Below are 69,148 nucleotides of genomic sequence, written 5' to 3' on the forward strand. Positions count from 1 at the left end.
TCACAATCCCCGTATTTCGTGGAAACAGGGGGTTCTCCAGGGGTGGTCAGAGGAGTGTTCAGGTAGGTGTCTAGGAGTTTCCATAGGTGCCACGTCGGTGGAGAGTCCAGACCAGGTGTCCACCGTGCGCATTCCCCCCGAATACGCCGATTTGGCGATCGCTTTTTGTAAAAAGAGGGCGACTAAATTACCACCTCATCGACAGGGGGATTGTGCGATAGATCTCCAGGTTAACGCTGCGCTTCCCAGGAGTCACGTGTACCCCTTGTCACAGGAGGAGACGGCGGCTATGGAGACATATGTCACGGAATCCCTGGGACAGGGGTACATTCGGCCCTCCATCTCACCCGCTTCCTCGAGTTTATTTTTTGTGAAGAAAAAGGAGGGAGGTCTGCGTCCGTGCATTGATTACCGAGGTCTAAACGCTATTACGGTGGGGTTTAGTTACCCACTACCTCTCATCGCTACGGCGGTGGAATCATTTCACGGAGCGCAGTTCTTCACAAAACTGGATCTCAGGAGCGCGTATAACCTGGTGCGTATCAAGAAGGGAGACGAGTGGAAAACCGCCTTTAGTACCACATCGGGCCATTATGAGTACCTCGTCATGCCGTATGGGTTGAAAAATGCTCCAGCCGTCTTTCAATCCTTTGTTGACGAGATTCTCAGGGACCTGCACGGGCAGGGCGTGATTGTATATATCGATGACATTCTGATATATTCCGCCACCCACTCCGCGCATGTGTCCCTGGTGCGCAAGGTGCTTGGTAGACTGCTGAAGCATGACCTATACGTTAAGGCTGAGAAGTGTGAGTTTTCCAAACGAGCCGTCTCCTTTCTGGGTTATCGCATTTCCACCACGGGGGTGGTGATGGAGTGTGACTGCGTTAAGGCCGTGCGTAATTGGCCGACTCCAACCACGGTGAAGGAGGTGCAGCGGTTTTTAGGCTTTGCCAATTACTACCGGAGGTTTATCCGGGGTTTTGGCCAGGTAGCGGCTCCCATTACCTCACTGCTGAAGGGGGGGCCGGTGCGTTTGCGATGGTCGACGGAGGCGGACGGAGCCTTCAAGAAATTGAAGACGCTGTTCACCGACGCACCCGTGTTGGCGCACCCGGACCCGTCTTTAGCGTTCGTAGTGGAGGTGGACGCATCCGAGGCTGGGGTGGGTGCCGTGCTATCACAGCGCTCGGGTGCGCCATTGAAACTCCGCCCCTGCGCTTTCTTTTCGAAGAAGCTCAGTTCGGCGGAGCGTAACTACGATGTGGGGGACAGGGAGTTGCTAGCAGTGGTTAAAGCTTTGAGGGTGTGGCGGCACTGGCTTGAGGGGGCTAAACACCCCTTTCTCATCTGGACCGACCACCGAAACCTGGAGTACATCCGGGCAGCGAGGAGACTGAATCCACGTCAGGCGAGGTGGGCCATGTTCTTCGCCCGGTTTAGGTTTACCATCTCCTATAGACCGGGTTCCCTAAATACTAAGGCCGACGCGCTGTCCCGTCTCTATGACACGGAGGACCGGCCCATCGATCCAACTCCCATCATTCCAGCGTCTAGGCTGGTGGCACCTGTGGTATGGGAGGTGGACGCGGACATCGAGCGGGCATTGGTGTTGGAACCTGCGCCTGCGCAGGTGCCCGTGGGGCGCATGTATGTGCCGCTCGGTGTTCGTGATCGTTTGATTCGGTGGGCGCACACGCTACCTACTGCGGGTCATCCTGGTGAGGCGAGGACAGTGGGGAGTCTAAGGGGGAAGTACTGGTGGCCCACCTTAGCTAAGGACGTGAGGGCCTATGTCTCTTCCTGTTCGGTGTGTGCCCAGAGTAAGGCTCCTAGGCATCTACCAAGAGGGAAGTTAGAGCCCCTCCCCGTTCCACAACGACCATGGTCGCACCTGTCCATTGACTTCCTGACAGATCTTCCCCCCTCTCAGGGGAACACGGCGATTCTGGTGGTTGTGGATCGGTTCTCTAAGTCCTGCCGTCTCCTCCCATTGCCCGGTCTCCCTACGGCCCTGCAGACTGCGGAGGCCCTATTTACCCACGTCTTCCGGCACTACGGGGTGCCGGAGGACATTGTCTCTGATCGAGGTTCCCAGTTCACATCCAGGGTCTGGAGAGCGTTTATGGAGCGGCTGGGGGTCTCGGTCAGTTTGACCTCCGGTTATCACCCCGAGAGCAATGGGCAGGCGGAGAGGGTGAACCAGGAGGTGGGCAGGTTCCTGAGGTCGTATTGCCAGGACCGGCCAGGGGAGTGGGCGAGGTATATTCCCTGGGCTGAGTTAGCCCAGAACTCACTTCGCCACTCCTCTACTAAGATATCACCCTTTCAGTGTGTGTTAGGTTACCAGCCGGTCCTGGCACCATGGCACCGGAGTCAGACCGAGGCTCCTGCGGTGGAGGACTGGGTCCAGCACTCCAAGGAGACCTGGAGAGCCGTCCAGGACTCACTAAAGGAGGCCAGTGAGCGGCAGAAGAGGAGTGCTGACCGCCACCGCAGTGAGGCGCCCGTGTTCGCACCGGGAGACAGGGTCTGGCTCTCGACCCGGAACCTGCCCCTCCGCGTGCCCTGCCGGAAGCTGGGGCCGCAGTGTGTGGGGCCCTTCAAAGTCCTGAGGAGGATAAACGAGGTGTGTTATCGGTTGCAACTCCCTTCCTATTACCGTATTAACCCCTCGTTTCATGTGTCTCTCCTCAGGCCGGTGGTAGCTGGTCCCCTTCACGAAGATGAGGTGCCGGAGGTCCCTCCGCCCCCTCTGGACATCGGGGGGTCCCCGGCGTACAGCGTAAGGGCCATTCTGGACTCGCGACGCCGGGCGAGGGGCCTACAGTACCTCGTGGACTGGGAGGGGTACGGCCCGGAGGAGAGGTGCTGGGTGCCGGCGGCGGACGTCCTGGACCCATCTATGTTGAGGGAGTTCCACCACCTCCGTCCGGATCGCCCTGCCCCTCGCCCTCCGGGTCGACCTCGAGGCCGGTGTCGGCGCGCTGCGGGAGCCGCGCGTCAGGAGGGGGGTACTGTCACGATTCCCACCGACGGTGGCGCCCCCTCCTGCTCGGGTGGCGCTCGGCGGTCGTCGTCACCGGCCTATTAGCTGCCACCGATTCCCTTTTGCTTTTCCCTTTTTTTTATTTTGTGACACCTGTGGTCAATTAGCCATTAGAGGGGCTATTTAGTTTAGCTGGCCCACTCCTGTTCGTGCGGGATTAATGATTGTTTCTTGTGTGACGGCTTGTGTTCATGTCGACGTTGTTGTACGCCGCATGTATTTTCTCCCCTGTGTGTGGGAACATTTGTTTTTTTTGGTGAGTGTATATTAAAAACACCACTACCCTGTGTTCGCTGGTTCCTGCGCCTCATTCCTCCTCCACAATTACCAAGCCTTAACAGACACATACAGAGATACACATGGAATAACCAAACATACACTCAATAATACAGCAGAAAAATGTATATACAGCATGTGCAAGTGAGGTAGGATAAGAGGTAAGGCAATAAATAGGCCATGGTGGCACGGTAATTACAATATAGCAATTAAACACTGGAATGGTAGGATGTGCAGAAGATGAATGTGCAAGTTGAGATACTGGGGTGCAAAGGAGCAAGATAAATAAATGAAAATACAGTATGGGGATGAGGTAGATTGGATAGCATATTTACAGATAAGCTATGTACAGGTGCAGTGATCTGTGAGCTGCTCTGACAGCTGGTGCTTAAAGCTAGTGAGGGAGGTAAGAGTCTCCAGCTTCAGAGCTTTTTGCAGTTCATCCCAGTCATTGGCAGCAGAGAACTGGAAGGAGAGGTGGCCAAAGGAAGAATTGGCTTTGGGGTTGACCAGTGAGATATACCGGCTGGAGCGCGTCCTACGGATTGATGCTGCTATGGTGACCACTGAGCTGAGATAAGGCGGGGCTTTACCTAGCAGAGACTTGTAGATGACCTGGAGCCAGTGGGTTTGGCGACAAGTATGAAGCGAGGGCCAGCCAACGAGAGCATACAGGTTGCAGTGGTGGGTAGTGTATGGGGCTTTGGTGACAAAACGGATGGCACTGCGATAGACTGCATCCAATTTGTTGAGTAGAGTGTTGGAGGCTATTTTGTAAATGACATCGCCGAAGTCGAGGATCGGTAGGATGGTCAGTTTTACAGCATGAGGGAAGGATGCTTTGTTGCGTTATAGGAAGCCGATTCTAGATATAATTTTGGATTGGAGATGTTTAATGTGAGTCTGGAAGGAGAGTTTACAGTCTAACCAGACACCCAGGTATTTGTAGTTGTCCACATATTCTAAGTCAAAACCGTCCAGAGTAGTGATGCTGGACGGGCGGGGGGCAGCGATCGGTTAAAGAGCATGCATTTAGTTTTACTTGCATTTAAGAGCAGTTGGAGGCCACGGAAGGAGAGTTGTATGGCATTTAAGTTCATCTGGAGGTTAATTAACACAGTGTCCAATGAAGGGCCAGAGGTATACAGAATGGTGTCGTCTGCGTAGAGGTGGATCAGAGAATCACCAGCAGCAAGAGCGACATCATTGATGTATACAGAGAAGAGAGTCGGCCCGAGAATTGAACCCTGTGGCACCCCCATAGAGACTGCCAGAGGTCTGGACAACAGGCCCTCCGATTTGACATACTGAACTCTATCGGAGAAGTAGTTGGTGAACCAAGCGAGGCAATTATTTAAGAAACCAAGGCTGTTGTATCTCCAAATAAGAATGTTGTGATTGACAGAGTCGAAAGCCTTAGCCAGGTCGATGAATACGGCTGCACAGTAATGTCGCTTATCGATGGCGGTTATGATATCGTTTAGGACCTTGAGCGTGGCTGAGGTGCACCCATGACCAGGTCTGAAACCAGATTGCATAGCGGAGAAGGTACGTTGAGATTCGAAATGGTTGGTAATTGGTTTGTTAACTTGCCTTTCAAGGACCTTAGAATGGCAGGGTAGAATAGATATAGGTCTGTAGCAGTTTGGGTCTAGAGTGTCTCCCCCTTTGAAGAGGGGGATGACCGCGGTAGCTTTCCAATCTATGGGAATCTCAGACGATATGAAAGAGAGGTTGAACAGGCTAGTAATAGGGGTTGCAACAATTTCAGCAGATAATTTTAGAAAGACGGTCCAGATTGTCTAGCCCGGCTGATTTGTAGGGGTCCATGTTTCGCAGCTCTTTCAGAATATCAGCTATCTGGATTTGGGTGAAGGAGAAGTGGGGGAGGTTTGGGCAAGTTGCTGTGGGGAGCGCAGCGCTGTTTGCCCGGGGTAGGGGTAGCCAGGTGGAAAGCGTGGCCAGCCGTAGAAAAAAATCTTGAAATTCTCAATTATTGTGGATTTATCGGTGGTGACAGTGTTTCCTAGCCTCAGTGCAGTGGGCAGCTGGGAGGAGGTGCTCTTATTCTCCATGGACTTTACAGTGTCCCAGAACTATTTGGAGTTTGTAGTACAGGATGCACATTTCTGTTTGAACAAGCTAGCCTTAGCTTTCCTAACTGCCTGTGTATATTGGTTCCTAACTTCCCTAAAATGTTGCATATCACGGGGGCTATTCGATGCTGATGCAGAACGCCACAGGATATTTTTGTGCTGGTCAAGGGCAGACAGGTCTGGAGTGAACCAAGGGCTATATCTATTCCTGGTTCTAAATTTTTTGAATGGTGCATGCTTATTTAAGATGGTGAGGAAGGCACTTTTAAAGAATAACCAGGCATCCTCTACTGACGGAATGAGGTCATTGTCATTCCAGGATAACCCGGCCAGGTCAATTAGAAAGGCCTACTCGCAGAAGTGTTTTAGGGAGCGTTTGACAGTGATGAGGGGTGGTCGTTTGACCGCAGACCCATTACGGATGCAGGCAATGAGGCAGTGATCGCTGAGATCTTGGTTGAAAACAGCAGAGGTGTATTTGGAGGGTGAGTTAGTTAGGATGATATCTATGAGGGTGCCCGTGTTTACGGATTTGGGGTTGTACCTGGTAGGGTCATTGATCATTTGTGTGAGATTGAGGGCATCAAGCTTAGATTGTAGGATGGCCGGGGTGTTAAGCATGTCCCAGTTTAGGTCACCTAGCAGCACGAGCTCAGAAGATAGATGGAGGGCAATCAATTCACATATGGTGTCCAGGGCACAGCTGGGGGCAGAGGGTGGTCTATAGCAAGCGGAAACAATGAGAGACTTGTTTCTGGAAAGGTGAATTTTTAGAAGTAGAAGCTCGAATTGTTTTGGTTCAGACCTGGAAAGTAAGATAGAACTCTGCAGGCTAACACCGCCCACTTTGGCAGTTCTATCTTGGCGAAAATGTTATAGTTAGGGATGGAAATGTCAGGGTTTTTGGTGGTTTTCCTAAGCCAGGATTCAAACACGGCTAAGACATCCGGGTTGGCAGAATGTGCTAAAGCAGTGAATAAAGCAAACTTAGGGAGTAGGCTTCTTATGTTAATATGCATGAAACCAAGGCTTTTACGGTTACAGAAGTCAACAAATGAGAGCACCTGAGGAGTAGGAGTGGAGCTAGGCAATGCAGGTCCTGGATTAACCTCTACATCACCAGAGGAACAGAGGAGAAGTAGGATAAGGGTACGTCTAAAGGCTTTAAGAACTGGCCATCTAGCACGTTCGGAACAGAGAGTACAGGGAGCAGGTTTCTGGGCACGATAGCATAGATTCAAGGCATAATGTACAGACAAAGGTATGGTAAGAACAGAGTACATTGGAGTTAAACCTAGGCATTGAGTAATGATGAGAGAGAAATAGTCTCTAGAGATGTTTAAGCCAGGTGATGTCATCGCATATGTGGGAGGTGGAACAACATGGTTGGTTAAGGCATATTGAGCAGGGCTAGAGGCTCTACTGTGAAATAAGACAGTAATCACTAACCAGGACAAGGCATATTGATATTAGGGAGAGGCATGCGTAACCAAGTGATCGTATGGGTCCAGTGAGTGGTTGGGCTGGCTGGGGACACGGCGATTCAAACAGTTAGCAGGCCGGGGCTAGCAAGCTAGCAGTTAGCAGGCCGGGACTAGCAAGCTAGCATAAGGGGCTTAGAGGGACGTTGCAACAGGGGAAATTCTGTTTTTGCATCCTCGTGCGTTGACGTTGATAGACCAGTCGTGGAATTAGTAGGGTTCCAAGTAGCAGTGGGGTTCAAGTCCAATTGGCAAAATGGGTAAAGTGGTCCAAGAAACTGGCCGATGGATCAGCTAACAGTCCAATATGCTCTAGATAGCTAGCAGGCCGCAGATAGCAGAATGGGCCTTCAGGGGACGTCGCGCCTGAGGGGCCTGTTGGGATCCTCGGGCAGATTGTCGGTCCTCCAGGCGTGAAGGATCGGCGGGGTTCTGTGCCCCGTACTGGCAGTAGAAGGGGTCCGGATATTGTAGCCGAGGAGTGGGCTTCAGGAGTAGCCCTAGCCGGGAGATGGGTATAGCATGGGCTAGGTCCAGGCTACTTGGTGCTTGCTCCGGGACGGAAACGTTAGCCAGGAGTAGTCAACCCGGGTTGCGGTTAGCTAGCTGCGATGAACCTGATGAAAAGGTTCAGAGTTTGCGGTAGAAATCCGGGGATGTGGATAGAAAAATAGGTCCGGCATGCTCTGGTTTGAAACGCATTGTACGAACTTGCGAGAGCTTTCCGAGCTAAAGGTTAGCTGATGACCGCTAGCAGTGGTTAGCTGACTGATAGCTGATAGCTGGTAGCTTGTTAGCTAGCTAGCTTCAGTTGAGGTATTCCAGTTCGGAGGTAAATAGAAATACTTTCGAAAAGAAACAGATCCACACCACATTGGGTGAGGCGGGTTGCAGGAGAGTATTTTGAAGTTGAGGTTTAGGAAAAATATTAAAAAGAATGCAAAGAAAAAGACATATACATGGAGGTTAGTCAATACAGAAAATGTCAAGAACTTTGAAAGTTTCTTTTCAAGTGCAGTCGCAAAAACCATCAAGAGCCATGATGAAACTGGCTCTCATGAGGATCGCCACAGTAAAGGCAGACCCAGAGTTACCTCTGCTGCAGAGGATAAGCTCAGATTGCAGCCCAAATAAATGCTTCAGAGTTCAAGTAACAGACACATCTCAACATCAACTGTTCAGAGGAGACTGCCTGAGTCAGGCCTTCAATGTCAAATTGCTGCAAAGAAACCACTACGAAAGGACACCAATAAGAAGAGACTTGCTTGGGCCAAGACACACGGGCAATGGACATTAAACTGGTTGAAATACCAGCTTCACCAGCATGGCTACCACAGCATTCTGCAGCGAAACGCCATCCCATCTGGTTCGCGCTTAGTGCGACAATCATTTGTTTTTCAACAGGACAATGACCCCAAACACACCTCCAGGCTGTGTAAGAGCTATTTGATGAAGGAGAGTTATGGAACGCTGCATCAGATGACCTGGCATCAAGGCAAAGGGTGGCTACTTTGAAGAATCTAAAATATATTTTGAGTTGTTTAACACTTTTTTGGTTACTACATGATTCCATGTGTTATTTCGTAGTTTTGCTGTCATTACTATTATTCGACAATGTAGAAAACAGTGAAAATAAAATGTAAAAAACCTTGAATGAGTAGGTGTGTTACTGTAGAATGCGACAATTGTTTGTGCACACTACTCACCAGGACTACTTTTTAAACCTACAGTAGGTAACTATAATGCTACGTCAGACGTCAGCTAGGTATGATAAAGCATAGACAAACATTTGCATTGGCTGTGTTTATGAGGCTTTGACAGATGTAAGGTATGGTTTTGTTGGATGCATTTTGTTTTATGTCACTTTTTATCCAAATTATGCGGATCATTTAACTTTGACAAAATTATGTTGTATGAATAGTGCATAACCTCTAGGAGGAATTTGTTCCACAGGGGAGTTTCACCTCAGAAAACAAACCATCAGAAAGAGAGACATCAATAAACAGACCTTCAGGGATTCATTTCTTGTTTAAGACTCAGGGGTCTAACCAGTAACAGTTGGACCAAAGCACCTTTCAAAACAAAGATGAAGTCAACTAATAAGAAGACAGAGAGAAAACATGACACTTTCCTTGATTTCAGATTCCATAAAGAACAAACTAATTAATGTTTTTAAAAGTAACAAAAAAACTTGCACACCCTTTGTATTCCACCACAGATTATAAAGGGAAACCCAGCCGCAACCTGCTCAGCAACGTAAAGCTTACCAAAGGAGCTAAATGCCTTTATGCTCGCTTTGAGGTAAGCAACACTGAACCATGCATGAGAGCCCCAGCTGTTCAGTACGAATGTATGATCTTGCTCTCCGTAGTCAATGTAAGACCTTCAAACAGGTTAACATTCACAAGGCCGCGGGGCCAGACGGAATACCAGGCCACATACACATACTTGCACTGACTAGCTGGCAAATCACCCCGTAGCACTCACATCTATAGCCATGAAATGCTTTGAAAGGTTGGTCATGGCTCACACCATCATCCCAGACACCCTGGACACACTCCAATTTGCATTCCGCCCCAACAGATGACGCAATCTCTACTGTACTCCATACTGCCCTCACCCACCTGGACAAAAGGAGTACCTATGTAAGAATGCTGTTCATCGACTACAGCTCAGCAATCAAAACCATAGTCCCTTCCAAGCTAACCACCGAGCTCAGGACCCTGGGTCTGATCACCTCACTCTGCAACTGGATCCTGGACTTTCTGATGGGCCGCCCTCAGGTGGTGAGGGTAGGCAACAACACATCCACCACACTGACCATCAACACGGGGCTCCCGCAGGGCTGTTTGCTTAGTCCCCTCGTGTATTCCCTGTTCACCCATGACTGCGTGGCCGCGCACGAGTCCAACACCAAGTTTGCTGATGACCCAACGGTGGTAGGACTTATCACTTAGGACGAAGATGCAGCCTATAAGGTGGAGTTCAGAAACCTGGTAGTGTGGTGCCAGGACAACAACCTCTCCCTCAACGTCAGCAAGACACAGGAGCTGATCGTGGACTAGAGGCGAACACACGCCCCCATCCACATCAATGGGGCAGTAGTGAAGCCGGTCGAGAGCTTCAAGTTCCTCAGTGTCCAAACCACTAATAACTTAAGGTCCATACACACAGTTGAGAAGAGGGCATGACGGCGCCTCTACACCTCAGGAGGCTGTTCTACATCTGCACCATCGAAAGCGTCTTGACTGGCTGCATTACCGCTTGGAACGGCAACTACAAGGCACCCGACCGCCAAGCGCTACAACGCGGGGTGTGTACTCCCTGTCATCCAGGACCACTATACAAGGCTGTGTCAAGAGCAAGTCCCCACATTGCTAACGTTGTGAAAGACTCGAGCAACCACAGTGCACCAAGTCTAGAACCAACAAGACCCTGAACAGCTTCTATACCCAAGTCATAGAAAAGAAAGGTGGACTTGGGTGTCGTGTCTTTGGCTATGCCGGATTAAGTGATATGACATGCTATTTTATAAAATCCTTTTTCTGTCATTTATAATACCCGATTGAGCTAATCATGTAAATGTAATTAACTACAAAGTCGGGGCACCACGGAAGAGTGTTTATAGAGCTGTTATCTTCCGAATAAACTCTTAAAGACCTAGTAATATTTTACATCAATAGCAGTCAATATTAATCGTCACCTTATTTCAGTCTCATCTGAAAGTTGTAAATTCTTGGTTATCTTCACGAACCCTGGCTAACATGTTGAATCAGCAATACAAAATTGGGTTTAATTATTTATTTGCTAAATACCTAACTAATCACACAGAATTACATATACACAGAATACAAATTATGTCATACAGAAAATGTCCCTGGTGGACAGAACCTGTATGAGGCGTGTTACACAAAGAGAGGGGGTTGGGCTTGAATGAAAGAGCGGGAAGACTGAGGAACAAAGGGAGAAGCTGTGCTATCGTAAATACAGTATCTTATGCATTCTAAATTACCGCCCATTTGGAAAAGGAAAATGCAATAAATATTTAGTCTGAGCTGCGCTTCGGTAGGTTGGTCGTAGATGCTGGCGGTGTTGGCCAACAGAGATCTTCCTGTCCTCAGAAGAATGTCTCTGGTGGTAAATTGGATACGTTGTAGTATCTTCGTTGTGTGTTAGACTGGGTACGTCGTCCGTCTTTTCTTAGCCCACGTTTACAGCTGCTGTTGCTAAGTCAACGGCTAGGATCTCTCACTTCTTTAGTGAATAAGAGTTCAAAGTTCATACCATTCACAACCAAAGCTCACGCTGAGGTTGGCTTCGTTGTGTACTTGACATGTTAGTCCTTTTAACGTGGAACCATCATCCTCACATCCTCGGAACAGCTTATTATCTGAATCCTTCTGACATCGGACCGTCGCCCTAATGTACCCGGGACAGCTTATTATCTGAGTCCTTTTAACGCAGAGGCTGCAGACCTCACGTACTCGGAACAGGAGGTTACATTTTCGTCAAGGACTTATATAGTGGAGGGAGAGAAGGGTGTGTTTCATAGTTTATAACCCATGTCTCTTCACAGGGGTGGGACACTGATTGAGCAGGGCTCTAACCTTATGAAAACCCAATTCTCTCATTTGGAAGCTAAAATTACATTTAATCTTCTCACAAATAGTTTCAATATCAAACATTTAAATTACACAACAATTCCATGTGAATCTGATAACTAGAATGTGTAGACTTTCCCGGATACAGTTTGTCATCCTGTCATCAGTCATAATGTCTCAGATGACAACCAAACTGACATCCATATTCATTAAGTACCAACGCATATTTTCAACTGGTTCTATTACCGAAATATGGTTCCTTTCCCCCCACTTGTTTGTTAAACATAGAGAGTCTGGGAACATCAAAGGCTATTCAAGAGTCCTTCAGTAGAGTCAGAGAGAGAGGGGAAGGGAGAAAGGCATTTATGGGGGGGGGGGGGGGGGGGTCATAAACCTTACCCACAGGCCAACGTCATGACAGGGGTCTTTTAGACATCTTAAAGTTAATGGGCCCCCATACCAAATCTGACACTTTTAAGCTTGTTTCTACACCCTTAAAAAAGACACAGCAACATGGGATTCCCAGACCAACCCAGGCAGCTGACAGTGTACTGGTATACTAAAAGACCGGAATCACATGAATAACATGCCATCCTGTCAGTGCTGCTGAAATAAAAGAATCCACCCCAAAAATATTTAGGTATTTAATAGTCAGTTGATATTCCCAAAATGTTAAACATGTCAACAAACAAGTTTTCAAAAATATTGGACTTTCATGATGACGTCTCTCCCCATCTCCTCCATCTTGACCTGCGCCAGTGTCTGCCAGGAGTCCACTTCCTGGTCTGTCCTGATTGGCTCCCTACCACTACAACCCTGCTGGGCGGAGCCTCCCTCTGTGGAGTGGATCCCAGAGTCTCCGCTGTCCTGGCGGATGTGCCTGCCGCTGTCCTGCTCCAGCTCTGAGGGGGGCGCTGTGAGGGGAGGAGGGAGGTGTATCTCCAGTAGCACCACCTCAGGACATATGGTCAGCTTATCACAGCACAGCTCTGCCTCTGAATCAGCAGTGAGGAGGCGGGGCATGTCGGAGCCGGGGGAGGAGTCACAGAGGTACTGGGGGGGAGAGGAAGAGAAAATGGTCGTCATTGCTTAATCCCAACCACTCTTAAACACACAGATACACCCACCAACCAAGAGGATGGACAGTACACCTGGATATTACTGTTATGCTGTTTACTGTTGAGTAAGCGTTTGTGGGGCCTACCTCCTGGATGTGTGCAGGCAGCTGGATAGAGGGGTAAAAGGTGTTTTTGAGGACTCTGTAGAACCTGAAGAAGGCGTAGGAGGGAAGCAACACGAGCAGGAAACACACCACCATGGAGACCAGGAAGTACAGGAAGATCTGCCCGTACGGGGTGTCACCTGAGGACAGTCACACTTTAGTGGACTTATTATGTAAATGATCCTGTAAAACACGCTCTCTGGCATCTCTACACACACACAATATACAGGTAGGTAATTTGTCAAGCAATTCAGAAACCAATCTCCAAGTCTTTAGTGTGAAGTGTTCATTCCTACCCTCTGTCTGCATGCACTGGGGTTCTGTGTAGCCGCTAGTCTTGTTGTAGTAGTCGTAGCGAGACTGGATTATGACACAGTACCACGTCCAGGCCTCCTGCTCAGGCAGCATCACCAGGTTGTTGCTAGAGTCCACCACTTTAGGCTTCAGACCCTGAACATCCAATAAGAACACGTTATAAATCAGACAGGGTTGGGATACGCTGCCCTGTCTTGCACTACCCCCAGCCGTTCCACTTACTTCACCCATTCCAGTAGCAGCACATGGGATTCTAGTGGTGAACTCATCATCAAGCCCTTTACAAGTTCAATCAGATGTGCTCGTCCTGAATGCATCACAAGAGTGGAACGGTTGGGGGTACACCAGGAAAGGTTTGGGATATAGAGATGATATAGAAATCATATCTATCTGCTCTGGTGTAACACAGGGACACAGCAGATGGGTTATTGATGTTTAAACTGGAAGAGTTCCAGAGAACATAGAACAACAACTTTGCATTTCATCTGAATATAGAACACTTCAAAACCTTCTAGAATACAGAGCACCAACCAGTTCCCTGCATTGAAAACCCCATTAGAACACACTTGTTTTCCTATCTTTAAGTTTCTTGTTTAGAGTGTTACAACATGTTGTAGCTTCTGGTGTTTTATAGCAGTCCCAGGGTTACTGAGGGGAGGCCCAGGTGATAGCAGTCCCAGGGTTACTGAGGGGAGGCCCAGGTGATAGCAGTCCCAGGGTTACTGAGGGGAGGCCCAGGAGTCTTTAGAGGCCATAGAAAAAGGCAGAAGGTTGTGCCAGTACCTGAGGGTCATCAGAGAGACTCCAGTACAGGATGCGGTAGTACAGGGAGATGACGTGTTTCTTCATGGAGCCCTGGGTGCTGGTCAGGGGATCAGAGATGGTCACATTCAGCTGGTTCCCCGCAGGAGCCAGCTCCACCCTGGGCGGTGGGCCCAACAAAGCTAGACAGGGGGAAGAACAGATAAGATCAAAATAAACTCACTAATAATCAATAGTTACCATACAGGCAACTCCAGAGTCCTGGGAATGATTATTGGTGAAGGACAGATTAACGGTCTCTGTGCTAGTTGTGTGTGAGGGTGGCTGTGCGTGTTGGCATGTGGCTGTGCATGTTATATTTTCATTTTATTTAACCAGGTAAGACCCATTGAGGTTGAAAGCCTATTGTGCTAGGGCGACCTGGCAAGAAGGCAAAACAGGGAAATTGCAGCGTGTTCAGAAAATATTGGAGAAAAATACAAAAGACAAATGCTGTGTTCAAATACCCATACTAACATACTGTATACTACATATTTAAGGAGTATATACACTACATACTATTAGTTCATTTTATTATACTGTAAACTAAATGGTATTCTTTCAGTTGAGCGTACTAGTGCTTCACCCGTCTATCCCGGAAGTTGATGCTGACTTTGGGCGTGTTCGTAAATTCAATCTGGGAGTGCCAGAGCACGCTTTGGGCGGTCCTAAATTCAGAGTGCTGTCAGATTATCTGTTCATAAGCGTTCAGAGCGCACACTGGATGCTCTGGCTGAGGACTAGGGTTGATCCAAGTGTTCTGACCACAGCTTGGGTGCTTAGCTGCCGTTGTAACAGCCTAATGTTGGCTAGCTTGCTAGCTACATCCAGACACAAATTAGACACTTCACTCTGACCATTGTACTTGCCCTAGCAGAGCTGGTTAGGCTGGTTTCATGTTATCTAGAGTGTTGGTAACTGAAACTGTGCTGCTGGAAACAATTTAATCACGCTTTATTATTATTTTATTTTTTTAAGATCGCCAGAGCGAATTAACAATGTCCATTGAGACTACACCACTTAGCTAAGTTAGATAGCATATAGTTGATATACTGGCAAGTCCGATGTATTAGTAGCCAACTAATGTTAGGTAGCTAGCTAACATACCGGTACATACGGCTGTAATATGCTATGTGGTTCGTGAGGATAGCGTAGCTAACAAATTGTCAGCCAACATAACGTAACTTATTTGAAAAGTCATTACATTGCTCAACATTTGTCATAAATAGTTAAAGCAATGAATTTGTATCCGCTCTCATGGACTTCGGCTGCATATTTGCTGCAAATCTGAAAATGTTGTGAAGCCACACCCCATTTGAGGAATTGCATTATGGGCCCTAAAGTACGGAAATAGTGTCCTCTGCGTGTATACTTCGTACTTTGTCAAATTTAGGACAACATCCGTGAATTGTCATACTAACTATATCAGTAAAATGGGATAGAGACAGCTTGATCCCCTCTGTCGAAGGCGCTTGGACCTTCTTTTTTGATATTTTCAATGGTATTGTTAACAAACGCACCCCCATAAAGAAAATTAGAATTAAAAAAAGATTTAGCCCCTGGTGCGACCGTGATCTTGCAGAGTTACTCCACCTCAAGAATTGCATTTGGCGAAAGACTCGGCACATGCATACTCAGGCTGACTGACTATCGTTCAGGTAAATGAGAAATAAGTGCACTCAGGCTATCCGGAAGGCGAGGGTTAGTTACTTTAAGGAGCAGTTCTCTCTGTGGGTCTAACCCCAAGAAGTTCTGGAAAACGGTTAAAGACCTGGAGAATGAATCCGCCTCCTCACAGCTGCCCGTCCCTTAATGTTGATTATGTGGTTGTTACTGACAAGAACATGGCTGAGCTTTTTAAAATCACCATTTCATTAAGTCAGGATTCCTATTTGACTCAGCCATGCCTCCTTGCCCGTCCAACATTTCCTCATCTCCCACCCCTTCTAATGCGACTATCCCCGATGCTTCTCCCTCTTTTTCCCCTGCCCCGCTACAAAGTTTCTCCCTGCAGGCAGTCACTAAGTCCGAGGCGCTAAAGGAATTCCTTAAACTTGACCCCAAAAAAACATTGAGTCAGATGGATTAGACCATGTCTTCTTAAAACATGTTCTTACCCCTATCATTACCAAGCCTGTATCTCCTTTCTGGGGGGGGGGGGGGGGGGTTCCCCCATTGCGTTGATGGGAGCCACAGTTCATCCTTTATTTAAAAAGGGGGAGATCAAGCTGATTCTAACTGTTATAGGCCAATTTCTATTTTGCCCTGTTTCTCAAAGTCATGGAAAAACTTGTCAATAATCAACTGACTGGCTTTCTTGATGTCTATAGTATTCTCACAGGTATGCAATGTTTTCTGCTCAGGTTATTGATGCGTCACTGCAACCTTAAAAAGGTACTAAATGATGTCACCATTGCCCTTGATTCTAAGCAATATTGTGCTGCTACTTTTATTGACTTGGCCAAAGCTTTTGATACGGTAGACCATTCCATTCTTGTGAGCCGGCTAAGGAGGATTGGTGTCTCTGAGGGGTCTTTGGCCTGGTTTGCTAACTACCTCTCAAAGAGTGCAGTGTATAAAGTCAGAACATCTGCGGTCTCAGCCACTGACTGTCACCAAGGGAGTACACCAAGGCTCAATCCTAGGCCCCACGCTCTTCTCAATTTACATCAACAAAATAGTTCAGGCTGAAGGAAGCTCTCTCATCCATTTATATGCAGATGATAGTCTTATACTCAGCTGGCCCCTCCCCGGATTTTGTGTTAATGCTCTACAACAAAGCTTTCTTAGTGCCCAACAGGCTTTCTCTACCCTTAACCTTGTTTTGGAGGTGTTCAGAACAAAAAGGTAATGTGGTTTGTAAGAAGAATAAACCCTCAGAGGTAGTAATCACACCGGTGGGAAGAGGGGCAGAGCTTGAGGTAGTCACTTCATACAAGTACTTGGGAGTATGGCTAGACAGTGCACTGTCCTTCTCTCTGCACATATCAAAGCTGCAGGCTAAAGCTAAATCTAGACTTGGTTTCCTCTATCGTAATCACTCCTCTTTCACCCCAGCTGCCAAACTAACCCTGATTCAGATGACCATCCTACCCATGCTAGATCACGGAGACATAATTTATAGATCGGCAGGTAAGGGTGCTCGAGCGGCTAGATGTTCTTTACCATTCAGCCATCAGATTTGCCACCAATGCTCCTTATAGGACACATCACTGCACTCCTCTGTAAACTGGTCATCTCTGTTTACCCGTCACAAGACCTACTTGTTGATGCTTATTTATAAAACCCTCTTAGGCCTCACTCCCCCCCCTATCCGAGATATCTACTGCAGCCCTCATCCTCCACATACAACACCTGTTCTGCCAGTCACATTCTGTTAAAGGTCCCCAAAGCACACACATCCCTGGGTCACTCTTTTCAGTTCGCTGCAGCTAGTGACTGGAACGAGCTGCAACAAACAGTCAAACTGGACAGTTATCTTAAGCTCTTCATTCAAAGACTCAATCATGGGCACTCTTACTGACAGTTGTGGCTGTGGCTTTGTGTGATGTATTGTTGTCTCAACCTTCTTGCCATTTGTGCTGTTGTCTGTGCCCAATAATCTGTGTACCATGTTTTGTGTTGCTACCATGTTGTTTTTGTTTTGTTGCCACCATGCCGTGTTGTCATGTGTTGCTATGTTGTCATCTTAGGTCTCTCTTTATGTAGTGTTGTCCCTCTTGTCATGATGTGTGTTTTGTCCTATATTTATATTGTATTTATTTTTAATCCCAGGCCCCTGTCCCCGCAGGAGGCCTTTTGGTAGGCCGTCATTGTAAATAAGAATTTGTTCTTAACCGACTTCCCTGGTTAATAAAAGGTTAAATAAAAATCCATACTATGCCCAATAAGCATGTACATCAAAAATAGTATGTTTAGTATGAGTATTCGAACACAGCTTAAGTGTCACAAGTTACAGATACATTTGAAGATTAGAAACAACTGCAGCTATCACAAACAATGTCATCGATCAGCGTCTTAAAACAGGCAAAGACACTAACCCCCATAACTTTAATATCTTTGGAAGCATATTCCAGGATGAAGGCAGTATGTGATATTTATTGCTTTCCCCATCTCAGTTCTAGCCTTAAGAACAGACAAGGACAGCAGTGACTGTGAAAGAAGACTGTATTGAGTGACTGATCTGGTCAGTGACAAAACAGAGATACAAAAAGGTAGTTGTCCTATCAATACCTTGTTCACAAAAGTGTACCAGTGCTTTAGCCTCCTGGTGGAGAGACAGATACATTGCACCATGGGTAATTGATGTAGCATTTGTAATGAATCTTAAAGCATCATGATAAACTCTGGACTCAGTGTAAGGTACTTGTGGAGGTCTGCATATAGACAATATCACCATAAATTGAGGACTGATAAAGTGCTTTGAACAAGATCCTTTGACGGACATTGAAAAGCCAGATTTGTTCCTAAAATAGAAACCCAATTTCAACTTCAGTTTCTTCGTCAAGGTTATCAATGTGCCGTTTAAAAATGTTCTTCTAACTAATTCCCAAGATACTTATAGGAGGTGACCATATCAATTTGCTGGCCTTTCATAGTTAAAACTCTGAGTGACTCCATCTGTTTACTTTAAGAAAAGAAAAAGCACAAGCACAAGTTTCAATTTGAAAAGATGCCTCTGAATAACATCAAAAGCCAACTATAAGTCCTGAAAAGCAATCTCAATATTAGATGCGCAAGAATAAATCATTGTGTCATCAGCATACAGATGGAGATTTGCAGAGTCAACAGTCTTCCCTATATCATTTATATACAGTGTAAAAAGGATCGGACCTAAAGTTGAGCTCTGGGGAACTCCTTTCATAAGCCTTCAAAACTCAGATTCCATACCCTGCTGTGCTACACACTGTTCTGTCAGAAAGGTAGTTTTGGAACCAATACAATGCATCGACACTTAAACCAACTTTTATTTAGTCTATACAACGGTGTCAAAGGCCTTTGACAAGGCGATAAAAAGTGAGCATCTAGAAAACCACCAACAACCTTACTGCAGTAATTGTACTATACTGCCCTACCAAGCAAAAAGGAAGTAATTGCTCATTTGATCGAAAATAAGTTAGTCATTTTTGCTACATTAAATACATGCTTAATCATGTGGACAAGTATTCTGCCTCGATTTTGTGTTTTGGTGAAAATGGGGGTCATGTTAGCAGTAACTGCATACAGTTACTGTGAAACCAAGGTAAATGAATGCCCTTTTTCCTCAGTTCCACGCTATGAGCAGTTACTGCCTTTTTGCTTGGTAGGGCAGTATACTTGGCTCTAAAACCCGACTGGAATTGAGGTAAACTCATAACTCAGTTTTTTCCAAAACATTTGCATGTGCAGACAGTTTAGATATGGGACGATAGTCATCTCCACCCTTTTGTAAAGGCGTGACGTAGGCTGCTTTCCAGACTTTAGGAATGTTATTACTCGCCAATGAAAGATTTAATATATGAGTGAGAGGGTCAGCAATAATCTCTGCACCCATTATTTGAAAAATGAGGGTTAAATTAATCCGGGCCAGCCGCTTTCTTAAGAAAAATAGATTTGAGTGCCTTTACAACTTCTGAAAGCTCAAACACACCCGTGTGGCTGTGTGTGTGTGTGTGTGTGTGTGTGTGTGTGTGTGGCTGTGTGTGTGTGTGTGTGTGGCTGTGAGCGTGTTTCTGTTGGTGTGTGGCGGTGTTTAAATGTGACTGTTTGCAACTGTGTTTATTTTCTCCTCTAATTTAGTTTATTTTTCATCTGTGCCCAAGTCTGTGTGCCTTCTCCCATTCCTCTCTCACCGTTTTTATCAGGGCAGAACTCTATGCAGACCCAGTGTGAGTTGACTCCGTCTGCGCTGGCTCGGACTCGGAGCATGTACGTTCCTATGTAGGTCAGATTAGACCCTGTGAAATCACAGCGGGTGTGTGTGGTCCTGTCACACACAAGGCTCCAGTCCTTCTTCATCTTCATCTTGTACTTCCTGTTGGGGAGCGAGCGAGAGGGTCAGTGATGAGAGGCAGTCTTGGCCTAATACCAGATCATGACTCTCAGTGGTAAAATAAAACAGACAAGTCACTGTTTGGGTGTAGGAGGTGAAATACGGTATCATGTGTGACATGTAGGAGGGGGAGGTGAAATATGGTATCATACGTGACATGTAGGAGGGGGAGGTGAAATATGGTATCATACGTGACATGTAGGAGGGGGAGGTGAAATACGGTACAGTATGTGACATGTAGGAGGGGGAGGTGAAATATGGTATCATATGTGACATGTAGGAGGGGGAGGTGAAATATGGTATCATATGTGACATGTAGGAGGGGGAGGTGAAATATGGTATCATATGTGACATGTAGGAGGGGGAGGTGAAATATGGTATCATATGTGACATGTAGGCGGGGGAGGTGAAATATGGTATCATGTGTGACATGTAGGAGGGGGAGGTGAAATATGGTATCATGTGTGACATGTAGAAGGGGGAGGTGAAATATGGTATCATGTGTGACATGTAGAAGGGGGAGGTGAAATATGGTATCATGTGTGACATGTAGGAGGGGGAGGTGAAATATGGTATCATGTGTGACATGTAGGAGGGGGAGGTGAAATATGGTATCATATGTGACATGTAGGAGGGGGAGGTGAAATATGGTATCATATGTGACATGTAGGAGGGGGAGGTGAAATATGGTATCATATGTGACATGTAGGAGGGGTATGCGGGGGTGGTGTGCGTGCATCTGGTGACTTACGCCATGTACTCTACAGTGAAGGTAACAGCGTTGCCTGTGGTCGTCTGGTCCCAGTCCCATGTCAGTACGTACTGTGTGTTCAGGGTGAGCAGAGTCAGGTTCTGAGGTTGAGGCAGCTCTGCAAGCACTGGAACAGAGAGTAAGACAGGCAGACCGGGTCATTGAGAAGTTCTTCACTGTTTGGCACCGTGTTGATTACATGTTATATGATGGGAGATGGATATAATCAACTGATTTGGCAACAACATAAGTTAAAATAGCCTAAACATTTGCATACTTTAGGCTGTGTATTTCATCACTACTTCACAGCCAACCACCAATTCACATGTCCTGTGGACATGAAATATAAAAAATAAAAAAGAGGAATTTATCCAATATTTAAAATCTCTGAAGACCAAGAGACGCAAACACACCCCTGTGGTGAGAAAGAAACAATAGACTGGCAACAATGACATTGACCTCACTAGCTATCCAGCGCTTCTATTGGGCGATTCCACGCCATCGAGAAATATTTTCAGTATCTCAGAATGTTCTTGTAATTCTCACATAAGAACTGCATTGGGTGGAAGGATGTTAAACATGCTTTTTACCTTTGTAGCAATAATTTTTTTGAAAATCAGGATTAAAAATGGCCATTTAAGACCTCTTATAAGACCCTAATGATCTGTAAACCGTAACACGATAGACATCTTGGTGTCATTATAACTCCTTATAGTGTTCTCTCAAATATGGAGTATGTCTAGACTCTGAAATAACTTCCACATTAATTTATTCAACATTAAAAAATAATGTCCTACACTTTTTGATTTAGCTTATTTTTTGGCATATTGTTTGTAACAATATACACTTTTTCAAACATGTCAAATTTCCAGAGTGGGCTTTGGTACTTTTAATGATATGATCCACCTAGACATAGAAATTGACATTATACATTGCATTCGGAAAGTGTTCAGACCCCTTGACTTTCCCACATTTTGTTCACAGCCTTATTCTTAAATTGATAAAATAGATTTTCCCCCCGCAATCTACACACAATTATGACAAAACAAAAATAGTTTTGAAATGCATTAAAAATCCAAAACTGAAATATCACATTTACATAATGATTCAGACCATTTACTCAGTACTTTGTTGAAGGACCTTTGGAAGCGATAACAGCCCCGAGTCTTCTTGGGTATGACGCTACAAGTTTGGCACACCTGTATTTGGGGAGTTTCTCCCATTCTTCTCTGCAGATCCTCTCAAGCTCTGTCAGGATGGATGGGGAACGTCACTGCACAGGTATTTTCAAGTCTTTCCAGAGATGTTTGATCATGTTCAAGTCCGGCGTCTGGCTGGGCCACTGAAGGACATTCAGAGAGTTGTCCCGAAGCCACTCCTGCGTTGTTTTGGCTGTGTGCTTAGGGTCGTTGTCTTGTTGGAAGGTGAACCTTCGCCCCAGTCTGAGGTCCTGAGCGCTCTGGAGCAGGTTTTCATCAAGAATCTCTGTACATCTTTACCTTGATCCTGATTAGTCTCCCAGTCCACAGAGGAACTCTGCATTTCTGTCAGATTGACCATCAGGTTCTTGGTCACCTCCCTGACCAAGGCCCTTCTCCCCCCAATTTCTCAGTTCGGCCGGGCAGGGAGCCTACACAGCCAGGATGCCTGCTAAACCAAGTGTAACTATAACAAATCTAACATGTGTCAAATTATATCCAGCTCAGGGGCTCCAGCTACGCATTTGGTTTGCTAACTTGCTAGCTAAGTGGCTAGATGTCAAGATTAAGTTTATTGGTCACTGTAGAGACATTCAGTTCCCTCCTGGATCGAGATCCCTGTTGCCTAAATTGTTGTGGAAGAACTGCGCAGATGCAAAGTCTGGCAAGAGAATTTCAGTAAAATCTCCCATCGTTTATAAACATCTCCACATTTTCCAAAAAGTCTTAAATATTTGCTCCGAATTCAACGATATCTCCAGAAAGAAAGAAAGGGGCGTTAGCTATGACATGACACATTGACTCTGAAAATATATATTTTGGTTATTGAACTACAGTAAATAAAGTGGATTTACACCCAGTAACAGAGTTGCGGTAACGGAATTTAATCATGGGGTCCCTGGTCTGTACAACACAGAAACGCCTAATTATGAATGTTATTCTCTTCATGGTGATGTATCCTATGCAGGGCTCTACAGTGCGACCATTTTACACGCATATGCGACTAAATATTATGCTATGTGACCAGGATCCTTTTTTATTTAGGAGCACCAGTGCGCCTGGAACAATTAAGAATTCTAGCAATATTAGCGCAAATATTTTGCATTGTGCTCCTAAATTTCTTTGTGTGCGCCTACATTTTTCTCAACTTCAACACGCATGTGCTCCTTATAAAATACGTCAGCGACAACGTAGACCCAAGTAAATACACAAAAGGTATAAATATGCAAGATCCTCCTCTGTATACTTAGGTATTATTCTACACACTGGCTATTATTTTAAATGAACTCTGCATCCAAACAAGACCAAATTTGGTTGGTCCGGACCAAATCTGAACCAAGCATAGACATCTATGTTTCACAAGTTTGGCCATAACAGTACACCACAGTACAGTTCAGTAGAGTACAGTGTACTCAATTTGTGTGATCGACTGTGTACTGTACTGCTTTATTGTACTCTACTTCACTGTAGTCTACTGTCCAAACTTGTGAACCCAACAATGGTGTAACTACTATAAATTCCAATTGCAGAAATTCCGCTACGGAATTTCTCAGAAATTACATTAACAATTTGGTAATAGAATTGTTTTAATCACTTAATTCATAAAAAAAATTGATATCAGTAAAAACACTAACTGAAAGGTCTAATTGTACTTGTTTCTTTCATTATCCTTCCTCATGAATGAGAAATGTGAAAATACACACCACATGGCCAAAAGTATATGGACGCCTGCTTGTCAAACATCTCATTCCAAAATCATGGGCATTAATATGGAGTTGGTCCCCCGTTTGCTGCTATAACAGCCTCCACTCTTCTGGGAAGGCTTTCCATTAGATGTTGGAACATTGCTGCAGGGACTTTCTTCCATCCAGCCAGGAGAGCATTTGTGAGGTTGGGGACTGATGTTGGGCGATTAGGCCTGGCTCGTAGTCGGCATTCCAATTCATCCCAAAGGTGCTCAATAGGGTTGAGGTCAGGGCTCTGTGCAGGCCAGTCAAGTTCTTCCACACTGATCTCAACAAACAATTTCTAAATGGACCTCATTTTGTGCATGGGGGCATTATCATACCGAAACAAGAAAGGGCTTCCCCAAATTGTTGCCACAAAGTTTGAAGCACAGAATCGTCTAGAATGTCATTGTATCATTAAGATTTCCCTTCACTGGAACTAAAGGGGCCTAGCCCAAAACATGAAAAACTGCCCAACCCATTATTCTTGCTCCAAACGTTACAGTTGGCACTATGCAATCGGGCAAGTAGCACCCTCCTGGCAGTCGCCAAACCCATTTTGCAAATACATGCTTGAACGTGCCAATAAAATCTAGCTCGCGTGTTAGGCTCTGCCCACCTCCTTGCTTGTTCTGCCTACTCAGATTACATTTGCGCCCATTGGAAACGACAGACTGGTCTATTTTGGTTAATCCTTAGTACAAATTAATGTACAGGTTTTGTTTAAAGCGCAAATTCTCGAAAACAAAACAGCCAAATTCTCCATCTAAACGTGAATCGAGTAACAATTGCGGTACGGTTCTAGAAACAAATCCCTTTACTTGCATATCACATCAAAATAAATACTTACTGTACACTGTTTTAAAAGGTGAACACAGTTGCAGCCGACAGTATTTTCCCAGTGAATCCACATTTTCGGCGTCTGTCTGTTTAAACACAGGTGTTCAGAGACGCTGATGGCTAGCTAATTAGCACAGGTCATTTAGTCCGTCTGTTTTCCGCAAACACGCACTGTGTGGGAATCCAATCCTAACCCTGTGTAATGGCACCGGGAGTCAAGGACTAGCTGTGCGTTCGTCAATTCAACTGTGCCTATCCATTCCGACTCCAACTGTGCCTATCCATTCCGACTCCAACTGTGCCTATCCATTCCGACTCCAACTGTGCCTATCCATTCCGACTCCAACTGTGCCTATCCATTCCGACTCCAACTGTGCCTATCCATTCCGACTCCAACTGTGCCTATCTATTCCGCTCTCGTCTGAGTGTGCCGGAGTGCAGAGTAACTGTTGAATTTACAAACTCTCAACACCTGTTGAATATGACCGGTGTCAGTAAACCTCGGCAAAAAAACATTAAATTATTGCCAGCAGCACAGTCACCATCCCTCTAGATCACATGAACACAACCTAATCAGCTCTTCTAGGGCCAGAAAAATGGTCAAAGGGTGGTGTTCTCGTATTTATGTCTGAAAGTAGTTTTAGCCAGTTAGCTTGGGTGCTTGACTGCGGTTGATCAACCCTACTCCTCGACCAGAGCGTCCAGGGTGCGATCTGAATTTATGAACGGACAATCTGACAATGCTTTGAATTTATGATCCCGTGTGTCTCAGTTGGTAGAGCATGGTGTTTGCAACGCCAGGGTTGTGGTTTCGATTCCCACGTGGGGAACATTTCATACATTTTTTTCTTCTCCGTACGGGTCGTACGGAGAAGAAAAAAATGTATGAAATGTACGCATTCACTACTGTAAGTCGCTCTGGATAAGAGCGTCTGCTAAATGACTAAAATGTCAAATATAATGAACGGACAATGCTTTGCATTTCCGAACGTCCAGAGCACACTGGCACTCCAGAGTGAATTGGATGCGAAGACGTAACAATTGTATCCATATAAAATCGGGGCCAACATCTATATAGCTAATCCCAATTTCGTCCTAAAGTAGCTATCGGTTTAAGGCTAGGGTTAGAGTTACCACACCGCCGAGAGACTGGAAAACAGTTTATATCTCAAGGCCATCAGACTGTTACACAGACAGGCTGCTGCCTACATACAGACTTTAAATCAATGGCCACTTTAATAAATGGATCAATAGTCACTTTAATAATGTTTACATATCTTGCATTACTCATCTCATATGTATATACTGTATTTTATACCATCTATTGGATCTTGCCTATGCCGCTCTGTCATTGCTCATCCATATATTTATATAAATATATTCTTATTCCATTCCTTTACTTAGATGTGTGTATTAGGTAGTTCTTGTGGATTTGTTAGGTTACATATTAGATATTGCTGCACTGTCGGAACTAGAAGCACAAGCATTGCGCTACACTCGCAATTAACCATGCTAACCATGTGTATTTGCCTAGTTAAATAAAGATTTACAAATATATGTAAAAAAAAAAAAAAAAAATCTAACTAAATTAGCTAGTTACTGTACTTACCACTGGTTATTGAGAGAGACCAAAGGAGAACGAGTGCAAAGCCCACGTTCATGATAAATAATGATTATTTAACAAGTAATCCAACGGTACGTTTTTCCCAAACTACCTTCACAGATCGTTCATCTTCCCACTCCCAGCTTTAGTTGCTGTGGCCAGGTGACTTGGTCCCGTTTCCAGGGACATCACTGTTTGAATGTTAAATGACGAGACAGAGGCATTGATGTGAGTAACCAGTCTAGTTCAGTATATTGCAATGCATCCGGGTATTTCAAGCACACCGGTAAAAACACTGGAGTTGCAGTAATTAACATTTACCAACAGATGGCATCAATGTGCCATTTTACACCCATAACATCTTCCCTTTTATAAAATAGGACAGGAGTGTCAATTCACTAACAAAACAAACCTAGTAATAATTTCCAACATGAACAGTTTTTTTTTTTTGGTTCAGGTAACAACTTAACACATTTTGATACTCTCTTCACTTTTATCTCTGTCTGTCAACAATCCCTAATGGGAAATCTACAGATTAAGTATTTTTGGTGGCTGGGATAGACGCCCACAGCGTGAAAAGACAGGGGGCTTGTCTGCGAGGACTGCGGGTTTCCGCACAGGCGTGTCACATGACTGTCTAAGGGGAGTATTGATGGGCGAGGGAGCGGCCGACCTGTGATCCCCTGGCTCTTCGCCCAGTTCCTCAGGCCCCATGTGACTTGCTGGGGTTCTGTCTTTTGTCATGCGACCCCTTTGACCATCAGGGTTCTGAGTAGGTGCTGGCTCAGCAATCCGAAGGTCAACCCTGTTACGACGGTACAGTGATCCATTCACTTCGACCAAGTAGGAGCGTGGTGCCACTTTCTGTACACAGGATCCGAGTCTTCAGAGGCCCGTCCGGTCCCCTGGTAGTGGCGTCATCCACACCGTTTCACCCACCCTGAGCTCAGGTAAGTCTTTTGCTGATATGTCATAGATGAACTTGGAGACCTGTCTTCTGTGACGTAGCTTCACCAGCACGTCTGTCACCACACATGGCTCCAGGAGAGTGCTGGCTACTGGCAGAGCTGCTTTTAAGCGCCGTGCCATGAGGCGCTGGGCCGGGCTGCTATCCATGCCTTCTGTCGGGGTATTGCGCTACTGCAGGGTTGCTTTCCAGGCATCTTTGCCCTCTCTCTGAGCTTTTTTGCAGAGGTTCTTTGCGATTTTGACTGCGGACTCCGCCTTCTCATTAGCTTTTGGGTGTCGTGGTGATGAAGTGACGTGCTCAAATTCCCATTCTGCAGCAAATTTTCGGAACTCAACTCCGGAGAATTGGGGTCCATTGTCTTAAATTACCCTATCTGGCTGGCCATAGCGGGCAAACTGAGCCTTGCTGCGTTTGATCGTTGTCTCTGCTGAGAGGTCGGGGAGGAGGTCAATCTCCCAGAAGTCTGAGTAATGATCGACTACCAGCAGAAAGTCTTTGCCACTATGCTGGAAGAGATCTAGACTTACTATCTGCCAGGGGCGCATCGGTAGCTCGTGGGACATCATCGTCTCTCTCTGTTGCTCAATGGCATATTCATTGTAGATTGTGCATTTACTGACATAGTCTTTGATTTCACTCTGCATTCCTGGCCAATACAGTGTGTCACGTGCTTGTCTGTAACAGGCCTCACCTCCTATGTGACTTGAGTGCACGCGCGCCAACATCTCAAGGCACAGAGACCGGGGAATAACGACTCTCTGACCCTTGAATATTACTCCGTTTTGAACACTGAGCTCCTCTTTGACTGGCCAATAATCTCTGACAGCTAAAGCAGTTTCTTCCTTGCAGTCGGGCCAGCCCATGAGAATGACAGACCTCAATGCCTGGAGTTGCTCGTCCCTGTCTGTGTGCTGTCTGATTTGTATAAGGCGCTGGTCCGTGACATTGAGGTAGTCAGCCTGGTTGATGTGTTCAACATCCACTTGCTCTGTTTGTAAGCTGCACACTGTGTGTCGTTCATGCATGGCGCGTGTGTGAGTGCCTGATGCAGTAGCCCTGCTGAGCGTGTCACTCACATACATCTCTGGCTTATACACCACCTTGAGGTTGTAGTTTTGTAGGGCCAATAGCATGCTCTGCAGTCATTTCGGGGCATTCAGGAGAGGCTTGCTGAATATAGTGACAAAGCTGTCAATGGACTCCCCGTCCTCCTGTTTGCAACAACCGAAAATATAACGCTCGTAGATAACGTTCTTTGCTGGCTTAAAGTAATGTTCAAGAGCATCAAGAATAGCTGTAGCGTTACCTTGCTGAGCTGCTGTTAGGTTCAGGTTGTGTTTGTATACGTGTCGGCATTCAGTTCTCATTATAGTCCTCAAAGTGGCAGCCACTACCTCATCGTCCTTTTCCCGAAGTCCCGACAGACTGTCAACGAATACAGCAAATACCTTCTGTTTTTATTAGTGAGTTCAAGTTTAAGTTCTTACTCAGCACTGTCAACACTTTTTAATTCAACACCAGAACTGCAGCTGTAATGAATGAGTAGGAAAGTGTATCGAAAGGCTTTCGTTATTATTAGCTAGGCAATTTTTTGATATGGAGTAATTTCACTTAATCAATCAATCACATACATCATCAGATGTCACAAAGTGCTATATAGAAACCCAGCCTAAAACCCCAAACAGCAAACAGTCCAGATGTGGAAGCACAGTGGCTGGGAAAAACTCACTAGAAAGGCAGGAACCTAGAGAGGAACCAGGCTCTGAGGGGTGGCCAGTCCTCTTCTGGCTGTGCTGGGTGGAGATTATAAGAGTACACGGCCATTAAGGCCAGATTGTTCTTCAAGATCTACAAACGTTCATAGATGACCAGCACTGACCGGTGCCCCCGCACATCGACTCTGTACCGGTACCCCCTGTATATAGCCTCGCTATTGTTATTTTACTGCTGCTCTTTAATTATTTGTTACTTTTATTTCTTAATTTTTTTTGTGTTTTTCTTAACTGCATTGTTGGTTAAGGGCTTGTAAGTAAGCATTTCACTGTAAGGTATTTGGCGCATTTGATTTGAGCAGGGGCTAATAATCACAGTGGTTGTAGAGTAGAGGATGCAACAGGTCAGTACCTTGGGGGTAAATGTCAGTTGGCTTTTCATAGCCGAGCATTCAGAGGACGAGACAGCAAGTGCAATTTAAATGTATGCTTTCTCTGTTCATAGGAGGAACAACATGAATTTCTGCATGAGGCAGAAATAATGCAGTGGAAAGTTGAGAGGGCAGACCCAGTCTGCTGCCCTCTCCCTCTGCTGAGACTGACCATCAGATGCAGGCCCAGTAAAATAAAAATAAAAAGCTAATTATTTAAATGTATGCTCACTTAGCTGTGCCTCTCAAGTAGTACAACAACTGATCTATTACCGGTGTGATCATATAGCTTACCTCAAATGATAAAATATTTAAAAAAATGAAATGTTATTTAATGGCCTGAACAACAATTGAATTAAAGCCAATCTGAGGTAATAATGTATTGGGCCTCTAGCCTACTGCACAAAACTCATTGCTACAGAACTGTTTTTAATAGGTTAGTGTTGCGTAAACTTAATTTAAAAAAAAAGTCATGTTAAAAAAAAACTGAGCGGTAGATCTCGGCTTGCATTTTGACTGAGAAAGTGATCTTGACCCAGAAAAGCTTGGTGACCACTGGTCTACAACATAGCTCCAGGTATAAGAGCAGGTATGTTAAGTAGACTAGGCCTACTTATTATAGCCAGGGTTGGATGAGGACCACTTAGTACCCACAAGACAGGTCAGAAGTTACCTTGGCTTTAAGGGGAGGGCAATATCTGCACTTGCAACGTCATCGTATGTGAAGACTGATTGTTCTGTGTGTGTTAGCATTAATAGCGATTAACACCTGAAATGTCTATTTGTAAATATGTTGCATGATGTATCTGATCAATTCCGAATGTATCTAATAATAATATTAGCTCTAGTTCAGGAGAGAGGAGGGCCGTGGAGAGAAAGATCTACAGTATGTTAAAGGGAAGGTTAACCCATTTTGAATGTTATATTGTTTTTTGTGCATCTCTGAGTGATGTTCTATCGATTCTCTGTGTCATTTCATGTTTTCATGTGTACCTGAGTTATTGGCATTCAAGCAGGCAGATATGCGGCCGGTATGACGTAGCACTGTCTTAAAGCCACTCTCATTACACTGGAAGTTAATTGGAATACGACTAGCATAGATGTCAGATTTTAATTCTGGACGATATTATAACTCGGGAGGATGTCTTCTTTTGAATGAGCCAATGATCATATTTTTGGCGATATTTCTACCCAGAGAAAAGTGTAATTTTAACAGAGGGTCTAGCACATTTATCCTATTTGTCTGCCTCTTCAGTCCAGGTTGCATTTCATGGTGCTGTTGCCAGAGATGTTACAACACTGTATATAGCCATAATATGACATTTTAAATGTCTCTATTCCATTGGAACTTTTGTGAGTTTAATGTTTACTGTTTATTTTTTGTTTTTTAATATAATTTTGTTTTATCTATTTCACTTGCTTTGGAAATGTAAACATGTTTCCTATGCCAATAAAGCCCTTTGAATTGAATTGATATTAGAGAAAGGAGATAGCAATCCCATTGGACAAGGAATGGAGGAACGTACAGTATAACGGCCCACCCAGCAGACTGTCGACCAATCGCGTTCATGTTGTCATGCCGTGTCAAGCGGTTGCTAATGTCAACAGCGTGAGTCGAGAAACGTGCCTATTTTCCTCAAAAGTACGTAATATCACGATCTCCAAAGCTATACAAAATTACAGATATCAAGTTAATTATCTCACATCTCGGAAAATATTTGTATTGTTGTTCTTTCTTGTTGACGAAATTCATGCTAATTTTGGGTTTTTGAGCTATAGCGCCCAATTTACTCCCATTCCCTCCGTGAAGGAGCGCTCTCCTACCAGCAATGGCCGTTATTCCAATGAGTTTCCCATCTCATCAAAAGTATCTCTGCTGTTGCTAATGTCAGACTCCACTCTGGGACGCACAGAGATCTGCAGGTTGAACATGGTGAGATTGTAGACTCCTAAATTGATAGTGCGGTTTGTTTTATGCGATTTTACAGCTAACTATCTACTTCACATGCTGATATTGTTTTTGGTATTATTGTTTGTACCAAGCCAGCCAGGCCATAGAGAGAGCATTGCATTGTGGATTTTGTAGTCGACCTGAGCTTTAACGGATTTCCACAACGATTTTCACGTTGCTAGATTACCAACCTATTTATAATGCCTAAATTAAACATTGGTTCACACATTTTTTTGTTCTTTAACACGGTAAATTATAGAAATGGGTGGTTTTGGATTTTTACTTTAAGGACAATTTCACCAATCTGAAACGGTGGCAGCATCTCACACTATGCAATTCGATGTCTGCTTGCAATTCAAAGCACACTGCACAGCATGGCCTGATAGTTGCCTTCACACTGTGCGATTTCACAAGCTAATTCTTTACACTCGAGCCTCTTCCCCTTCTATCCTTCCTTCTGTGTGTACGATGGCTGTAAATACATTGAGAGAAGATAAAGGCCTTTCTCCTAACGTTGTTCACCCTGTTATGCTGTGAAGGCAAGGGAGCCTTGTCCACCAAATACAGCGTGCGGATGACAAGCTTTTTGAGACCTCCTTTTTTGACAGGAGTTTTTTAAATGTATTAATGAAAGCCATATGGTGCCGACTAGTGGACATTTAGTGTACTCTTCCGGCATAAATATCACAGTCTTCCTAAGGTAGGCTGAAGTGGATCTAGGGTTTCCTGGATGATGGTGTTGATGTAACCCATGGCCAGCCAATGAAAGCACTTCTTGGCTACCGATGTGAGTACTACGGGTCTGTAGCCATTTAGGCAGGTTACCTTCACTTTCTTGGGCACAGGGACTATGGTGGCCTGCTTGAAACATGTAGGTATTAAACACTCAGTCAGGGAGAGGTTGAAAATGTCAGTGAAGACACTTGCCAGTTGGTCCGTGCATGCTTTGAGTACACGTCCTGGTAATCTGTCTGGCCCCGCGGCTTTGTGAATGTTGACCTGTTTAAAGGTCTTGCTCACATCGGCTACGGAGAGCGTGATCACAGTCGTCCGGAACAGCTGGTGCTCTCATGCCTGCTTCAGTGTTGCTTGCCTTGAAGTGAGCATAAAAGGCATTTAGCTCATCTGGTAGGCTCGCGTCACTGGGCGGCTGGGTTTCCCTTTGTAGTCCGTAATGATTACATATCATTTTGAAAGTATTCAGACAAATATAATTATGTTTTTTACATCATGAAATTGTAAAGTAGATATTACCTCTATCTAGTTCTCAAGAGGCCAGGCTAAGTTGCTAACTTGAATGTGAGAGCCATTATCAAAAGTTACATTAGGTTTACAAGTACTTTGGGGTTATATTATCGATGTTCACAGACGGCATTAGTACTACTGGCTAATGCTAATGTGCAAACGTCAAGGTCATCACTGGTCAAGCTATACAATACAGTATTCTGTACTTATTCACAAGTTTAAGGTCAACATACTTTTTAGTGTTTATGCGATCATCGTAGTAGTACTTCTTTACTTGCTTTTTGCTATACTGTAGGAAACATTTAATCTAACTGTTACATATTCAGGAAAAAGTAGTCATTTTGAAGTGTGTATTATACCTTTTTTTGTAATCCATGCAAAGAGAGATTCCTTTTATCTGTAAAATAAATGTAATATTTGTTAACGCCAAGGGTGCGATGAATAATACAAACATTTTGTAATGAATCTTAAAGACAATTTTTTTAATCCTTCATTTTTTTAATGTAATAAAATATTTTTCGGATACCATCTGAACATTTGTTTTATCGTTTGTTATACACACAGTTTAAGAAACTATTCAGTACAACATTAGAAGTTTCATGTTCCTGACAGATATGTACACTGTATCCTTCAAACCAAAGAAACACAACTAATACAGCATACACTTCAAATATTCACAAATATGACATCAAAATGGACAGCAAATAAATACACTGAGTGTACAAAACATTAGGAACACCTTCCTAATATAGAGTTGCACCCCTCAGAACAGCCTCAATTTTTCAGGGCATGGACTATAAAAAGCGTTCCACAGGGATGCTGGCCCATGTTGACTCCAAAGCTTCCAACAGTTGTGTCAAGTTGGCTGGATGTCCTTTGGGTGGTTGGTCATTCTTGATACACACAGGAAACTGTTGAGCGTGAAAAACCCAGCAGCATTGCACTCAAACCGGTGCGCCTGGCACCTACTGTCATACCCCGTTCAAAGGCACTTAAATCTTTTGTCTTGTCCATTCACCCTCTGAATGGCACACACACAATCCATGTCTCAATTGTCTCAAGGCTTAACCTGTCTCCTCCCCTTCATCTACACTGATTGAAGTGGATTTAACAAGTGACATCAATAAGGGATCATAGCTTTAATCTGGATTCACTTGGTCAGTGTATGTCATGGAAAGAGCAGCTTCCGTTACCTACAGTATCTTATCTTCTTTGTATTCTCTGAAACATCATTTTCTTTATGTCTATCATTTTATATTTGTTTGTCTCCCTCCCTCTCTGTCTATATGTCTACATGTTCCAGTGGTGTTTCTGCTCCCAGCCTTAATACCTGTCTCTCTGGCTGTCCTGTTCTGTGTGACTGTCTATCATTTTATATTTGTTTGTCTCCCTCCCTCTCTGTCTATATGTCTACATGTTCCAGTGGTGTTTCTGCTCCCAGCCTTTAGCAACATGTCCATTGTCTCCTTCAACCTTGAGCACACTCTGACCTGGCTGCCTGGTTCAGGGACTCCTGCCAACACCCACTTCACAGTTCAGATCCTCAGGTACGCACTTACTCTTCAGTCCCATGCTTTCATTTTATCCATCCTTCTAGTGTAGCTGCTGACTAAGTGCTTTCATTTTATCCATCCTTCTAGTGTAGCTGCTGAGTAAGTGCTTTCCTTTTTCTATCCTTCTAGTGTAGCTGCTGAGTAAGTGCTTTCCTTTATCCATCCTTCTAGTGTAGCTGCTGAGTAAGTGCTTTCCTTTTTCTATCCTTCTAGTGTAGCTGCTGAGTAAGTGCTTTCATTTTATCCATCCTTCTAGTGTAGCTGCTGAGTAAGTGCTTTCCTTTTTCGATCCTTCTAGTGTAGCTGCTGAGTAAGTGCTTTCCTTTTTCTATCCTTCTAGTGTAGCTGCTGAGTAAGTGCTTTCCTTTTTCGATCCTTCTAGTGTAGCTGCTGAGTAAGTGCTTTCCTTTCAGCTGGTTAAGTGGTAAAGGCAAAATACTGTATCACTGCAATTGTGCAATCTAGGACAGTTTAGATTTGATCATCATCAGTGTTGCCTTTGCTTTGTTTTCCCCCTCTATATCTCACTCTCGGTTTCTCTATTTCTCTCTGTCTCTTGTTCCCTCCTCCAGGAAGAACTCATGTGAAGGATTGTGCCAGGTTGAAGACCAACCAGCCATATGACCTCTTTAACAAGTTCAAGGATTCCTTCTGTTACTGTCAGGCCCGTGTTCAGGCCTTCACCCTTAGCCAGAAGTCCAACTGAGTGAAACTTTAGTCTGCTCTTTTAATTTGGAAATTGAAAAATATTGTCCATTCTAGTGGTCCTCATTACATCAATTTGTTGATAGAATTTACTTGTATAGAATCATTGTCTTCACTTTAACCCCTGACCTCCTTATTGCAGCAGTGTTGGGCCCTCTAGTGGTGTCCATGTCAGGCAGTGGGAACTGCCTGCTCCTGCAGGTCACTCCCCCTACATCCAGGGACCTACAGCGCTCCCCCCCTCCCCCCACAGCTCCTCTTCAGGGAGATCACCTGCCAGATGCGGCGGAGCAGTGACGGGGCCCAGGTAGGGCTTGGTCGTTCAAAATTAGGTGACTTCTAATGAGGTGAGCCAGGGACAAAATACTCAGGTGAGATTGATGATAAAAACATTTTTTTTTAAATCAATTTTAGAATAAGGCTGTAACGTAACAAAATGTGGAAAAAGTCAAGGGGTCTGAATACTTTCCGAATGGAATGTACCTAGAAAAGAAAGCAAGTTCTGAGAATATGGTCAAACCCACTCACATTCCCTTTGAATAGAACCTGGGAATGTGATTTTTTACTTCAACTGGCAAGTCAGTTAAGAACAAATTCTTATTTACAATGACGGCCTACCCCACCCAAACCCGGACGACGCTGGGCCGGCTTCGGGTATTTAGATCACATCGATAAAAGGACAGAATATCTTGTAGTTCACTGAACAGTGTCATGAACTGTATGTTAAATAACTAGGGAGAGTGAGGAGAGGTATGGCCATTCACCTCTTGTGAATGCCACTTTGGTTAATTTCCCTACAAAAGGGATTGAACCCACATGGAGGCATGCAGGCATTTTAATAACAATCATTAGATACACATTTCAAGTCAACATAATATAGTAATATTTATACTCCAGTAGGTGCTGTAATAAATGTGATTATCTTTCCATGTGAAATTACTTTCTTTTGCAGTTGTTCATACTGCAATGTTCAATCCGTTCATGTTATTTATTTTAATCCAGGCATTGTACATGATAAACAGTGTCTTTGAAGTGAAAATGTTTCCCTTTTTGGTAATGTACAAAGAAATACCATTCTTAAAGTTCTCCAAATGAAGCCATGACCATTGTTGGGGTGATGGTTAAGGGTTTAATAATGGACATTATAAACTGGGTGTTTCGAGCCCTGAATGCTGATTGGCCGAAAGCCGTGGTATGTCAGACTGTATACCAGAGGTATGACAAAACATTTATTTTTACTGCTCTAATTAAGTTGGTAACCAGTTTATAATAGCAATAAGGAACCTTGGGGGTTTGTGGTATATTGCCAATATACCACGGCTAAGGCCTGTATCCAGGCTCTCCGCAATAAGAACAGCCCTTAACCGTGGTATATTGACCATATACCACAAACCCCCTCATGCCTTATTGCTTAAATATACTACAACATCTGCATTACATGTAGCCTTCATTTCAGCTACCTCTCTTTGTAGCCGCTGGGGTTGGTAAGTTGCTCTCGTTCAACAGCCTCTCGTTCAACAGCCTCTCGTTCCACAGCCTCTCGTTCAACAGCCTCTCGTTCAACAGCCTCTCGTTCAGCAGCCTCTCGTTCAGCAGCCTCTCGTTCAGCAGCCTCTCGTTCCGCAGCCTCTCGTTCCGCAGCCTCTCGTTCCGCAGCCTCTCGTTCAACAGCCTCTCGTTCAACAGCCTCTCGTTCAACAGCCTCTCGTTCCCCAGCCTCTCGTTCCCCAGCCTCTCGTTCCACAACCTCTCGTTCCACAACCTCTCGTTCCACAGCCTCTCGTTCCACAGCCTCTCGTTCCACAGCCTCTCGTTCCACAGCCTCTCGTTCAACAGCCTCTCGTTCAACAGCCTCTCGTTCCACAGCCTCTCGTTCAACAGCCTCTCGTTCAACAGCCTCTCGTTCAACAGCCTCTCGTTCCACAACCTCTCGTTCCACAGCCTCTCGTTCCACAACCTCTCGTTCCACAGCCTGGGGTTTAGAGTGGAATATTTAGCCACAGTATTGTTGTATGAAGGTTGTATGAAGTCACAGTATTGTTGTATGAAGGTTGTATGAAGTCACAGAATTGTTGTATGAAGGTTGTATGAAGTCACAGTATTGTTGTATGAAGGTTGTATGAAGTCACAGTATTGTGCTGGATTTACTGTCGGTGCCGGAGATGGCTGCCGTTTTACGGGCTACTAATCAATTGTGCTATTGATTTTTTTTTTTGCATTATTTGTAACTTATTTTGTATGTAATGTTTCTGCCACTGTCTCTTATGACCGAAAAGAGCTTCTAGATATCAGGACAGCGATTACTCACCTCGTACTGGACAAGATTTTTTCTTTAACGAGTCAGACGCAAAAGATTTACTTCAGACACCCGACAAGGCCCAAATCCACATCATTCTTATGAAGAAGATATCGGGGAAGTAGGTCGGGGTCTTTGTAAGGATCCGCCAGCGAGTGAGTAATCTGTCTCTATCATCAGTCCTATTAGCCAACGTGCAATCATTGTGTAATAAAATGGATGAGCTCCGATCAAGACTATCCTACCAACGGGACATTAAAAACTGTAATATCTTATGTTTCACCGAGTTGTGGCTGAACGACGACATGGATAACATACAGTTTCCTGGGTTGTCCGTGCATCGGCAAGATAGAACAGCTGTCTCCGGTAAGACAAGGGGTGGCAGCCTGTGCCTATTTGTAAATAACAGCTGGTGCACAAAATCTAATATTAAGGAAGTCTCAAAGTTTTGCTCGCCTAAGGTTGAGTATCTCATGATAAGCTGTAGACTACATTATTTACCAAGAGAGTAAATAGTGGTGTCCAAACACACCAAGACAGTTGTGAAGAGGGCACGACAATGCCTATTCCCCCTCAGATTTGGCATGGTTCCTCAGATTCTCAAAAAGTTATACATCTGCACCATCGAGAGCATCTTGACTGGTCGCATCACTGCCTGGTATGGCAACTACTCGGGCTCCAACCGCAAGGCACTACAGAGGGAAGTGCGTACGGCCCAGTACATCATTGGGGCCAAGCTTCCTGCCATCCTGGACTTCTATACCAGGCGGTGTCAGAGGAAGGCCCTAAAAATTGTCAAAGTCTCCAGCCACCCTAGTCATAGACTGTTCTCTCTGCTACCGCACGACAAGCGGTACCAGAGCGTCAAGTCTAGGTCCAAAAGGCTTCTTAACAGCTTCTACCCCCAAGCCATAAGACTCCTGAACAGTTCATCAAATGGCTACCCAGACTATTTGCATTGTCCCCCCCCCCCCCTTTTTTTTTTACACTGCTGCTACTCTCTGTTTATTATCTATGCACAGTCACTTTGACTCTACCTATTTGTACATATTACCTCAACTAACCTGTGCCCCCGCACATTGACCCTGTACTGGTACCCTCTGTATATAGCCTTGCTACTGTTATTTTACTGCTGCTCTTTAATTATTTGTGCAGGCATGCATAATAACAAATCAACATGCTATATTAATATAAAAACTATTGTTGCAAGCTAAGTAGCTAGCTATATATCTAACTATCTATCTATGTATTTACCAATATCTGATTATCCATTGATCTCATCCATGTCTTGACGACTGTCTCAAGCTACGTGCAAAAAACGTAAACAAATCGTTAGGACCAATGAGAGTAAAGTTACTGAGTTCCGACGTCATTCATACATCTCCATATAAGGCATTGCGTTGGCATCCATGTTGGATTGTATATCCGGTGATGTCCCTGGAAACGGGACCAAGTCACCTGGCCACAGCAACTAAAGCTGGGAGTGGGAAGATGAACGATCTGTGAAGGTAGTTTGGGAAAAACGTACCGTTGGATTACTTGTTAAATAATCATTATTCATCATGAACGTGGGCTTTGCACTCGTTCTCCTTTGGTCTCTCCCAATAACCAGTGGTAAGTACAGTAACTAGCTAGCATAGCTGTCGTTAGATCCTGTAATGGATAGATAACGTTACCTTCGGTCGAACGAGTTGGGTTGATTATCGACTTGATTTGTAATATCTGAGAGAGATTAATACCATTCGATTGTAATGGTGGGTACGTCAGTGGTTGAAACCCGTGTGTTAGTTACATGAATATAGATGTCGACCTGACGATATATGGATACAATTGTTTATGTCTTCGCATTCAATGGGTGTGTTCGTAAATTCACGCTGGAGTGCCAGTGGGTGCTCCGGACGGTAGAAAATTCAGAGCCTTGTCAGATTGACCGTTTTTTAGTAAATTCGGAGTGTTTCAGAGCGCACACTGCCTCTCTCTCTCTCTCTCTCTCTCTCTCTCTCTCTCTGGTCGAGGTGTAGGGTTGTCCAAGCATTCTGACCACACATGCTAGCTACTTTCAGACACCACCCTCTGACCATTTTTCCTGCCCTAGCAGAGCTGGTTAGTCTGTTGGCCACACGGCCATATTTTTCACGTTACAGCGCTTGTTAACGGAAAACAGACGGACGACAGTGGACTAACGTTACCTGTGCTAATTAGCTAGCTATCTGCTTCTCCGAACAATTGTGTGTAAACAAAGACAGACGCCGCAAATGTGTATACACTGAAAAATACCGTCGGCTGCAACTGTGTTCACCTTTAAAACAGTGTACAGTAAGTATTTATTTTGATGTGATATGCAAGTAAATGGCTTTGTTTCTAGAACCGTACCGCAATTGTGAATCGATAAACGCTTACATTGAGTTATTTTATTTCACCTTTATTTAACCAGGTAGGCTAGTTGAGAACAAGTTCTCATTTACAACTGCGACCTGGCCAAGATAAAGCAATGCAGTTCGACACATACAACAACACAGAGTTACACATGGAGTAAACAAAACATAGTCAATAACACAGTAGAGAAGTCTATACAGTGTGTGCAAAGGAAGTAAGATTAGGGAGGTAAGGAAATAAATAGGCCATAGTGGTGTAATAAATTGCAATTAAACACTGGAGTGATAGATGTGCAAATAGAGATACTGGGGTGCAAAGGAGAAGAAAAAAAAATAATATAGGGATGATGTAGTTGGATGGGCTATTTACAGATGGGATATGTGCAGTGATCTGTAAGCTGCTCTGACAGCTGGTGCTTAAAGCTAGTGCGGGAGTTATGAGTCTCCAGCTTCAGTGATTTTTTTTTTGCAGTTCGTTCCAGTCATTGGCAGCAGAGAACTGGAAGGAAAGGCGGCCAAATGAGGAACTGGCTTTGGGGGTGACTAGTGAAATATACCTGCTGGAGCATGTGCTATGTGTGGGTGCTGCTATGGTGACCAGTGAGCTGAGATAAGGCGGGGCTTTACCTATCAGAGACTTGTAGATGACCTGGAGCCAGTGGGTTTGGTGATGAATATGAAGAGGGCCAGCCAACGAGAGCATACAGGTTGCAGTGGTGGGTAGTATTTGGGGCTTTGGTGGCAAAACGGATGGCACTGGGATAGACTGCATCCAGTTTGTTGAGTAGAGTGTTGGAGACTATTTTGTAAATGACATCGCCAAGTTTTATGAGGGTATGTTTGGCAGCATGAGTGAAGGATGCTTTGTTTTGTGAAATAGGAAGCCATTTCTAGATTTACTTTTGTCTCAGAGATGCTTAATGTGAGTCTGGAAGGAGAGTTTAGTCTAACCAGACACCTAGGTAGTTGTCCACATATTCTAAGTCAGAGCCGTCCAGAGTCGTGATGTAGATGGGCGGGCAGCGATCGGTTGAAGAGCATGCATTTACTTTTACTTGCATTTAAGAGCAGTTGGAGGCCATGGAAGGAGAGTTGTATGGCATTGAAGCTCGTCTGGAGGTTAGTTAAGTGTCCAAAGAAGGGCCAGAGGTATACAGAATGGTGTTGTCTGCGTAGAGGTGGATCAGAGAATCACCAGCAGCAAGAGCGACGTTTATGTATGTATACAGAGAAGAGAGTCGGCCTGAGAATTGAACCCTGTGGCACCCCCATAGAGACTGCCAGAGGTCCGGACAACAGGCCCTCCGATTTGACACACTGAACTCTATCTGAGAGGTAGTTGGTGAACCAGGCGAGGCAGTCATTTGAGAAACCAATGCTGTTGAGTCTGCCGATTTTAGAATGTTGTGATTGACAGAGTCAAGCCTTGGCCAGGTCGACGAATACAGCTGCACAGTAATGTCTTTTATCGATGGCGGTTATGTCGTTTAGGACTTTGAGCGTGGCTGAGGTGCGCCCATGACCAGCTCGGAAATCAGATTGCATAGCCTAGAAGGTACGGAGGGATTCGAAATGGTCAGTGATCTGTTTGTTAACTTGGCTTTTGAAGACCTTAGAAAGGCAGGGTAGGATAGATATAGGTCTGTAACAGTTTGGGTCTAGGGTGTCTTCCCCCTTTGAAAGGGGGATGACCACAGCTGCTTTCCAATCTTTGGGGATCTCAGACGATATGAGAGTTTGAACAGGCTAGTGATAGGGGTTGCAACAATTGTGGTGGATCATTTTGAGAGGGTCCAGATTGTCTAGCCCGGCTGATTTGTAGGGGTCCAGATTTTTCAGCTCTTTCAGAACATCAGCTATCTGGATTTGGGTGAAGGAGAAATGGGGGAGGCTTGGGCAAGTTGCTGTGGGGGGTGCAGAGCTGTTGACCGGGGAAGGGGTAGCCAGGTGGAAAGCATTGCCAGCCATAGAAAATGCTTATTGAAATTTTCAATTATAGTGGATTTATCGGTGGTGACAGTGTTTCCTAGCCTCCTTGCAGTGGGTAGCAGGGAGGAGGTGCTCTTATTCTCCATCGACTTTACCGTTTCCCAGAACTTTTTGGAGTTTGTGCTACAGGATGCAAATTTTAGTTAGGAAAGCAACAGCTAGCTTTTTCAAACTGCCTGTGTATATTGGTTCCTAACTTCCATGAAAAGTTGTGTATCGCGGGGGCTATTCGATGCTAATGCAGAACGCCACAGGATGTTTTTGTGCTGGTCAAGGGCAGTCAGGTCTGGAGAGAACCAAGGGCTATATCTGTTCCTGGTTCTACATTTTTTAATTTTTTTTGAATGGGGCATGCTTACTTAAGATGGTGAGGAAAGCACTTTTAAAGAATAACCAGGCATCTTCTACTTATATATATATATATTTATTTATTATTTAACTGTCAGTTAAGAACAAATCTTATAATGACAGCCAAACCCGGGCGGCGCTGGGCCGAATGTGCGCCGCCCTATGGGACTCCCGGTTGTGATACAGCCTGGAATTCAACCAGGGTCTGTAGTGACGCCTCTAGCACTGAGATGCAGTGCCTTAGACCGTTGCGCCACTCAGGAGACTGAGGTTCATGCAGAAATTGTTTGTTGATCGTGTGGAAGAACTTGACTGGCCTGCACAGAGCCCTGACCTCAACCCCATCGATCCCCTTTGGGATGAATTGGAACCCCGACTGCAAGCCAGGCCTGAACTCCCAACATCAGTGCTCTTGTGGCTGAATGAAAGCAAGTCCCCGCAGCAATGTTCCAACATCTAGTGGAAAGCTTTCCCAGAAGAGTGGAGACTGCTGCTATAACGAAGGGGGGACCAACTCCATATTAATGCCCATGATTTTTGGAATGAGATGTTTGACGAACAGGTGTCCACTTACACTACATGGCCAAAGGTATCTTTCATGAGGGAGGATAATGAAAGTTCACAGAAGTAACAAGTAAAGTTAGTTCTATCAATTAGTTTTACTGATATCAATTTTGTTTAGGAATTATTAAGTGACTAAAACAATTCCATTACCAAATTGTTAACGGAATTTATGAAGAAAATCGATAACAGAATTTCTGCAATTAGAATTTATAGTAGTTACACCATTGTTGGGTTCACAAGTTTGGACAGTAGACTACAGTGAAGTAGAGTACAATAAAGCAGTACAGTACACAGTAGATCACACGGGTTGAGTACACTGTACTCTACTGAACTGTACTGTGGTGTACTGTTATGGCCAAACTTGTGAAACATAGATGTCTATGCTTGGTTCAGATTTGGTCCGGACCAACATATACATTTTAGGATATTTGCGCATTGGTGCTCCGACGTTAAACAATCCTAGTCACATAGCAAAATATTTATTCCCATATGCGTGTAAAATGGTCACACTGTAGAGCCCTGCATAGGATACATCACCATGAAGAGAATAACATTCATATCCATAATTAATGATGCATTTCTGTGTAGTACAGACTAGAGACCTGTGATTAAATTCCGTTACTGGGTGTAAATCCACTTTTACTGTAGTTCAATAACCAAAATATGTTTTCAGAGTCGATGTGTCATGTCATAGCTAACGCTCCTTTCTTTCTGCAGATATCATTGAATTTGAATTCAAAGCAAATATTTGAAGACTTTTTGGGAAACGTGGAGATGTTACTTTACAGATTTTACTGAAATTCTCTTGCCAAGCTTTGCATCTGTGCAGTTCTTCCAGGAAATGTATTTTCATAATGTTCAGTGTAAATTGTTAAGTTGTCCTTGTGCATAGAGTTGTATGGCTTGTTAAACTTTTGAAGTCAATGGTTTTTGTTTGGCATACATTTTTAAGTGAAAAATCTTGAGTCACAGCTTAATGCTGTCACTGTGGAATAGCCCTGTAGCCTAATGCCTACTAGCAACATTTTAATAGACTTGGAAGAGGTTAGGCCAGGGAACAGGAACTAAAGTCAGCAGTCCCTAGCCTGAGGTCCCTGAATTCCATGGTTCCAAAGCAGTTTCAGTGATTCACTGACAGTTTGGCAAGTTATGCTGTTCTCCACGCTGTAAAATTCCTTCATGGTTAAGTCACTTGCTGGATCTTGATGTCATACTTCATATTCAATGTACATTGTCATCAGCAGTTTAACTGGTTTCAGTGTAGCCAGGCTATTTATAACCTGTGATTCCCGAAACCATGGTTAGCTTTCTGTCACACCCTCATATATTTTTATAACTCCAACACCATGGACTCTGTTTCGGAGTGCAAAGTCTGAGTTAGAGTAAACGTCATAACCAGTTATAGTCACGCACAGAACAAGTTAGGCAACAGGGATCTCGATCCACAAGGGGATTGAATGTCTCTACAGTGACCAATAAACTTAATCTTGACATCTAGCAACTTAGCTAGCAAGTTAGCAAACCAAATGCATAGTTGGAGCCCCTGAGCTGGATATAATTTGACACATCTTAGATTTGTTATAGTTACACTTGGTTTAGCAGGCATCCCGACTGAAGAGAAACAGATTTGTTATAGTTACACTTGGTTTAGCAGGCATCCCGACTGAAGAGAAACAGATTTGTTATAGTTACACTTGGTTTAGCAGGCATCCTGACTGAAGAGAAACAGATTTGTTATAGTTACACTTGGTTTAGCAGGCATCCCGACTGAAGAGAAACAGATTTGTTATAGTTACACTTGGTTTAGCAGGCATCCTGACTGAAGAGAAACAGATTTGTTATAGTTACACTTGGTTTAGCAGGCATCCCGACTGAAGAGAAACAGATTTGAGTCAGAGGGTGTACTGAAGCTTAGCACACACAGATGTTAGGGGAACTGTTCCCTCCTCTAAATTAGATTTCCCCCCCCCCCCCCAGCAGGAGTGGAAAATATTTTCGATATCTCTGATTTTGTTCTGGCCATTCTCACATAGGAACTTCTTTGGGGGGAAAGACATTTCAAACTGCTTTTTAAATTTGGACACTTTTTTTTTTTTGAGGGGGAAATTATGACAGTGGCAATTTTAGGCTCTTTTTAGATATATACATGCGTCCTGTAAGACCTTATGATGACGGTGTCATTCTACTCCTTATAGTGTACTCTAACATATGGAGTAGCCTGACTTGATTCCGAAGTAAAAATGTTAACATGAATTTGTTAATATAAAAAAAAATATCAATAGTAACGCCCCCTTTTTATTTTTATTTTTTTTAACAATATTATTGTCGTTCCTGTTGGCTCAACTGTTTTTGAAGTTCAGTTGTTAAATTAAAATCTCTCTACCGTCATATCTAAGCCAATATGGCACCAATATCGATGAACATTTGCAAATCAACTTGACAGGCGGTACGACACACTCCCCACCTCTTGTCATGATCCGTCCGGCTGTTACTGAGACCCACTATACCAGGTTTTTAGCAAGGTCGCTAGCATTAGGGTACTCAGACACGTAATTATATATCTTTTTTTTTTATATGGATGTAAATCCTTTTGAACTGAACAGGTTTGTAGGTGCAACCATTTTTATTAAATTCACAATGTGTCACTCTAAGGATGTGCTACCTCCTTTTTTGTAGCATTTCTAACAATGCTGACATCTTTTCAGCACTATCTCAGAGTTCTCAACCGGTCGACCAACTCAGTTTTTGTGCAACAGTAGCAGCTAGCATCTATCTAGGTAACACCAGTTGGATGAGAAGCAAAGGAAGATGGATTAAATTGTTTAAAAAAAAAATGCATCAATCTACACAATACCCAATAATGACAAAGCAATTTTTAACATTTTTGTAAATATCACATTTCCATAAGTATTCAGACCCTTTCCTCAGTACTTTGTTGAAGCAGCTTTAGCAGCGATTACAGCCTCGAGTCTTCTTGGGTATGACGCTACAAGCTTGGCACACCTGTATTTGGGGAGTTTCTCCCATTCTTCTCTCCAGATCCTCTCAGGTTAGATGGGTAGTGTTGCTGCACAGCTATTTTCAAGCCTCTCCAGAGATGTTCGATCAGGTTCAAGTCTGGGCTCTGGCTGAGCCACTCAAGGACATTCAGAGACTTGTCTCAAAGCCACTACTGTGTTGTCTTGGCTGTGTGCTTATGGTCGTTGTCCTGTTGGAAGGTGAACCTTCGCCCCAGTCTGAGGTGCTGAGGGCTCTGGAGCAGGTTTTCATTAAGGATCTTTGCTCCATTCATCTTTACCTCTCCTGACTAGACTCCCAGTCCCTGCCGCTGAAAAACATCCCCACAGCATGATGCTGCCACCACCATGCTTCACCGTGGGGATGGTGCTCGGTTTCCTCCAGACGTGACGCTTGGCATTCAGGCCAAAAAGCTCAATCTTGGTTTCATCTGATCAGAGAATCTTGTTTCTCATTGTCAGTCCTTTAGGTGCCTCTTGGCCAACTGCAAGCGGGCTGTCATGTGCCTTTTACTGAGGAGTGGCTTTCGTCTGGCCACTACTGTAAAGGCCTGATTGGTGGAGTGCTGTGGAGATGGAGGAACCTTCCAGAAGGACAACCATCTCCACAGAGGAACTCTGGACCACTGTCAGTGACCATCGGGTTCTCGGTCAGATCCCCGATTGCTCAGTTTGGCCGGGCGGCCACCTCTAGGAAGAGTCTTGGTAGTTCCAAACTCCTTCAATTTAAGAATGTTGGAGGCCACGGTGTTCTTGGAGACCAGAATATTTTTTTTTTTGGTACCCTTCCTCAGATCTGTGGCTTGACACAGTCCTGTCTCTGAGCTCTATGGACAATTCCTTCTACCTCATGGCCTGGTTTTTGCTCTGTCAACTGTGGGACCTTTATCTAGACTGGTGTGGGCCTTTCCAAATCTTGTCCAGTCAATTAAATTTACCTCGTGGACTCCAAGTTGCAGAAACATCTCAAAGATGGTCAAACAACATCATAATAATCATTCCTTGCTTGTGTGTCACGTGTGCAGTCAAACTCCATGCTTGCTAACTTTGTTAGCTATGTGATAAAATGATTGTCTTTGAACCCAACAACTGTTTTAAGACACATTTATCAAAGATGACTAAACATTCAATCAGTACTGAATATCCAACTTTTTGGAACAAAACGTGCTGCCATCACCAGACTGACAATTTTTAAATCAAGTTGACGTATCTATTACAGGGTTTGTAGCGTAACGCTTAGCGTCACTGCCCTGGGATATGAAGGTCTTGGGTTCGCTGACCGGAGGGGATATTTAGACAATTCCCTTTCGTGTGTAATAAACAGCAGGCTATAGGCTTATCTTAACGCAGTGATTGGTTAATGACCTATAATGTCCATTTCTATGTAATGGATGGATCATATCATTAAAAGTACCAGAGCCTACTCAGGAAATGTTTATTTTGAAGAGTATATTGTTTACAAACGGTATTTCTAAAAATAAGCTAAATAGAAGTGTTTTGAGATCAATATTTATAATGTTGAATAGATTGTGACTATTTTTATTTCAAATAGTCTAGACATACTCCATATTTGAGAGAACACTACAAGGAGTTATAATGACACCAAGATGTCTATCGTGTTACGGTTTACAGATCATAAGGGTCTTATAAGAGGTCTTAAATGGCCATTTTTAATCCTGATTTTCAAAAAAATTATTGCTACAAAGGTAAAAAGCATGTTTAACATCCTTCCACCCAATGCTGTTCTTATGTGAGAATTACAAGAACATTCTGAGATACTGAAAATATTTCTCGATGGCGTGGAATCGCCCAATAGAAGCGCTGGATAGCTAGTGAGGTCAATGTCATTGTTGCCAGTCTATTGTTTCTTTCTCACCACAGGGGTGTGTTTGCGTCTCTTGGTCTTCAGAGATTTTAAATATTGGATAAATTCCTTTTTTATTTTTTATATTTCATGTCCACAGGACATGTGAATTGGTGGTTGGCTGTGAAGTAGTGATGAAATACACAGCCTAAAGAATGCAAATGTTTAGGCTATTTTAACTTATGTTGTTGCCAAATCAGTTGATTATATCCATCTCCCATCATATAACATGTAATCAACACGGTGCCAAACAGTGAAGAACTTCTCAATGACCCGGTCTGCCTGTCTTACTCTCTGTGTTCCAGTGCTTGCAGAGCTGCCTCAACCTCAGAACCTGACTCTGCTCACCCTGAACACACAGTACGTACTGACATGGGACTGGGACCAGACGGCCACAGGCAACGCTGTTACCTTCACTGTAGAGTACATGGCGTAAGTCACCAGATGCACGCACACCACCCCCGCATACCCCTCCTACATGTCACATATGATACCATATTTCACCTCCCCCTCCTACATGTCACACATGATACCATATTTCACCTCCCCCTCCTACATGTCACATATGATACCATATTTCACCTCCCCCTCCTACATGTCACGTATGATACCATATTTCACCTCCCCTCCTACATGTCACACATGATACCATATTTCACCTCCCCCTTCTACATGTCACACATGATACCATATTTCACCTCCCCCTCCACCCCTCCTACATGTCACACATGATACCATATTTCACCTCCCCCTCCTACATGTCACATATGATACCATATTTCACCTCCCCCTCCTACATGTCACACATGATACCATATTTCACCTCCCCCTCCTACATGTCACACATGATACCATATTTCACCTCCCCCTCCTACATGTCACACATGATACCATATTTCACCTCCCCCTCCTACATGTCACACATGATACCATATTTCACCTCCCCCTCCTACATGTCACACATGATACCATATTTCACCTCCCCCTCCTACATGTCACACATGATACCATATTTCACCTCCCCCTCCTACATGTCACACATGATACCATATTTCACCTCCCCCTCCTACATGATACCATATTTCACCTCCCCCTCCTACATGATACCATATTTCACCTCCCCCTCCTACATGATACCATATTTCACCTCCCCCTCCTACATGATACCATATTTCACCTCCCCCTCCTACATGATACCATATTTCACCTCCCCCTCCTACATGTCACACATGATACTGTATTTCACCTCCTACACCCAAACAGTGACTTGTCTGTCTGTTTTATTTTACCACTGAGAGTCATGATCTGGTATTAGGCCAAGACTGCCTCTCATCACTGACCCTCTCGCTCGCTCCCCAACAGGAAGTACAAGATGATGAAGAAGAAGAAGAACTGGAGCCGTGTCTGTGAAAGGACCACACACACCCGCTGTGACCTCACAGATTCTGATCTGCACTACCTGGGAATGTACGTGGTCCGAGTCCAAGCCAGCGCAGACGGAGTCAACTCACACTGGGTCTACAAAGACTTCTGCCCTGATATGGATGGTGAGAGGAATGGGAGAAGGCACACAGACTTGGGCACAGATGAAAAATAAACTAAATGAGAGCAAATAAACACAGTTGCAAACATGCACATATTTAACCTCTCTGCGGGACACACTATTCAACAGCCAGTGAAATAGAAGGGTGCCAAATTCAAAACAATCTCATAATTCAAATTTCTCAAACATACAACTATTATATCCCATTTTAAAGATGCGCTTCTCGTTAATCCAACCACATTGTCCGATTCAAAAAGGCTTTACGGCGACAGCATAACATTAGATTGTTAGGACAGCTGCTGTGTCAGATTTCAAAAAAGCTTTGCAGCGAAAGCACACTTTGCAATAATGTGAGTATGGCGCTCAGTCACAAAACCAAACCTGCCATTTTGTTCCCGTTCAGTTGCGTAATCCAAATTCACTGTGCTCGCGCAGTGAGTTCAGACAGAGTCAAAAAAGTTATATTACAGTTCGTAGAAACATGTCAAACGATGTATAGAATCAATCTTTAGGATGTTTTTATCATAAATCTTCCATAATATTCCAACTGGATGATTCCTTTGTCTTCAAAAAAGAAAAGGAACACAGCTAACTCTCACGTGAGGGCGCGCCACTGAGCTCATGTCATCTGATTCCAATGGCTCTTATTCTCTTCCCATTCACAGTAGAAGCATGAAACAACGTTCTAAAGACTGTTGACATCTAGTGGAAGCCTTAGGAAGTGCAAAATGACCCCACAGACACTGTATATTGGATGGGGAATCACTTGAAAAACTACAAACCTCAGATTTCCACACTTCCTGGTTGGATTTATTCTCAGGTTTTAGCCTGCCATATGAGGTCTGTTATACTCACAGACATCATTCAAACAGTTTTAGAAACTTCAGAGTGTTTCCTATCCAAATCTACTAATAATATGCATATCTTAGCTTCTGGGACTGAGTAGCAGGCAGTTTACTCTGGGCACCTTCTTCATCTGGATGTCAAAATACTGCCCCCTACCCAAGAGAGGTTAAACACCCACCAACACACCAACAGCCACACGCGTGTGTTGATTGAGCTTTCAGAAGTTGTAAAGGCACCCAAATCTATTGATATTAGAAAGCGGGTGGCCCGGATGAATTGAACCCTTTTTTTAAATAAAAATGGTGCAGAGATTATTGCTGCCCCTCTCACTCATATATTAAATCTTTCATTGGTGAGTAATACCATTCCTAAAGTCTGGAAAGCAGCCTACGTCATGCCTTTACTTAAGGGTGGAGATCTGTTCCAGTTGAAGAATTATTTATTTTTATTTATTTTTTTACCTTTTATTTAACCAGGTAGGCTAGTTAAGAACAAGTTCTCATTTGCAACTGCGACCTGGCCAAGATAAAGCATAGAAATTCGACACATACAACAGTCACTCAATACAGTCTTCCTTCACAGTCACTGCTGTCTTTGTCTGTTCCTAAGGCTAGAACTGAGATGGGGAAAGCAATATTTATCCCATACTGCCTTCATCCTGGAATATGCTTCGAAAGATATTAAAGTTATGGGAGTTAGTCTTTGCCTGTTTTAAGACGCTGATCGATGACATTGTTTGTGATAGCTGCAGTTGTTTCTAATCCTCAAATGTATCTGTAACTTGTGACACTTAAGCTGTGTTCGAATACTCATACTAACTGCTCTAACTGTACTATTTGTGACTTACACACACACACGCGCGCACAGAGACAAACAGTTAATCTGTCATTCACCAATAATCATTCCCAGGACTCTGGAGTTGCCTGTATGGTAACTATTGATTATTAGTGAGTTTATTTTGGTCTTATCTGTTCTTTCCCCCTGTCTAGCTTCGTTGGGCCCACCGTCCAGGGTGGAGCTGGCTCCTGTGGGGAACCTGCTGGATGTGACCATCTCTGATCCCCTGACCAGCACCCAGGGCTCCATGAAGGAACACGTCCTCTTCCTGTACTACCGCATCCTGTACTGGAGTCTCTCTGATGACCCTCAGGTACTGGCACAACCTTCTGCCTTTTTCTATGGCCTCTAAAGACTCCTGGGCCTCCCCTCAGTAAACCTGGGACTGCTATCACCTGGGCCTCCCCTCAGTAACCCTGGGACTGCTGTAACCTGGGCCTCCCCTCAGTAACCCTGGGACTGCTGTAACCTGAGCTTCCCCTCAGTAACCCTGGGACTGCTGTAACCTGAGCTTCCCCTCAGTAACCCTGGGACTGCTGTAACCTGAGCTTCCCCTCAGTAACCCTGGGACTGCTGTAACCTGAGCTTCCCCTCAGTAACCCTGGGACTGCTGTAACCAAATCAAATTTTAGTTGTCACATACACATGGTTAGCAGGTGTTAACCTCTCTAGGGTAGGTGGGACGAAATCGTCCCACCTACTCAACAGCCAGTGGAATCCCGTGGCGCGTTATTCAAATACCTTAAATGCTATTACTTCAATTTCTCAAACATATGACTAGCAAGCGTCCCACCCGTGGTGCACTCCATCAACAGCAGGTGCATTTCAAGAGCGGCAAATTTGAATCCAAATAAATGTCAAAATTCCAATTTTTCAAACATACAACTATTTTACACCCTTTGAAAGATAAACATCTCCTTAATCTAACCACGTTTTACGATTTCAAAAAGGTTTTACGGCGAAAGCATAAATTTAGAGTATGTTAGGACAGTACATTTACAAGAGTTGTGTGTAATGTTTTGTCAATTCAAAGACAGGGTCACCAAAACCATAAAACCAGCTAAAATGATGCACTAACCTTTTACAATCTCCATCAGATGACACTCCTAGGACATTATGTTAGACAATGCATGCATTTTTAGTTCTATCAAGTTCATATTTATATCCAAAAACAGCGTTTTACTATGGCATTGATGTTGAGGAAATCGTTTCCCTCCAATAACCGGCAGTCAAGTCAGCACCACAAATTAAATAATTAAAATTAGAAAACATTGGTAAAATATTATATTGTCATTTAAAGAATTATAGATTTACATCTCTTGAACGCAATCAACTTGCCAGATTTAAAAATAACCTTACTGGGAAATCACACTTTGCAATAATCTGAGCACTGCGCCCAGAAAAATACGCGTTGCGATACAGACTAGCCGTCATGTTGGGGAGATCTAAAATCGAAAATACTATGTAAATAATCCATTATCTTTGATTCTCTTCATCAGATGTCACTTCCAGGTATCACAGGTCCATAACGAATGTAGTTTTGTTCAAAAAAGCTCATCATTTATGTCCAAAAATCTCCGTCTTGTTAGCACATGATCTAAGCCAGCCGGACTTCTCGTCATGAACGAGGGGAAAAAATATATTTACGTTCGTTCAAACATGTCAAACGTTGTATAGCATAAATCATTAGGGCCTTTTTTAACCAGAACATGAATAATATTCAAGGTGGACGAATGCATACTCTTTTATAACGTATTGGAACGAGGGTACCCAACATGAACTCGCGCGCCAGGTGTCTAATGGGCCATCATCGTTCCATGGCTCTTGTTCGGTCAGATCTCCCTCCAGAAGACTCAAAACACTTTGTAAAGGCTGGTGACATCTAGTGGAAGCAATAGGAAGTGCCAAAATATTCCTCAGCCCCTGTGTTTTTCAATGGGATAGGTTTAAAGGTAATACAACACATCAGGTATCCACTTCCTGTCAGAAAATGTCTCAGGGTTTTGCCTGCCAAATGAGTTCTGTTATACTCACAGACACCATTCAAACAGTTTTAGAAACTTTAGAGTGTTTTCTATCCATATATAATAAGTATATGCATATTCTAGTTACTGGGTAGGATTAGTAACCAGATTAAATCGGGTAAATGTTTTTATCCAGCCGTGCAAATACTGCCCCCTAGCCCTAACAGGTTAATCTAACCACACTGTCCGATTTCAAAAAGGCTTTACAACGAAAGCAAAACATTAGATTATGTCAGCAGAATACCCAGCCAGAAATAATCAGACACCCATTTTTCAAGCTAGCATATAATGTCACATAAACCCAAACCACAGCTAAATGCAGCACTAACCTTTGATCTTCATCAGATGACACTCCTAGGACATTATGTTATACAATACATGCATGTTTTGTTCAATCAAGTTCATATTTATATCAAAAACCAGCTTTTTACATTAGCATGTGACGTTCAGAACTAGCATACCCACCGCAAACTTCCGGTGAATTTACTAAATTACTCACGATAAACGTTCACAAAAACCATAATTATTTTAAGAATTATAGATACAGAACTCCTTTATGCAATCGCTATGTCCGATTTTAAAATAGCTTTTCGGCAAAAGCACATTTTGCAATATTCTGAGTAGATAGCCCAGCCATCACAGGCTAGCTATTTAGACACCCACCAAGTTTGGCCCTCACCAAAGTCAGATTTACTATTAGAAAAATTTGATTACCTTTGCTGTTCTTCGTCAGAATGCACTCCCAGGACTTCTACTTCAATAACAAATGTTGGTTTGGTTCAAAATAATCCATAGTTATGTTCAAATATCCTCTGTTTTGTTTGTGCGTTCAAGACACTATCCGAAGGGTGACGCGCCCGACGCGTTTCGTGACAAAAAAATTCTAAATATTCCATTACCGTACTTCGAAGCATGTCAACCGCTGTTTAAAATCAATTTTTATGCGATTTTTCCTCGTTAAAAAAAGCGATAATATTCCGACCGGGAAACCCTGTTTACGTTCAAAGACAGAGAAAATAAAAACATGGTGTCGCCTCATGCACGCGCCTCAGTTTCATTGTTCTCTGATTGACCATTATCCAAATGCGCTAGTGTTTTTCAGCCAGGGCCTGCAAAGACATCATTCACCGGTTTGCCGCCTTCTGAGAGCCTATGGGAGCCGTAGGAAGTGTCACGTTACAGCAGAGATCCTCAGTTTTCAATAAAGAGAGTGTTGAAGCCCAAGAAATGGTCAGACAGGCCACTTCCTGTAAGGAATCTTCTCAGGTTTTTGCCTGCCATATGAGTTCTGTTATACTCACAGACGCCATTCAAACAGTTTTAGAAACTTTAGGGTGTTTTCTATCCAAAGCCAATAATTATATGCATATTCTAGTTTCTGGGCAGTAGTAATAACCAGATTAAATCGGGTACGTTTTTTTATCCGGCCGTGCAAATACTGCCCCCTACCCGAGAGGTTAAAGTGGCTAGTGATACATTACATCAAGATGTGATACAGGATGCTCTCGATTGTGCATCTGTTAAAGTTTGTGTTTTTGGTGACAAGCCAAATTTCTTCAGCCTCCTGAGGCTGAAGAGGCGCTGCTGCGCCGCCTTCACCACTCTGTCTGTGTGGGTGGGCCATTTCAATTTGTCCGTGATGTGTATGCAGAGGAACTTAAAGCTCTCCACTACTGTCCTGTCAATGTAGATGGGGGGGTGCTCCCTCTGCTGTTTCCTGAAGTCCACGATTATCTCTTTTGTTTTGTTGACATTGAGTGCAAGGTTATTTTCCTGACACCACACTCTGAGGGCCCTCACCTCCACCCTGTAGGCCGTCTCGTCGTGGTTACCCTCCCTCACCATCTGGGGGCGGCTTGTCAGGAAGTCCCGGACCCAGTTGCACAGGGCGGGGTCGAGACCCAGGATGAATCATTCAAACTTCAGACGGGCATGTATATGTGGTTTCTTGAGCAGGGGGACCTTGCAGGCGCTGCAGGATTTCAGTCCTTCACGGCGTAGTGTGTTAGCAATTGCTTCTTGGTGACTGTGGTCCCAGCTGCCTTGAGGTCATTGACAAGATCATCCCGTGTATTTCTGGGCTGATTCCGCACCGTTCTCATGATCATTGCAACTCCACGAGGTGATCTTGCATGGAGCCCCAGGCCGAGGGAGACAGTTCCTTTGTGTTTCTTCCATTTGCGAATAATCGCACCAAATGTTGTCACCTTCTCACCAAGCTGCTTGGCGACGGTCTTGTAGCCCATTCCAGCCTTGTGTAGGTCTACAATCTTGTCCCTGACATCCTTGGAGAGCTCTTTGGTCTTGGCCATGGTGGAGAGTTTGGAATCTGATTGCTTCTGTGGACAGGTGTCTTTTTTACAGGTAACAAGCTGAAATTAGGAGCACTCCCTTTCAGAGTGTGCTCCTAATCTCAGCTTGTTACCTGTATAAAAAGACACCTGTCCACAGAAGCAATCAATCAATCAGATTCCAAACTCTCCACCAGAACTACATGGGAGGATCTTGTCAATGATCTCAAGGCAGCTGGGACCATAGTCACCAAGAAAACAATTGGTAACACACTACGCCGTGAAGGACTGAAATCCTGCAGCGCCCGCAAGGTCCCCCTGCTCAAGAAAGCACATATACATGCTTGTCTGAAGTTTGCCAATGAACATCTGAATGATTCAGACGACAACTGGATGAAAGTGTTGTGGTCAGATGAGACCAAAATGGAGCTCTTTGGCATCAACTCAACTCGCAGTGTTTGGAGGAGGAGGAATGCTGCCTATGACCCCAAGAACACCATCCCCACCGTCAAACATGGAGGTGGAAACATTATGCTTTGGGGGTGTTTTTCTGCTAAGGGGACAGGACAACTTCACCGCATCAAAGGGACGATGGATGGGGCCATATACCGTCAAATCTTGGGTGAGAACCTCCTTCCCTCAGCCAGGGCATTGAAAATAGGTTGTGGATGGGTATTCCAGCATGACAATGACCCAAAACACATGGCCAAGGCAACAAAGGAGGGGCTCAAGAAGAAGCACATTAAGGTCCTGGAGTGGCCTAGCCAGTCTCCAGACCTTAATCCCATAGAAAATCTGTGGAGGGAGCTGAAGGTACGAGTTGCCAAACGTCAGCCTCGAAACCTTAATGACTTGGAGAAGATCTGCAAAGAGGAGTGGGACAAAATCCCTCCTGAGATGTGTGCAAACCTGGTGGCCAACTACAAGAAACGTCTGACCTCTGTGATTGCCAACAAGGGTTTTGCCACCAAGTACTAAGTCATGTTTTGCAGAGGGGTCAAATACTTATTTCCCTCATTAAAATGCAAATCAATTTATAACATTTTTGACATGGGGTTTTCTGGATTTTTGTTTTGTTATTCCGTCTCTCACTGTTCAAATAAACCTACCATTAAAATTATAGACTGATCAATTCTTTGTCAGTGGGCAAAAGTACAAAATCAGCAGGGGATCAAATACTTTTTTCCCCTCACTGTACATGTGGCTGGCATTGATAAGGGGAGACTGGTGGAGATCTTAGAACCTAACAGTGTCACTGAGGGAGAGAGGGTACCGTATAACATTTACATTATGTCAGGATATGTTATTGTTAGCCATCAGGGATCCTATGGGAGGAGAAGAGACAGTCTGGTACCAGGCACCATGACAGCCTTGAGTTGGGGAGGAGTGAGCACTTTGGGGTAGAGGTCAGGTTAGACGAAGTGAGAAAGAACAGATATCACTAAGGTTCTGTCATTCCAACAGGGATGCATTGGCTGTTAGGTTGTGGATGAGGAGACTCAGCCTAGGAGAAAGGGTTTATTATCAGTGCTTGTGTGAAAAAAAAAAAAACGTTTGTCCAAATTACAGCTGTAATGACCCTTTGGGAAGAATTAAACTTGGTTAAGCTTCTCTAGTGTCCATGAGTTATTTACTCTGATAAATTGGAACCTAGCACTATGCAGGGAACTGGTTGGTGCTCTGTATTCTAGAAGGTTTTGAAGTGTTCTATATTCAGATGAAATGCAAAGTTGTTGTTCTATGTTCTCTGGAACTCTTCCAGTTGAAACATCAATAACCCATCTGCTGTGTCCCTGTTTTACACCAGAGCAGATAGATGTCATTTCTAGATCATCTCTATATCCCAAACCTTTCCTGGAGTACCCCCAACCGTTCCACTCTTGTGATGCATTCAGGACGAGCACATCTGATTGAACTTGTAAAGGGCTTGATGATGAGTTCACCACTAGAATCCCATGTGCTGCTACTGGAATGGGTGAAGTAAGTGGAACGGCTGGGGGTAGTGCAAGACAGGGCAGCGTATCCCAACCCTGTCTGATTTATAACGTGTTCTTATTGGATGTTCAGGGTCTGAAGCCTAAAGTGGTGGACTCTAGCAACAACCTGGTGACGCTGCCTGAGCTGGAGGCCTGGACGTGGTACTGTGTCATGATCCAGTCTCGCTACGACTACTACAACAAGACTAGCGGCTACACAGAACCCCAGTGCATGCAGACAGAGGGTAGGAATGAACACTTCACACTAAAGACTTGGAGATTGGTTTCCGAATTGCTTGACAAATTACCTACCTGTATATTGTGTGTGTGTAGAGATGCCAGAGAGCGTGTTTTACAGGAGCATTTACATAATAAGGCCACTAAAGTGTGACTGTCCTCGTCCTCAGGTGACACCCCGTACGGGCAGATCTTCCTGTACTTCCTGGTCTCCATGGTGGTGTGTTTCCTGCTTGTGTTGCTTCCCTCCTACACCTTCTTCAGGTTCTACAGAGTCCTCAAAAACACCTTTTACCCCTCTATCCAGCTGCCTGCACACATCCAGGAGGTAGGCCCCACAAACGCTTACTCAACAGTAAACAGCATAACAGTAATATCCAGGTGTACCGTCCATCCTCTTGGTTGGTGGGTGTATCTGTGTGTTTAAGAGTGGTTGGGATTAAGCAATGACGACCATTTTCTCTTCCCCTCCCCACCAGTACCTCTGTGACTCCTCCCCCGGCTCCGACATGCCCCGCCTCCTCACTGCTGATTCAGAGGCGGAGCTGTGCTGTGATAAGCTGACCATCTGTCCTGAGGTGGTGCTACTGGAGATACACCTCCCTCCTCCCCTCACAGCGCCCCCCTCAGAGCTGGAGCAGGACAGCGGCAGGCACATCCGCCAGGACAGCGGAGACTCCGGGATCTACTCCACAGAGGGAGGCTCCGCCCAGCAGGGTCGTAGTGGCGGGGAGCCAATCAGGAGAGACCAGGAAGTGGACTCCTGGCAGACACTGGAGCAGGTCAAGATGGATGAGATGTGGAGAGAGTCGGCCGACGAAAGAGATCTGGACGAGGGGGTTGTGGATGTGTGTGTCTGAGGAAAAATGGAGAGAGGAGAGCTGGGTAGAAAGACCATCAATGATGGTTGGCGATTGGTAATGAGGAAATTAGTGGTCGCACAGAATGTTCTCAAGTCTCCGTCTTGCTGCCTCCTCAAAGGACACTGTGAAGATGATGACGTCTGAGCCAAAGACGCATCGTCACCTGTCCTGCCTGCATTAAAGGAAAAATCTACTCCAAAACTATCTTATGATATTGTTTCATTAGTCCACTGTTGATACAGACCCAAAATGTTTTGCATGTCAACAGATAAGTTTTCAAGATATTGGACTTTCAAGAAGCAAAGTGTCACCAGATTTTAAAATGCATCATTGTGTGGCAAGTGACACTTTGCTTCTTGAAAGTCCAATATCTTAAACTTGTCTGTTGACATGCAAAACATTTTGGGACTGTATCATCAGTGTACTAATGAATCCCATGTTGCTGTGTGTTTAAGGGTGTAGAAACAAGCTTAAAAGTGTCAGATTTGGTATGGGGGCCCATTGACTTCAAGATGTCTAAAAGACCCCAGTCTGTCTTTTCTATGGCCAGGGTAATGACTGACATGTTTTAGTGTAGTTTGGAACACGTCTATCTCATCTCAGACTCGGCTGGTCCCAGCCAAAGGCGTACTTTCTGTTTCCAGTGAATTCTGAGACAGTTGGTCCATTAGCATCCTGTGAAGTGTGTGAATCCAAGGTGAAACAGGGTAGCTAGTTGTGTTTAAACAACAGGGTGTCAGTTTTAACAATTTCAATCACACAAATCAACCTATTTTCCAGTCAAGACATCTTCTTTAAAAGGAATGGTTCTGGTTAATTTATCTTCAAAACGAATCCTGTCGGGGGGGTGTGTGTGTGTGTGTGCGCCTTGGATAGATAAGACAGTACATTGGCAGCAGAGCTTTTGGTGTGTGGGCGTGTGTTGTCAGTGAAGTACTGCATGTCTGAGAGTCCCGTGTGTGTGCGCTCTTAGGATAGATGATAGACAGTACATTGGCAGTAGCGTATTTGGTGTGTGTGTGTGTGTGTTGTCAGTGTAAGTACTGTATGTCTGATAGTCCATTGTGTACATAGTTAATCCACGTAGTCCGGGTAGCCATTTGAAGAGCTTGTTTAGCAGTCTTAAGGCTTGGTTATAGAAGCTGTTCAGGGTTGTGTTGGTTCCAGACGTGGTGCACTGTGGTTGCTCGAGTCTTTCACTATTTTTGGGACCTTCCTCTTGACACCGCCTGGTATAGTGGTCCTGGATAGCAGGGAGCTCTGCCCGGGTGATGTATTGGGCTGTAATCCGTGGTGGTTTGCTAACCCTGCCACATCTGACTGCCTGTTTTTTTTTTTTTTTTTAATTATGTTACTTTTAGAAACATTTAATTAGTTTGTCCTTTTATGATTCTTATAGAATCTGACATCAGGAAGTGTCATGTTTTCTCTCTGATACCTTATTATTTGACTTCATCTTTGTTTTGAAAGGTGCTTTGGTCCGACTGTTACTGGTTGGATCCCTGAAGGTCTATGTTTATTGATGTCTCTTCCTCTTTCTGATGGTTTGTTCTCTGAGGTGGAACAACTTCCACCTAGGGCAGGTCTGCCCAACCCTCTTCCTGGAGATCTACTGTCCTATAGGTTTTCAGTCCAACCCTAATTTAACATATCTGATTCAGCTAGTTAAGGTCTTGTTGAGCAGCGAATTAGTAGAATCAGGTGTGTTTAAATTAGCGTTGGACTGAAATTCCAACAGGACGGTAGATCTCTAGGAAGAGGGTTGGGCAGCCCTGGACTAGAGGTTTTTCACAACATTTTGTCAAAGTTAAACAAGGAAATAAGCAGCATAATTTGGATAAAATGTGACATGAAACAAAATGCATCAACCAATAACCATACCTTGCATCTGTCAAAGCCTCATAACCACAGCCAATGCAAATGTTTATCGTCTATGCTTTATACCTAGCTGACGTCTGACGCAGCTTTATAATTACCTGCTGTGAGTTAAGTAGTCCTGGTGAATAGTGTTCCCAAAAAATTGTCGCATTTATATCGTTGTGCATGCTGTACAATACTGAACATGCTGTAAACTATTGCTTCCAAATGGAGTTGAATTGATATTAAAGAAAGTATCTCATCTCATACCCCTTGCCCAGGTCTTTTATTGCATACTGACACTACCTTTTTCCCAGATCCATGATGTGAGCTTGACCTCTGTTACATTTGTGAAGGAAACGTTTTATTCAACCGTGAGTAACATCCACGTGTGGCTGTGAGAGTACGTGCTGCTACATGTACACAGTCACTAACTTTTGACACTGATTTTCTGTGTAGTCTGTTTCTTTATTAATCACACTGGGCGGGAAGTTGTGAACATGCTGCCGCATGTAGGTTATTGTTAGATTCTGGGTTAAACTTGGAACATTGTTCAACTCAGAAGTATCTTATTTAAAGAGTGATAGCGACTGGTTTTTACATTCGAAGTTGATGGTTATCTGTAGGAACCAGATGGCTTTGGAATGTGTTGGCTGGACAGGAGAAAGTCACAGGATTGCTATAGCGGATACGGGTGGTGATCTGAGGGTTAGGAAAATGAGGGGTTGACGTCAGGTCAGATCCCCTTAAAGGGAGAAATTATGGTTATTACCTTTCTGTCAAACGATACTAGATGTAAGGATTGGTGAGAAGGAGTGCCTACATTTGGTGTGTGTGTATATATATTACACAGACTTGAAGTCGGAAGTTTACATGCACCTTAGCCAAATACATTTAAACTGTTTTTCACAATTCCTGATATTTAATCCTAGTAAAAATTCCATGTCTTAGGTCAGTTGGGATCACCACTTTATTTTAAGAATGTGAAATGTCAGAATAATAGTGGAGATTTATTTCAGCTTTTCTTTCATCACATTCCCAGTGGGTCAGAAGTTTACATACACTCAATTAGTATTTGGTAGCATTGCCTTTAAATTGTTTTACTTGTGTCAAATGCTTCACGTAGCCTTCCACAAGCTTCCCACAATAAGTTAGATGAATTTTGGCCCATTCCTCCTGACAGAGCTGGTGTGACAGAGTCAGGTTTGTGGGCCTCCTTCCTTTCACACGCTTTTTCAGTTCTGCCAACAAACTTTAGAAAGGACTGAGGACCAGGGCCTTGTGATGGCCACTCCAATACCTTGACTTTGTTCTCCGTAAGCCATTTTGCCACAGCTTTGGAAGTATGCTTGGGGTCATTGTCCATTTGGAAGACCCAGTTGCGAGCAAGCTTTAACTTCTTGACTGATGTCTTGATGTTGCTTCAATATATCCACATCATTTTCCTGCCTCATGATGCCATCTATTTTGTGAAGTGCACCAGTCCCTCCCCCAGCAAAGCACCCCACAACATGATGCTGCCACCCCCGTGCTTCACGTGAGGAAGAACAGATATCACTAAGGTTCTGTCATTCCAACAGGGATGCATTGGCTGTTAGGTTGTGGATGAGGAGACTCAGCCTAGGAGAAAGGGTTTATTATCAGTGCTTGTGTGAAGAAAAAAAAAGTTTTTGTCCAAATTACAGCTGTAATGACCCTTTGGGAAGAATTAAACTTGGTTAAGCTTCTCTAGTGTCCATGAGTTATTTACTCTGATAAATTGGAACCTAGCACTATGCAGGGAACTGGTTGGCGCTTTGTATTCTGGAAGGTTTTGAAGAGTTCTATGTCAGTTGTTGTTCTATGTTCTCTGGAACTCTTCCAGTTGAAACAACATCAATAACCCATCTGCTGTGTCCCTGTGTTACACCAGAGCAGATAGAGGTGATTTCTAGATCATCTCTATATCCCAAACCTTTCCTGGAGTACCCCCAACCGTTCCACTCTTGTGATGCATTCAGGACGAGCACATCTGATTGAACTTGTAAAGGGCTTGATGATGAGTTCACCACTAGAATCCCATGTGCTGCTACTGGAATGGGTGAAGTAAGTGGAACGGCTGGGGGTAGTGCAAGACAGGGCAGCGTATCCCAACCCTGTCTGATTTTCTAACGTATTCTTATTGGATGTTCAGGGTCTGAAGCCTAAAGTGGTGGACTCTAGCAACAACCTGGTGATGCTGCCTGAGCTGGAGGCCTGGACGTGGTACTGTGTCATGATCCAGTCTCGCTACGACTACTACAACAAGACTAGCGTCTACACAGAACCCCAGTGCATGCAGACAGAGGGTAGGAATGAACACTTCACACTAAAGACTTGGAGATTGGTTTCCGAATTGCTTGACAAATTACCTACCTGTATATTGTGTGTGTGTAGAGATGCCAGAGAGCGTGTTTTACAGGAGCATTTACATAATAAGGCCACTAAAGTGTGACTGTCCTCGTCCTCAGGTGACACCCCGTACGGGCAGATCTTCCTGTACTTCCTGGTCTCCATGGTGGTGTGTTTCCTGCTCGTGTTGCTTCCCTCCTACGCCTTCTTCAGGTTCTACAGAGTCCTCAAAAACACCTTTTACCCCTCTATCCAGCTGCCTGCACACATCCAGGAGGTAGGCCTCACAAACGCTTACTCAACAGTAAACAGCATAACAGTAATATCCAGGTGTACCGTCCATCCTCTTGGTTGGTGGGTGTATCTGTTTGTTTAAGGGTGGTTGGGATTAAGCCATGACAATTATCATCTTTCTCTGCTCCGCCCAGCAGGGTCGTAGTGGTGGGGAGCCAATCAGGAGAGACCAGGAAGTGGGGAGTGTCGGTGGGGAGAGAGTCGGCCGACGAAAGACATCTGGACGAGGGGGTTGTGGATGTGTGTGTCTGAGGAAAAATGGAGAGAGGAGAGCTGGGTAGAAAGACCATCAATGATGGTTGGCGATTGGTAATGAGGAAATTAGTGGTCGCACAGAATGTTCTCAAGTCTCCGTCTTGCTGCCTCCTCAAAGGACACTGTGAAGATGATGACGTCTGAGCCAAAGACGCATCGTCACCTGTCCTGCCTGCATTAAAGGAAAAATCTACTCCAAAACTATCTTATGATATTGTTTCATTAGTCCACTGTTGATACAGACCCAAAATGTTTTGCATGTCAACAGATAAGTTTTCAAGATATTGGACTTTCAAGAAGCAAAGTGTCACCAGATTTTAAAATGCATCATTGTGTGGCAAGTGACACTTTGCTTCTTGAAAGTCCAATATCTTAAACTTGTCTGTTGACATGCAAAACATTTTGGGACTGTATCATCAGTGTACTAATGAATCCCATGTTGCTGTGTGTTTAAGGGTGTAGAAACAAGCTTAAAAGTGTCAGATTTGGTATGGGGGCCCATTGACTTCAAGATGTCTAAAAGACCCCAGTCTGTCTTTTCTATGGCCAGGGTAATGACTGACATGTTTTAGTGTAGTTTGGAACACGTCTATCTCATCTCAGACTCGGCTGGTCCCAGCCAAAGGCGTACTTTCTGTTTCCAGTGAATTCTGAGACAGTTGGTCCATTAGCATCCTGTGAAGTGTGTGAATCCAAGGTGAAACAGGGTAGCTAGTTGTGTTTAAACAACAGGGTGTCAGTTTTAACAATTTCAATCACACAAATCAACCTATTTTCCAGTCAAGACATCTTCTTTAAAAGGAATGGTTCTGGTTAATTTATCTTCAAAACGAATCCTGTCGGGTGTGTGTGTGTGTGTGTGTGTGCCTTGGATAGATAAGACAGTACATTGGCAGCAGAGCTTTTGGTGTGTGGGCGTGTGTTGTCAGTGAAGTACTGCATGTCTGAGAGTCCCGTGTGTGTGCGCTCTTAGGATAGATGATAGACAGTACATTGGCAGTAGCGTATTTGGTGTGTGTGTGTGTGTGTTGTCAGTGTAAGTACTGTATGTCTGATAGTCCATTGTGTACATAGTTAATCCACAAGTCCGGGTAGCCATTTGAAGAGCTATTTAGCGGTCTTGTTTAGCAGTCTTAAGGCTTGGTTATAGAAGCTGTTCAGGGTTGTGTTGGTTCCAGACGTGGTGCACTGTGGTTGCTCGAGTCTTTCACTATTTTTGGGACCTTCCTCTTGACACCGCCTGGTATAGTGGTCCTGGATAGCAGGGAGCTCTGCCCGGGTGATGTATTGGGCTGTAATCCGTGGTGGTTTGCTAACCCTGCCACATCTGAGTGCCTGTTTTTTTATTTTTATTATGTTACTTTTAGAAACATTTAATTAGTTTGTCCTTTTATGATTCTTATAGAATCTGACATCAGGAAGTGTCATGTTTTCTCTCTGATACCTTATTATTTGACTTCATCTTTGTTTTGAAAGGTGCTTTGGTCCGACTGTTACTGGTTGGATCCCTGAAGGTCTATGTTTATTGATGTCTCTTCCTCTTTCTGATGGTTTGTTCTCTGAGGTGGAACAACTTCCACCTAGAGCAGGTCTGCCCAACCCTCTTCCTGGAGATCTACTGTCCTGTAGGTTTTCAGTCCAACCCTAATTTAACATATCTGATTCAGCTAGTTAACCTCTTACATCTAGACGTTCCGCTAGCGGAACACCTCTCCAATATCCAATGATAGGGCGTGGCACGAAATACAAACTCCTCGAAAATCCGAAAACTTCCATTTTTCAAACATATTACTATTTTACACCATTTTAAAGACAAGACTCTCCTTTATCTAACCTCACTGTCCGATTTCAAAAAGGCTTTACAACGAAAGCAAAACATTAGATTATGTCAGCAGAGTACCCAGCCAGAAAATAGTTATGGATAGGGGGCAGTATTTTCACATCCGGATAAAAAACATACCCGATTTAATGTGGTTATTACTCCTGCCCAGAAACTAGAATATGCATATAATTGTTTGATTTGGATAGAAAACACCCTAAAGTTTCTAGATCTGTTTGAATGGTGTCTGTGAGTATAACAGAACTCATATGGCAGGACAAAACCTGAGAAGATTCTGTACAAGAAGTGCCCTCTCTGACCATTTCTTGGCCTTCTATAGCCTCTTTATCGAAAACAGAGGATCTCTGCTGTAACGTGACATTTTCTAAGGCTCCCATAGGCTCTCAGAAGGCGCCAGAACGTTGAATGATGACTCTGCAGTCCCTGGCTGAAAAACAGTAGCTCATTTGGATAGTGGTCGATCTGAGAACAATGAAACGGACGCGCACGTGAAGAGTCCATTTTACATTTTCAGTCTTTGAACGAAAACAACGTCGCCCGGTCGGAATATTATCGCTATTTTATGAGAAAAATCTCATAAAAATTGATTTGAAACAGCGTTTGACATGCTTTGAAGTACGGTAATGGAATATTTTGAATTTTTTTGTCACGACATGAGTCCGCGCGTCACCCTTCGGATAGAGACCTGAACGCACGGACAAAACAGAGGATATTTGAACATAACTATGGATTATTTTGAACCAAAACAACATTTGTGGATGAAGTAGAAGTCCTGGAAGTGCATTCTGACAAAGAACAGCATAGGTAATCCAATTTTTCTTATAGTAATTCTGAGTTTAGTGAACGCCAAACTTGGTGGGTGTCAAATTAGCTAGCCCGTGATGGCGAGCTATCTACTCAGAATATTGCAAAATGTGCTTTTGCCGAAAAGCTATTTTAAAATCTGACACCGCGATTGCATAAAGGAGTTCTGTATCTATAATTCTTAAAATAATTGTTACGTTTTTTGTGAACGTTTATCGTGAGTAATTTAGTAAATTCACCGGAAGTTTTCGGTGTGTTTGCTAGTTCTGAACGTCACATGCTAATGTAAAAAGCTGTTTTTTGATATAAATATGAACTTGATTGAACAAAACATGCATGTATTGTATAACATAATGTCCTAGGAGTGTCATCTGATAGAGATCATCAAAGGTTAGTGCTGCATTTAGCTGTGGTTTTGGTTTTTGTGACATTATATGCTAGCTTGAAAAATGGGTGTGTGATTATTTCTGGCTGGTACTCTCCTGACATAATCTAATGTTTTGCTTTCGTTGTAAAGCCTTTTTGAAATCGGACAATGTGGTTAGATTAACGAGAGTCTTGTCTTTAAAATGGTGTAAAATAGACATATGTTTGAAAAATTTAAGTAATAGCATTTTTAAGGTTTTTGAATATCGCGCCACTCGATTCCACTGGCTGTTGACTAGGTGGGACGATTTCGTCCCACATACCCGAGAGAGGTTAAACAGAGATTTTATTGTGTATCTCAGGAGAAGAGAGTGCAATTGGAAACAGAGGTGCAGTATATGTTGGACAATGGTATTGCGGAGCCATGTTATTCAAATTGGGCTTCACCCTGTCTTCTGGTCAAAAAGTCTGATTCCACTTTGACCTTGCACTGATTATAGAAAAGTTAACTTCTCTAGGTCCAGTGGGACGATTTCGTCCCACCTACGTAACAGCCAGTGGAATCCTGTGGCGCGTTATTCAAATACCTTAGAAATGCTATTACTTCAATTTCTGAAACATATGACTATTTTACACCATTTTAAAGACAAGACTCTCGTTAATCTAACCACACTGTCCGATTTCAAAAAGGCTTTACAACGAAAGCAAAACATTAGATTATGTCAGCAGAGTACCCAGACAGAAATAATCAGACACCCATTTTTCAAGCTAGCATATAACGTCACATAAATCCAAACCATAGCTAAATGCAGCACTAACCTTTGATGATCTTCATCAGATGACAATCTTAGGACATTATGTTATACAATACATGCATGTTTTGTTCAATCAAGTTCATATTTATCTGAAAAACCAGCTTTTTACATTAGCATGTGACGTTCAGAACTAGCATACTTCCGGTGAATTTACTAAATTACTCACGATAAACGTTCACAAAAAACATAACAATTATTTTAAGAATTATAGATACAGAACTCCTCTATGCACTCGCTATGTCCGATTTTAAAATTGCTTTTCGGTGAAAGCACATTTTGCAATATTCTCAGTAGATAGCCCGGCATCACAGGGCTAGCTATTTAGACACCCACCAAGTTTAGCACTCACCAAAATCAGATTTACTATAAGAAAAATGTTATTACCTTTGCTGTCTTTGTCAGAATGCACTCCCAGGACTTCTACTTCAATAACAAATGTTGGTTTGGTTCAAAATAATCTATAGTTATGTTCAATTATCCTCTGTTTTGTTCGTGCGTTCAAGACACTATCCGAATGGTAAAGAAGGGTGACGCGCACGATGCATTTCGTGACAGAAAATTCTAAATATTCCATTACCGTACTTCGAAGCATGTCAACCGCTGTTTAAAATCAATTTTTATGCCATTTTTCTCGTAAAAAAGCGATAATATTCCGACCGGGAATCTGTGTTTAGGTTCAAAGACGAAAGAAAATAAAAACATGGGGTCGACTCGTGCACGCGCCTCAGCCCATTGTCCTCTGATAGACCACTTAACCAAGGCGCTAAAGTTTTTCAGCCAGCGGCTGGAATTACATCATTCAGCTTTTTCCCGGGTTCTGAGAGCCTATGGGAGCCGTAGGAAGTGTCACGTTACAGCAAAGATCCTAAATGTTCAATAAACAGAGCCAAGAAGCCCAAGGAATGGTCAGAGAGGGTACTTCCTTTTTGGAATCTTCTCAGGTTTTTGCCTGCCATATGAGTTCTGTTATACTCACAGACATCATTCAAACAGTTTTAGAAACTTTAGGGTGTTTTCTATCCAAAGCCAATAATTATATGCATATTCTAGTTTCTGGGCAGTAGTAATAACCAGATTAAATCGGGTACGTTTTTTATCCGGCCGTGTAAATACTGCCCCCTAGCCCTAACAGGTTAACAATGTTACTAAAGCAGACCTTTACCCTCTTCCTAGGATGGAGGACTGTATTGATCAAGTTGGGTCAGCAAAGTATGTTAGCAAATTTGATCTTTTAAAGGGGTATTGGCAAGTACCCCTTAGCAAAAGAGCTTGTGAGATCGCTGCGTTTATAACTCCATCTGGTTTGTTCTCTTATACAGTGATGCCTTTCGGGTTGCGGAATGCTCCAGCCACCTTCCAGAGGCTGATGAATCGGGTGGTTTCAGGTCTGGAAGGGTGGGCCGTGTATTTGGACGACGTGGTCGTCTACACAGACTCTTGGGAGGAGCATGTCTGTAGAGTGCAAGCCCTGTTCGAAAGACTGGTGTGGGCCAGGTTGACTATCAATTTGGCAAAGTGTGAGTTTGCCAAAGCTACAGTCACATACCTAGGCAAGGTTGTTGGTCAGGGTGTTGTCTGTCCCGTGGAAGCCAAGGTTCAGGCTGTGAAGCAGTTCCCACAGCCCTCCACAAAGAAAGAACTGATGCGCTTCCTGGGAATGGCGGGGTACTACCGTGCTTTCTGTAAACTTTTTGGTAGTAGTGTCCCCCCTGACCAATCTGTTGAAGGCCAAGGCTGAATTTATCTGGTCCACCCAGTGTCAAGAGGCATTTGATGCAGTTAAGGCTCTATTGTGTTTGGCACCACCAAATTTTGGGAAACCTTTCAATTGCAGGTAGATGCCAGTCAAATCGGTGCTGGGGCTGTGCTTCTCCAGGAAAATGATGACAATGTTGAGTGTCCAGTCAGTTTCTTTTCCCGGAAATTTAATAAGTATCAGCAAAACTATTCTGTAATTGAAAAGGAGGCTTTAGGTCTCATTTGGGCTTTACAGCACTTCGAGGTCTATGTTGGTTCTGGCTTAACCCCTTTAACTGTGTTCACTGACCACAACCCCCTTATTTTTCTGAAGTCCCTGCAAAATCCCAACCAGCGCCTGACGCATTGGGCTTTGTTCTTGCAACCATTCAACCTGGATATTAGACACATTAGGGGTAAGGATAATATCATTGCTGATGCTCTGTCCCGTGCTCCTTTAGCCTAGTTTGTATTTTCTCTCTGCTGACCCCTGCGGGCTGTCTGCGCCTCTTTCCTCTTAATTTGCTCCCCAGGTACCAGGTCTGCTGAGTTTGAGGACGGACAGTCAGCTAGGGGACACAGGGCTACTGCTAGGAGCCGGGACTGGTATCCTTTTTTTTGTTTTTTGGGGGAATTTTGGATTGTTGTAAATATGTTGGGTCGTAATTTGGGTTGAGGGTGGGACCCTCATTTTTAAGGAGGGGGGTGTCATGGCTCCTCTGCAGTGCAGGGGCGGTTCCTCCTGCAGGCAGAGGAGGGTCATTAGTGATTGGAACTGGTGTGATTGGAGCCACCTGGGCTCAGGGTATAAAACTGCTCCACTAACCTCTCTCTCCCTGCTCCTCCAGGTATGATCCTGTTTTGTTTGTTCCTTTGAAGTTTTACGTAGTTTCCACTTAGTCATGTTCACACACACACATATTCACGCATCCATGCAATTTATATACACCCTACATTATGACATTTCCACACCTCATTCCCTTTTCTTTGTTTAGAGTTAATAGTTTTGTTTACAATAAAGAACCTTTTGAATTGGCCTATACCTGTTGTTGATGTCCCCTCATTTTTGCCACAGGCTATGAGCCGGCCTGTGACAATGTCATTTTCACTTTTTTCCCCATCTCCTCCATTGCCACAACCCTACATCCTCTTGAGGTAACTCAGCACTGTATATGCTTTCA

General features: G+C 44.0%; 2 protein-coding genes across 6 annotated transcripts; one reads left to right on the forward strand and one right to left on the reverse strand.

The window, feature by feature from the left end:
- Positions 1-12,134: 12,134 nt before the first annotated feature.
- Positions 12,135-26,258, reverse strand: LOC106586842 (interferon alpha/beta receptor 1a). Of its 2 annotated transcripts, none has more exons than XM_014174554.3 (7): positions 25,999-26,258; positions 20,624-20,750; positions 19,673-19,854; positions 13,824-13,984; positions 13,022-13,175; positions 12,708-12,865; positions 12,135-12,556 (listed from the first exon to the last, which is right to left on the reverse strand). In XM_014174554.3, the coding sequence occupies exons 1-7, from the start codon at positions 26,048-26,050 to the stop codon at positions 12,200-12,202; spliced, it is 1,191 nt and encodes a 396-aa protein (XP_014030029.3). In that variant the 5' UTR covers positions 26,051-26,258; the 3' UTR covers positions 12,135-12,199. The 2 variants fall into 2 exon arrangements, with proteins under 2 accessions (XP_014030029.3, XP_045563241.1); XM_045707285.2 differs by lacking the exon at positions 25,999-26,258 and adding an exon at positions 24,400-24,900.
- Positions 26,259-26,552: 294 nt separating this feature from the next.
- Positions 26,553-59,755, forward strand: LOC106586873 (interferon alpha/beta receptor 1a). 4 transcript variants are annotated; one of them, XM_045707233.2, is made up of 9 exons: positions 26,553-26,942; positions 33,725-33,848; positions 34,427-34,866; positions 47,318-47,444; positions 48,375-48,559; positions 50,391-50,551; positions 56,621-56,774; positions 56,937-57,094; positions 57,246-59,755. In XM_045707233.2, the coding sequence occupies exons 4-9, from the start codon at positions 47,440-47,442 to the stop codon at positions 57,624-57,626; spliced, it is 1,044 nt and encodes a 347-aa protein (XP_045563189.1). In that variant the 5' UTR covers positions 26,553-26,942; positions 33,725-33,848; positions 34,427-34,866; positions 47,318-47,439; the 3' UTR covers positions 57,627-59,755.
- Positions 59,756-69,148: the final 9,393 nt, after the last annotated feature.

Source organism: Salmo salar, chromosome 25, assembly GCF_965601325.2.
Source record: "Salmo salar chromosome 25, fSalSal1, whole genome shotgun sequence".
Taxonomy (NCBI): Eukaryota; Metazoa; Chordata; class Actinopteri; order Salmoniformes; family Salmonidae; genus Salmo; species Salmo salar.

Excerpts from the sequence above, each read along its gene's own strand:
- LOC106586873 (XM_082968810.1), top strand. The coding sequence starts at position 39,901 with ATGAATATGAAGAGGGCCAGCCAACGAGAGCATACAGGTTGCAGTG. Across the intron at positions 39,947-47,317 it reads AGAGCATACAGGTTGCAGTG|TGCTTGCAGAGCTGCCTCAA; the intron begins GTGGGTAGTATT and ends TCTGTGTTCCAG. Across the intron at positions 50,552-56,620 it reads GTCTCTCTGATGACCCTCAG|GGTCTGAAGCCTAAAGTGGT; the intron begins GTACTGGCACAA and ends TTGGATGTTCAG.
- LOC106586842 (XM_014174554.3), bottom strand. The coding sequence starts at position 26,050 with ATGAACGTGGGCTTTGCACTCGTTCTCCTTTGGTCTCTCTCAATAACC. Across the intron at positions 20,751-25,998 it reads GTCTCTCTCAATAACCAGTG|TGCTTGCAGAGCTGCCTCAA; the intron begins GTAAGTACAGTA and ends TCTCTGTTCCAG. Across the intron at positions 13,985-19,672 it reads GTTCTGCCCTGATAAAAACG|CTTTGTTGGGCCCACCGCCC; the intron begins GTGAGAGAGGAA and ends CCCCCTGTCTAG.